General features: G+C 32.0%; 3 protein-coding genes across 3 annotated transcripts; 1 reads left to right on the forward strand and 2 right to left on the reverse strand.

The window, feature by feature from the left end:
• Nucleotides 1-4,899: 4,899 nt before the first annotated feature.
• LOC126748786 (serine/threonine-protein kinase nekl-2-like) lies at nt 4,900-16,363 on the reverse strand. The gene is made up of 5 exons (XM_050458248.1): nt 16,210-16,363; nt 11,382-11,646; nt 10,820-10,980; nt 9,138-9,300; nt 4,900-5,191 (listed from the first exon to the last, which is right to left on the reverse strand). Exons 1-5 carry the CDS (start codon nt 16,254-16,256, stop codon nt 4,988-4,990), a joined length of 840 nt encoding a protein of 279 aa, XP_050314205.1. The 5' UTR covers nt 16,257-16,363; the 3' UTR covers nt 4,900-4,987.
• Nucleotides 16,364-24,920: 8,557 nt separating this feature from the next.
• LOC126748781 (rab11 family-interacting protein 2) lies at nt 24,921-33,838 on the forward strand. The gene is made up of 9 exons (XM_050458231.1): nt 24,921-25,082; nt 25,158-25,295; nt 25,351-25,495; nt 28,914-29,077; nt 29,229-29,599; nt 31,252-31,501; nt 31,652-31,852; nt 32,776-32,927; nt 33,218-33,838. The coding sequence occupies exons 2-9, from the start codon at nt 25,265-25,267 to the stop codon at nt 33,386-33,388; spliced, it is 1,485 nt and encodes a 494-aa protein (XP_050314188.1). The 5' UTR covers nt 24,921-25,082; nt 25,158-25,264; the 3' UTR covers nt 33,389-33,838.
• Nucleotides 33,839-34,402: 564 nt separating this feature from the next.
• LOC126748783 (lipoamide acyltransferase component of branched-chain alpha-keto acid dehydrogenase complex, mitochondrial) lies at nt 34,403-45,874 on the reverse strand. The gene is made up of 7 exons (XM_050458233.1): nt 45,708-45,874; nt 45,340-45,643; nt 41,603-41,734; nt 40,608-40,873; nt 40,108-40,500; nt 39,114-39,185; nt 34,403-34,605 (listed from the first exon to the last, which is right to left on the reverse strand). Exons 1-7 carry the CDS (start codon nt 45,756-45,758, stop codon nt 34,441-34,443), a joined length of 1,383 nt encoding a protein of 460 aa, XP_050314190.1. The 5' UTR covers nt 45,759-45,874; the 3' UTR covers nt 34,403-34,440.
• Nucleotides 45,875-54,793: the final 8,919 nt, after the last annotated feature.

A 54,793-nucleotide genomic window follows, 5' to 3' on the forward strand; every position in this document is an offset into this window, starting at 1 on the left:
TTAGCCCGCGTACTAAACTTAAAATACTATGGTATATTTTAAATATTTATGTCTATAAGTAAATAGGAATATAGGAAAATTGTCATACAACTTAAATTTCGCTTTTTTTTGTGAAAAAATGGCTCATTCAAACATTTTTTTAAATATAATAAACTTAAGTTAATAATAGATTTAATTTATTTTAATATAATTTTGTAAGCTTTCTAAACATACCAAAAAAAAAATAAAAATCGTTGGGTCGTAAATTGTTTAATCACCCAAATCCCTACATTGTACTGCCGAATTGTCTCCATAAAACCATTATTTTTATGAACTCTTAGAAAGTAATATAAACAGCCATAATGAATTGAGAATTGAAAATAATAGCGCTTTAAAATTCAACAGTGCAGTCACATAGCAAAATTCCATTTCTTACACTTTCAGGCTGAAGGCCTTTCGAAATAGAATAAAATTAATAGTAAAGTATTAGATGTGTTGGTGACACAAGTGAGATTGTAAATTATTTGGGTTAAATTTAACCAAGATTTATTATCAAGTGTTAACGAGTATGATACTATTATTGTTTAGAAGTTATATACTATTATTAAATTCTCAATGAGTAAAATTTAAATAGAAACAGATCTAACCTTATGACAACTTTATTTTAGCAGATAGGAAAAAAACTCGTAATTTGCTTAAGATTATTGCAATTGCCCATTACTTAGACCTAAGCAAAAATTTTTAAAAATGACATTTTCTTATTCGCTATAGTAAGCGCCCGTTAGCTGCAATTTCACCATAATTTTTTCCGCATATCATGCCACTAATACTTTCCGAGAATCATGCTTAGTGGCGCACCCAGTTCATATTATACATGTTCCTTTTTTCTCTTTTTTAAAATGATTTCTGTAAATAAGTTTTTATTTGTAATGCATGTAATACATAATTCATTTCATATCTATATATATCTAGTAGAGAAAAACTGATGTAATTAAATGCATGGTAAAAATCGTACAAATAGACATTTAGTCATTCGATTCTTTTTTGATACGATTTTTACCATACATTCGGTTTATCTGCAATGGTTATATATTACGTAGAATTGCATATTTTTATGTCTATGTGACATACGCTCCTCAATTTCTGAGACCACCGGAAAACAAACAACTTTCTTGTATTAGCGAATGAGAAATCAGGAGAGAGCGCCGATATTAATTTCAGTGTCTTCGTGTTGACTGCCGTATAAAAAATACCATATTACGTAATTATATTTAGCATTACAAGCCCTTTTAATGCTGTAATAATAAGTGTAAAATAAATTATTTCATCGAACCACCATCATTATTTTGCCACAGTAATATGACGGGCCACGTCCCAGTATTTCAAAATCAAAGTAATAATAGTTGCGCGTTCTCAGGTCATACGACAGAAAGAGAAGCCGCTATCTGTATTCAAAGGGCACCGCGTCAAACATTGGAAAAACATTTCCACAGCTGCTATTTACATTTAATCTGTAGGGCAAGGTCAAATTGTTCAGGCAAAGTCTATTTTATATTCCGGAAATAATAAATTTGAGTAATTTCATCACAACTAGTTTGGCAAGACGGTTAGGCATGAATTTAAAAAAGTCACAAACCTCAGTATCAGGCGTGAGTAACTTTGAACCCCTTGGTTCCACAAGTACCAGAAAATGTATATTCTCCAAAAAAAAAAAATCCAAAAACCATTCGGAATGCAATAGTGCGGTTTTTTACCTGAACCGAATCAGTGTCGGTGCCGCCCTAGTGTCACAATTTTTTTTCCAAGGAATTCGCTTTAAATGTATCTTTCTATTTTGTATTTTTTCCTATAACCTCTCAAAAACTTTAATTTTTTTTGTTTCCTTACAATTGGCACAACTGAATTTTGTCAGAGTGACCAACATCAAAAGGACACAATCACGCAAAATGGCGGCCCCCTAGTAGTGGTTATTTACTTTTCATTAAATTGGCAGTCCAGGTATATTTATTAAATTCGTGGTTGCAACACTAAAAATCTTCAGAGTGACCAACATCAAAAGGACACGTCCACTATAAAAATGGCGACCACCAGGCAATGGTCATTTTTGAGTATCGTGGGCATATGCATCAGCAGTCCAGGTATATTTATTAAGTTCGTGGTCACATTATTATAATTATAGTTCCAGCCTCAGAAATAAGCATAAAGGGAATATCTTATTATTTGCCGCACCACGGGGTATTAAAGCGTCAAGCTCGACGACAAAATTGCGCATGGTTTTTGACGTTAGTCCAAAAACTAGTTCCGGGCTATCTTTAAACGATGTTTTAAAGGTAGGGCTCGCGATACAGGATGATCTATTTTCTATTTTGACACGTTTGAGGAAATATAATTATGTGGTCAAAGAGATTTATAGCGTATTATAATATAAGTAATATAAGCGCACAGGCGTGTGCTCCAATTTTGTGAAGACCAGCTTAGTAAATGTTAAAATACCTCCTCAAGCTATTTAAAAGAATACTGTAGACATAAAGATTCATGGATTTTATGATAGCAGTGAAAGATCGTATGGCGCATGCGTAATGCTTCGCTCAGTTAATTCCTAAACTGTAGGGCTTCGCTCCTATGTGTAAAGGGTCGCGCGGCTACTAAAACACAGACATTACTAAAGCTCGAACTTATGGGAGCTGTCATTTTAAGTCAATAAAAATTGACGTTTGTTAGTCAAATATATTTTATTGGACGGACTCGACTATTGTTTTAAGCTGGCGTCACTCTGAACCCCCTAGTTTAAAGTGTTTTGTAGCAAACTCACAAACGTTCATCAATGGCGGCATATCAGATCGCACGACTATCCTGCTGATGTTATTTTCAAAGGTACAACAGCAAGTGCTCTTTGGTGGGAGGCTCTTTGGCCTAAAGGTTGGGATTCGAAAGTCCTTGATTTAGTGGAAAAGAGAAAGGATGAAAATTCGTCACTTTTAACAACTGGTTTTAGCAAATATCTATCCTTTACCAAAGTACAGAGAATTTGTGCCTATTTAATGCGTTTTTCACAATTTATCTTGTAAGAGACAAAATAAAGAAAACGACATGCACTTTGGATTTAATAATTCTTGAATATTAAATATATTCAAGACCTACGAAATAATAAAAAATTAAGCAAGGATAGTAGAACTTAAAGTTTAAATCCTTATTTGGGTAAATCTGTTGCGAGTAGGGGGAAGATTAAAATACTTAAACCTTGGTCATGATCATAAACACTCTTCTTAGTAATACCAAACACTTATTTTCCTCCTTTTGAATTCTTTTATACCTTAATTACAGAGGTAGAAGCCATTCTTAATTCCCGACCGTTAATTTTTTTATCCTCTGGCGTAAATGATCTCCAAGTCCTAACATCCACCCATTTCCTTATTGGGGACTCATTAAAAACTATTCGCGGTCAAGAGTATATTGAGACTTTTACAGATTGGTTAAACCATTACCAGAAAGTTCAGAAAATGGCGACGTTCAAAAAACGAGTATTTGACTAACCTTTAACAACGACCTAAGTGTAAGACAAGCAATGATCGGGCTTTGACGGAAGGCACAATGGTTATAAAAAAGGACAACACGCTGCCTATGCATTGGCCTATAGGCAGAATCACACAGCTATTCCGAGGCAAAGATAGCATTATAATAAATGTCAATGTCAAAAAGAAGGGTGGAAACGTTCGACGGCCAACGGCAAAAATTTGTATCCTCACCCGATGAAGACAAACAATAATAGAAGACATGGAATCGTCATGGTGTTGAAAGCCTGGATCCTTTCAAGAGGGGCGGGATATATTGAGGCCCAACTTACCAATATGACAAATAATTTTACCCCAAGTCCAACTAATAACTAATCAGAAGATCATGGTCCTTCCACATATCCAAGAACACCGTAAAACAAACAACTTCCTTATATGGGCACATTAGACCGATCTATGCTCTCATTGGCGATAAGAAATGTCACTTTTGCGCTTGATTTTTTTTTCTCATATGTATATGTATAAGAAAAACTATCAGAAAAGACGTGACTATAAATCAAAAACAGTAGGGGTGTGAGAAACGTGCTTTAGCACATATTTCTTTATAATAGCTCTCTTGAAATAATGATAATAGGATTATAACTATACCTACATTCATTTGTGTAGTTTATATTATTATAAAACATTGAAAATGTAAATTTTAGTTACTCTCAAGTTTCATGTTTTAAACGGCCATTAAAATATTCCATCAACATCATGTTGTACTGCATTTCTTCATATAACCGCACTCAAGGAATTAAACTGTACCCCAATCATTTGAATCAAAATTCCTTTTTTTTTCTAAATTAACAAATTATTTTTATTATCGGTAGTAGTGACAGATTCGAAAGAACCTGAATAATTTGCATAAAAAAAATGTGTTTTTCTTACGAAAATTATACTCGACACTCCCCTACATTTGCTTTGGGTCTGCTTTTTTCTAATTGTTCTAATTGATTTGAAGGTTAAAAGAAACAAAGTCCCTGTTCAGGTTCCAGAAAATTACACTACCGAATTGCTGCTACAGAATTATTCTAACATAGTATTTCTGATAGTGTACTATTTTAACTTCTTAAAATGTAATTTTCCTTAAATAATGATGATATTTCTGGAATCATGCACTTATCAGACGTTTGAAGAGCTCCTGTATAAGATGTATCCGAAATTTCTCGGCTGTTCGGATTTGAAACGTTGAAACAAATAGTTCCTTTAGCACTTGACCAATTGACGGACGAAGACTACATCCGATTTAAAATATTATCTGCTAAATTTGCTCAAATTTTGTTCTGTTGATATGGTCTTGCGTTAAACGTGAAATAGTTGTTTCTCTGTGGTAAATAAAGACTTTATGGTAACAAAAAATGTAATATAGGGCTGTATTTTTTAAATTTATTTCAAATAGTTGTAGAAAAATAAAAAGCAAATAACAATAAGTACAAAAAACGTTTTACAATATTTTAACTAATGCATCCCAAATCAAAGTAAAGGCAATAGAGTGAAGGAAAAATGTCATTTAGTGACATTATTGATTTTGTGTCTGGTCGTTGAGAGGGGTCGGTTTTCATTAATAGATCCAGAAGTTTTTGCATTTGATGGCCATACCTTTTTGTGTCCACACATTTCAATTTAGCACTGGCTATTGAAAGGACTACATTGGAAACCTAAAAAATATATTTATCAATATGGTTATTAATTTTATTAAAATAATTCTGTTATTTCAAGCTAAATCCCTAATTTAAAAAAAATTACATTTGTAACAGTAACGAAAAATATAAAGATTTGGAGGTATGCTTATTTCCGATAAGTTTTTTTTTTTAACTTTACTTAAATAAGCCATCATATATATTATAGAGCGGCTACACTAGATGTGGAGACAACTACTAGCACATGGTGAATATGAACTCAGAACTGACTTTTTTTCCAGGAAAATATTTGGAAAAATGTTTATAAAACCATTATTATTGAATTTCTAAATAGACCAGGAATATTTTACTTTTTTTGAACATATATTTTATACAGGTAGGTATTATTTGTAGGTTTAAATCCATCTCGTTATTATAAATAAAGAAATGTCTACAATTTATGTCTATAATAGGATGGAGTCTACAATTATGTCTATAATAGGATGGAGTAAAACGGACATCGAAAATTTGCAAAGAAAGGCTAGAACACTCCTAACGAAAGCCAATACCCATCATCCGCGGAGTGCCGTAGAACGAACTACGTTACCTCGACATATGGGAGGAAGAAGAATGACCGACATAGAGAAGCAGCTAACTCAGCAAATTGGTAACTTGCGTTCCTTTTTCTTAAGAAAGCCTGAAACATCATATATTCATCGTGCCATATGTGAAGTGGACGACTCACCACCACTTAAACTACAGGAGCTTGAGCTGCCCATACACCATTGCACCGAGCAAGAAAAAATGCAAGCTTGGATGGGAAAACATGGAAGGCATGTTCACGAGGCTTAACAAGAGTATGTCGACATAGCGGCGTCGAACTACTGGTTGACTTCGGGACAGCTTTTCCCCGAAACTGAAGGATTTCTTATGGTTATCCAAGATCAAGTAATACCAACAAGAAATTATTAAAAGTTCGTCGTAGGTGACCCGACGGTACAAAGTGACAGATGTAGGTATGGATGTGAGACAACGAAATCTGTTCAGCATGTCAATATAAAGAACGACATGATCTAGTTGCAAAGATCCTGCATCAAGAGCTCGCAGAAAAACTAAACCTCTTATCGGCAACCAAGGTACCATATTATAATTATAAGCCGGAACCAGTTTTTGAAAATGAGCAAGACAAATTGTATCGGGATCACACTATACTTACAGACCAACGAGTAAGTAACAATAGGCCTGACCTAATCCTAATCAATAAAATTTCAACAAAGACAACCCTTATTGATGTAGCTATTCCCAATAATAACAACCTAAGAGCAAAACATAATGAAAAAATTGTTAAGTACAGGGATCTAGAACACCAGATACAAAAACAATGTGAAATGAGAGAAGTGCGGACAGTGCCAATTATTGTGTCAACAACAGGAATAATACCAAAGAGCCTGATTGAAAACATAAAACTGCTCAACCTTAAGAAAAGCATCTATAAGCTGATGCAGACGTCGACACTATTAGCCACATCTCGAATCGTCAGAAAGTTTATTGTAAGCGCAGATAACATCAACTAGTTTAAAAAACATATCATGTACTTTTAGTCTATTATTTGTTCTTAGTTTATTATTATTATAATTATTATTATTATTATTATTAGTTTATTATTTGTAAATAAAGTTAAAAAACAGTCCGATAACATGAAACGGACTCCAGCAGAGCTTCATCCTTCGGATATCTGGGATAAGTGAACGATCCCCCCTTATTCAGGGGGGAGTGCGATTGCCGTTTCGCATGAAATCTGATACTAAACAGTAGCTTAAACAGTACGTTTTCGCCAATCCCAGAATTACCCATCCCTACACCTCCAGTGTCAATGCGCGGTCTTCACTGAGTTGGCCCGTCCTTTTAATAAAGGCTTGCACGCTGTCCCAGTCCAGATCTTTAAGATCTTGCTATTGGAGTTACTCCGAAAGATTTCCTTCTGAGGCGACTCCACCCATCACGGATACCTAGTATGTGGTATGAAGTTTCCTCCTCTGTGCCGAAATTCGGACATAGCGGGCTTTCTCTTATACCAAGAAGGTGTAGATGCCTGTTTAGACAGTTATGCCCAGTCAGGATTCCCACCAAGTCTTTGATACGATACTCTGTCGGGTCTTTGCTAGCAGTCGCCTCGCTTTAGAGAATTCATAGTGTGGTATCATTTCGTTGGTCTGTCTACATCCTTCTGTCCTTCTTCAATTCTTCCTTGTTTTTTCCCAGGTCCAATTAAGTGTCTGGGAGATTTGTTTTTTTACTGAGACCGAGACAAGGTTTGGAGCCTACGAAGGGGCTAACGGAACCTGGTTTTGCCAGTTCGTCAGCTCGCTCAATACCCTCGACACCCTGGTGTCCACCCACCTCAATCTTACTTCCCTTTTGAATGCATCTTTGCATTCATGGACTAGCGCACTGGCTCTGGGTTTACGGATCACCTTGAGGGCAGCTTAACTATCAGAGTAGATGCAATTCCCCCCGTTACCTTCCAATGCTTCTCGTTTGTTTGCTACTTCAAATATAGAAGCAAACACCTCTACTTGGAAAACTGTGGTGTGTTTCCCTAGCGGAAAGGATTTCCCTTCGTGTGCTTTTCGTGAGTGTTTTGTGTTTTAACACTTTCTACCATAAAATTATAATGCACCGTTGTCCACCTTATCTTTACGAGAAAATCACATTCCGAGCGGGCATACACCAAATAGACAAACTAGAAATGAACTGAAATTTAAAGGTCTTTTTCATATAATGTTGCTTCTCAAATTAATTCTCTAGGTCCAAATCTTCTAATGTCATCTAGTGATACTTTTCGTAACAGAATGAGGTTAATTCTAATTACTTAATGAGTCAGCAGTGATTTTTAGATAATTTTTTTGCAAGAATATTATCATAAATTTTTATAGAATATTCAATTAAGGTAAGTTATATTTTATGTATCTTTTTTTTGTTCTTTGTGTGTGGGCCTGTCATGTTATATTTTTAAATTATTTTTAGTTATAGAGTATGTATTTAGTTTGTGTAGGTTTACTACTTATGTCGTTAGTTTCAAATGTTATAATCTCACTTGTCATAAAAGTACGGTACTTCTAAAATATTAGATTCCTATAAATATATGGATTCAATATATGGCAAAACTTTATTTTATTTTCAAGTGTAATCATAGTCAAGTCAATAATCAAGTGTAACTAATGTGAATAAAAAAATTCACAAATTCACAGAAAGCACAATAATAATACGTAATATTAAATCTTCTGTAACTTAAAAAAATAATAGAGAAGATAATTATTATTAAGATCTAAAGGCCTGGTTTTATATTATTCAAAATAGATTAGTGTTATTATTGGAGAATTTGAAATACTTCGTATAGCTCAGTTTTCTTGGGTTTTTATAGATTTTAGTAACCAGGAAGCTGCTGGGAACTCAACAGTTATTTACATATCGAATATGGCAATAAAACAAAATGAAATTGATCTCAGTACTAAGTGCTGAATTAGACAAGAAAGTTATTTTTTATATAGCCATTGATGCGTATAGCTGATGATATGCTTAGCAGAGGTTAGGTGTACTAATGTCTAATTACGTTAAAGTTGAATGGCATCTTTTAATTTAAATCTATATCGTGATTCTGCAATATTTTATGTGGGTCGATGAGATAATCGCCATTGTTTGTATATCTTCTTTTATATTTAGTATGGTATTAAAATCAAGTGATATTACATTTTAACAGTTAACCGATAACATAACTGTTTTCGAATATGCTGGATCATTTTAAAACGTCTCACTTCTATATAAATATTATGATTAAAAAAAATACAGGTTGACGTACGATTCCCTATTAAGGGCTAGTTTTTTTTTTCAATCCACCACAATGGTGCAAAAAACAAAAATGAACTTGAAAAAAACTTGATTGAAAATAACTAGCTTTGTATAGCATATTATTTAGTTTACTTACTGTCCCTTCAAACATTTTTTCTAACTGACATAGCTGGTACAGGATACATCCTAGTGCCCAAATATCAGTTTTGTTATCATACGGTTTCCCATCAAAAATTTCTGGCGCCATGTAATTACAAGTTCCTATAACTGTGTTTGCACAAATATTGTCGCCATTGCCACTAAAAAAAAATCCACCCTATAGGTTTAACTTATTTTACTTATTCAGCAGCTACAGACATATACCGAATAATTTCTTTTCGTCTTTGTAATTTTTTTCTGGAAATTAATCTTTTTTATTTGTTCCATAAGACAATAAAGGTATATTAAGAATAATAAAGGGTGTTTTTTTTAGAGGCGGAGAACTTTCATTTGGCAACACTGTTTTTTATGACAGCCGACCTGACAGTTCTGGGTTATTTTTAGATTAGTTTGGTTTGGCAATTCATCATGAACAGACTCACGCCGGAGCAACGTTTCCAAATTGTTCAAATTTATTTTGAAAGACATGGTTCTATTCGAGAAACATATCAGGCATTACGTGAGTTTTATGGTGTTCATAATCATCCTTCAGAGAGATTAATTCGAGAAACTGTTGATCGTTTTCGCAATACTTTTACTCTAGTCGACAATACGGATCTCGTAAGACGCCGTACAGTGCGCACGCAACAAGCGATAGCTGCTGTGCAGCATAGTGTTGATAATGATCCAAATGTGTCAATTTGTCGTCGTTCTCAACAAGTGAACTTGTGTCCATCCACTTTATGGAAAATTTTGCGCAAAGATCTCGGATTGCGAGCATATAAAATTCAACTTGTCCAGGAGTTGAAACCCCAGGATCATCTTTTTCGCCGTACATTAGCTGAATGGGCGGAAGGAAAGATTGCTATTGATCCAGGATTTCATATGAAAATTTTGTTCAGTGATGAAGCACACTTTTGGTTAAATAGCTATGTAAACAAGCAGAATTGCCGAATTTGGAAGGATGAGAATCCACGAGCTATTGGCGAAAAACCGTTACATCCAGAAAAACTAACCGTTTGGTGCGCTTTATGGGCCGGTGGAATCATTGGTCATTATGTCTTCAGAAATACTGGTGGTCAGAACGTTACAGTAAACGGTGAGCGATACAGAAACATGATAACCAACTTTTTTGTGCCTCAATTGGAAGCCGTTGCAGGCGTTGCAGAAATGTGGTTTCAGCAGGACGATGCCACGTGCCATACAGCGCGCCAAACAATTAATTTACTGCAAGAGACATTCGAGCAACGAATAATTTCAAGGAATGGACCTGTAAACTGGCCAGCTCGTTATATTATTTTCTTTGGGGCTATGTTAAGTCGTATGTCTACGCTGATAAACCCGAAACACTTGAGCACTTGGAAGCCAACATACGACGCGTAAAAAATTGCCAAAAAAAATTCTTTAATATAAAAGCAAATTCGTTCATATCAATAAAATATTTTGTGTTTAATTTCAATTTAAAGTTCTCCTAAAAAAACACCCTTTATAAATCAAATAGGAAATGCTGAAAAATTATAAATATTTTTTATTCAACAAATTTTTTTTAACCAAATCCACTAAAAATATATGAATGATATTTTAATTAAACAAATATATATTGTACGATGTTTCACAAAATAATCAAATAAAGTAGTACTTTTTTTTTGTATAAAGTCATTTTAAAAACTACATACTTACTTTTTCATTTCTTTGGATATACCAAAATCTCCTATTTTTAAGACATTACTGTTTATTCCAGTTATAAAAATATTCTCACTTTTTAAATCTCTATGGACGATTCCTTTGTCATGGATATGATTAAGACCCATAAGTATTTGGCAGAAAAAGTCCATAACAGCCTATAAAAATTAAGAAGGTAGGTGTAAAAATATACACGTTTGATCTTTTATTTTAATTTGCTTTAAAGTCATTTACTTTAAAGTCTGTTATTTTAATATTTTATTTTTTTCCTTATTTCAGAACACTATTCGATGTTAAAAAAAAGAAATCCAAAAAAGCAGCAATAGCCTGAGTTACATTAGATAGACCCATAAACATATAAACTCTTATCAGTTTACAGGTGTATGAATAGACTAATTTGTTCCGACTCGCACTACTCGTACTATTGCGGTTTTTAGCCCCCATATAAATCCTCTGTAAAAGTGACAAGTGACACCTCAAAGCAGATCTGATAGCAAGGATAATGACGAGTTATGCCCATATAGACGAAATATTTATGTTAAAAAAATTGCCTACTTACTTGAGCCTCTAAATAATTGTGGTCAGCTTTTCTTTTCATAATATAGTGTTGTAAGTTTCCATGACAAGCATATTCCATCACAATGTAAAACGAAAAATTCTTAATATAGCTATCTAAATATTTTATCACATTCGGGTGATTCAGAGTTTTGAGAATCGTTGCCTCATTTTTAGCTCGTTTGATGTCATCACTAACTAGATCAATAGGTATTTCTTTCACTACTAATTTTTGTTTATTGTGTTTAACACTGCATATGTAAACTATCCTAAAATAGAGAATAGATTTTAAAATATGTTAAAAAGTTTTACATTCGTATTTTTCCAATAGAATTTTTTGTATTTCTGCAATCCAAAAAATCTACTACTGGTCTGTCGTTCCTGATTTATAGAAATTGTTCGAAGTTATCACCGAGGTGCGTAACTCTTACCTCTGATATTTATTGAGAAATAAATAGAATTGATAGAAGAATTTCTTTTGTTACTTGTGTCAAAAATATCAGCTACAGCTTTGAACTATTGAGTAACTAAACTATAGAATTAAAAAATATTTAAACTAGTTAATACATTACATAAAAAACAAATTAACAAAACGTAGATATAAATTATTAGATATGGAAAAAGCATTCATTAAATAAGTATATAAAGTCACCAATTGACTCGAGCAATTTAGTCCCTCTTAAACATTAAAGCAACTCTCAAGGTATCATCAAGTATGACTCTTTCATTCATTCACGTTCACAATATTGGGGCACTATTAGGATCCAAAACAAAATGACAAATAGATAAACAAAATAAATCTATATTTTATTTTGTAAGTACGTAATATTTTTCCTAATGTAAGACAAAACATAATAAATTATTATTATACAAACTTGGCCGCTAGTACTAAATTTGACTTGCCTTTAGTAACGGAAATGGGTCTATTTCCTATAAAATCATATATTTCAGGCTAGTTCATATAATTCCGCGGTTTCTGATTGTATATATTTTAAGGGGTTATCATTTACTTTTTGAGGGTCGATCGGATTTAAGAATGGGTTTCATCTAATTCTAAAGTTTTTAGATAATTTATTAATAGCATAAGACCAAGAAGATATTTCTGAATTGTCGTAAAGCTTTCTAAACTTTACACTTTTAAAACTCCTTTCAGCCAAACTTAAATTTTGGTTTTCAAAAAAAAAGACACATTGCTCATTATGCCTCTCCGCCTTTCACCTTAATTGGTAAAACTTTAAGTAAGGTCAACAAAGATGATGCAGGGTATTGTGGTTGTTCCAAGATGGAACTCTCAACCGTGTTATCCTCTCTTTTTTCAGCTGTTAGTAGAAGATCCCTTATACTTTGAAATAGATCCTAATTTAATTTTATCTCCGTGCAGAAAGAGCCACCCAATTTGGGACCGGATTACCCTGATTGTCGGGAGTTTATCCAGCAAGCTTATGAACAACGCTATATATAAGTGCTGATTGCGTACCAATTTTATTAAGGTCCATTAGTGATGACAGTCTCAAGCAATATATTTCTTTATTTTCTAAGTGGTGGAATTTTTGTAAGAATAAAACTATTAATATTTTTGAGAAACTATTTAGAAGATAGATCGCAATCTTTATTACTAAACGGAATCAAGTTTCAAGTGCAGCACATCATATTGGTGGTACCTCTGGTGTTTTTCATTTTTACACAACACAATGTCATGCACGCACTCCTTGAATACTGTAGCCCAACCCCAGTACGCAAATGATAGCCAGAGAAGTTTGAATTTTATGCTATTGTGATTTCGTCTATGGCCCTTGTATAAACATTCCAAGCACGCAGTATCAAATGTAATTTGAATTTCTTTGGTTATACATTATTAGTTTATTAATTTATTTTTTCCTGCAATTTTGCTACTTTCCATTTTTGCTATACATATAGAAATAACCGGCTTTTTTATGCTCGGTTGGCCACAGCTTCGCTGAAACTCGGTGAGTTTAAAACAAAAGTATTTATTTATTTTATTTATATGATTAAAGCTTTTAAAAAAATATTTTTGGTTAATAATTTAAAAATTTTGGTACATGACTGAATATTCTTGATGTAGTACCTTATAATAACATCCAGTATTTTCAATATCATCTGTTTTCAAATCACTCGGGTTCCCCATAGCAGTGTCCTGCAATTCTTGTTGATGAAATATGATTTTTTTCCGAGTCTCTTATAGCAAAGTGAGTTTATATTGTGTGTTATAAGCAACTGATGTTAAAAATGATGTATGAAGTGGAGATGGCAAGATAATAATTTTAGTTTGTTAACAAATTACATTACTGAAGTATCTTAGTAGCAGAAACTTTAGTAGACGTTCCTAAAAATGGAGTCATTTTAGTATTCAAAAATGTTTAAATAATTAATGCTACGTAGCTTGTTAAAACCATTAAAAAAAATATTTACTTTCAGGTTTGTGTATTTGATTTAACTAATAACAGTTTAGTTCTATTAAAGCTGGATTGTGGCTTTTCCTATTTTTTGCTTTTTAATATGACTTCTAGGGTTAATTCAGGACTTTTCTGAGTTAATATTACTATATAAGCATAATAAACTTAAATATCAATTTAGTTATTTCTGGTAACGTCAGTTTCAAATAAATATCTTGTAAAAAGAATGTAACTGTTTAGTAGAAGTTGTTGGAGTTTATCAAAATTGCACATGAGGCGTTGTTAATTTTGAAAAGGCCAAAAAATAATTTAACCTATCATAGAGGTTATCATACGAACACGGGGAGATGAGGAAAGTACGGTATAGGATGAGCTGCGGTCTTGCTTTTTGGTAGCTTCTGTTTTCGTTCGAAATAAATAATAATCCCAGTTTACTTACGGATAGCGGGGAACAAAAGGAGGTCTTGTCAAATACCACAATTGTAATAAAAGGAGTTTTATTAAAAAAACAATTCTAAAGAGATAAGTTTTGAAAATATTCACGTTAATAAGGATCCTAGCAATTGGCATTTATTTTTGATGAAAAAAATTAAATTAAATTAAAAAAGTGACGGAAGCTGATATGACTTTTCCTTTCCTAAAAGAGGTTGCTCATCTATTTATTAATAAAAAAAATATCTCTTTTATAGTGCTTTATTTGTGTTGAAGCAATCTAAACAGGTTCATATACCTAAGCTTTCTTACAAGTTAAAACTAAAATATTTTACATACTTTTATCAAATATTTATTTAATAAAAGTATGTACAATGCGGTATTAATGTATAATTTAAATTAAAAATTGTTTATATTTTTTATATCAAACTACAAAAAAGAAAAGGATAACATTATTTACAGCTCGGTAGGAAAAACTCTGTGACGATAAGAAGAACATTGTAATTAAAACTATAATGAAAAGTTCTCATATCTTAAGCTGCAATATGGAAAAGAGCTTGTAACTTTTTTTTCTAAAGATCAAAAATGAGACACTAACATGTTTTTGATGTGGATGTTACGGGCTATGATAATAATTGATATGAATTTTAACACACTAAAATCTTTCAAGTATATTGACTACATTTATTTTTAAGGGTAACTTGATATTCATAATGACTATAGCAACAATTTTTAGTAGAAAAATCTAAAATGGTTGCTTTAACTAAATGATTGTTTAATTGTAACCATATTTCAATAGATTAGTAATATTTTATCCGAAATAACTAGGTACGTTAATACAATTAAATTTGCTTTTATAGTATTTTAAATAACGAATAATTTTGTACATAATTAGTAAAAATAAATAATGTAGCTAGTTAAAAATAATAATAATAATTTTTACTAAATTATATTAGTAACTTTAACTAAACACATTTTTATCAAGATTTTTTTTTGTTAGAATGGCAAGACGTCTAGTATTTAGTAAAAAAAAACTAGGGTAACGTTCTAGTTTAGCAACTGAAAATCGCATGTAAAATTATGAGCAAAGGCCTAAAATGTGTGTCAAAGTAGCGAATTTTTAAGTAGATTTTTTTTCCAAAAAAAAAACAAAACACTTAAAATTATGCGAAAATAGGGTCTAATTTCGATACTAAGATGTAAGGACACGTTCCTATAATCTAATTTTATATATAAATTAAATATAATATATATAAATTAAATATAATTAGTGATATACAGCAACATATTTTGTCGAAAATGTATTTTCCTATGCTTTTATGGTTGGGTTAGATTGGGATAGGTTGAGTTGGGTTGGGCTTATAATCCCGGGTAAGATTAAAATGTATAAATGTCAACATTAATTTTTAGTTTTTTTTGCGAATTTTCTATATTTTCTTTTAAAAAAATGTCCGCTTAAAAATTTGCTCTTCTGTCTTCGGAATATTTTTTCCGGTAAAATAACGCTTTTATATTTTAAGCCTTTTCTTATAATTTTAAGTGCGATTTTCATAAAAGTTGCTAAACTAGACCTTAACCAAAATTAGTAAGAGTTACTACAGTTGAATAATACTAATTTTCTTAGTGCACGGACCAAAAAACCAAAACCAAAAGCAAGATTTATCACTGATAGTAGATAGTTTTAACTTTTTTCTTGTAATTCATTGGGAAAGAATAAGATATCTCTCGATTCATTTTTTATTTAAAGTTTTAGACTTATTTTGTGTTGATATAAAACAATCAGTAATTAATGTAATAAAAGAGGCTTGATTTTAAATGAAATAACTATAAAACTTTAAATTTTATGTTCCGATAATTAAGATAAATTATATGGCTAGGATTATATACAGGTACTAATATAACGTATTTTAAAAATTGTGTTTTCAAATTTGTATAGACATTTTTATTGAAATATGAATAAACCATTTTTAATAAAGAAAAGCTTACCCAAAAGTTCCTCGGCCAAGTTTTTCAATAACATCATAAAAGTCCATGGCTCTTACACTTAAAATACGTTATCTGAATTGCTATATTGATACGATAGGTGCCTTTAATTTTTTTGTGTAGTTCAAATATGTGCCAAAACTTGTTTACATTTCTTAAATATTTTTACCAGAGGTCATGTATTAATAAGTGATTTCTTAAGAAAATTACTTTTATACGATGAAATACAAGGTGTTGTTAATAGAATTTACACTGACTTGGCGATTTTAATTTCATTTAAAAAGTTACTATTTCGCGACTATTTCGCCATTGCGTAATATCTTAAAATTTTTATAAAATATAAGTGAAGGCATAACTCAAACTGTGAAAGACATATCACATTGTACATACATATAACTTAAGTGTAGACATCCCTGACGATAATTTATTTCACACAATATATGATTTACAAATACACTTCAACTTGTTGCCCAAAAACAAACAAAATACCTGCAAAAGTTTCATTGTATGTGGTCTTGGAATAGTTACAGCCCATCAACACTTCATGCAAAATACTTCCTTATCTACTCTATCTAACTTTGAGAACCTGTTACAAATATAAATTCAAGTAAATTAATTATAGGTCCTCATTTTGAATTTCTTTCAATAAACTATTATTCTCTTATGCAGAGTATTATGATTTTTGAGATGTTGGAATTGATTTAGTTTTAAGTACCTATAAGTTTAAATTTACGTTAATTTTACGCCTAAGCGGCACATGTGTACCCATACATTCATCCAAAATTGATCCAATGAAAATATCCACCAATATTAAAATAACCACTTTACTATTTACTGAATTAACTGGTTTTGTTCAAGGTTAAAGATAATTATAATAATAATAATAATGATCATAGTAATAATAGGCGTTTGACTCCATGCCTCACAACTTCTAGGAAAATTTTTCGATATATACAAAATATACACGCCTATAAGAAATCCTCCATAACTTAATGAGCAAATGGAGCACTAATATTCATGTGTCTAACAACAAGATCTGCAGTGTGAAGTGTAAGAGAGTTATTTTCCAGTGGAATTCGCTATCTCCATTGGAGTTCTGTCGATCATTGAAGCCGTTGCCATCCTTTTTAAAAGACACACAAGCGGGTTATAATCAAAGACCAAGACCGTAGAAGTTTCGCGCATATATGGATTACTTAAAGATTTTTGCAAGTGTACTTCATTCAAGTCATGGAAAAAACCGTTCAGCAATGACATCTAAATATCTTTTGGGTTAAAGAAATGTACAATAATAAACCTAGAAAAAGGAAAAATTGAAGAAATCAATAACAGGCTTTTAATATCACCTTTAGAGCAAACCTTCCCATAACTGCGTATATTTTCAAACCAGATCATTGATCAGAACCAAATAAAAATGGAATTTAGTAAAATTAGGCGCTTTTGGAATAGTAAAATAATCAAACACCAACCTAGTTAAAATGGATAGGCTTACACGAAGGCTGCTGATAAAATTTTTAGGGACTTACACACTGACTCGTGAGGATAAAAACTATACTCCTTTAAAATTATGTTGGCCGAATTGCGTAGCTGTCGAAGTGAACTTTACACAAGATCATATCAGTAGTTGAAAAGAGAACTCTGAACAAATTGTTTTGTTGATTTAAAAAAAAACTGATATTATTTTGATTGATAAGGCCAACAAAATAGGAACTAACAGCGACAACATAGTGCCTTTACCTCAAAACTTCAGAAAGACATCAAAGGGAAAAATAACTAAGTATGAAAATCTGGCTTTTCATTTAAAATGAACTTGGAAACTTCGAAAGGTTGAAATTATACTGGATCTGCCATTCTCTATAATAATAATATTTACAATTACCCCCCTGGAGGGCTTGGGGAAAAATATTTCTCTGGTATGTTTTTCCTGTTATAAGAGGCGACTAAAATGGCATTCTGAGCGAGCGGGGATGAATGGTAGCACACCCATGACAATGGAGAGAAGAGCCGCTGTCTGTAAAATGTCAGGGTATATCTAGGCAAGATATTATGCGAACCGTCGTGGGCAGAGTCATGAGGTGGCAGGCTCTTGTCATTCAACAAACCACGGTTCTACCTCAGTGCCAAGAACCGTGTGAAGGCTATACACCAACATTGAAAGCTCCAGCGATTTGCTGAAGCTTCACTTATCATGGTGAATAAATTGCTTGCGGTGATTCCTACACTGATATATCGGAGTCAAAATAGTATATAGAATGAAATGACAATTGAGGAGTCATTACTTAAAACCTTTGACATTTCTGGTAAATTACTCTTTCCAAACTGGAACCTTTCCTTGTTGCTTGAAAACTTCAAAAATGTATCCAATTTTCTAAAAGAGTGGCGATCTATCTGCGCTATAGTGCCTACCTTTTGCTTTTCTAAATTATTTAATTATGCAATGCTTAAAAGGCTCCGAGATTAAAAAAAAATCTGCTTTTTCTCACGCAGCATAGCTTTTTAGCGAAAAAGTCTCCTATAAAATTAAAAACCTAAAGCCAATTTTAACTGCCAGTTTCTGGGAGCTTACCATGCCCTTTTCCCAATCACGGTTAATGTATGGTCAATTCTGAGGAGTCATAAGCATAAGTTGAATCATATTTAACTTTTACCTGAGTACATTCTGACAGCTACACCTAATGATCTATGGTGCGGTTGCTGCTATTATCAAAACATTAGAAAAATCAAAGGTAAGAAACAGAGTAATTCCAGAACTGAAAATCCAACACCACTGTAAAAAAGAAGGCCAATAAAACAGAACCTTACAGAAAAAACGCTAACGGAATACATCGAAGGAGTACCAAGCAGATAAATATAGAAAAAAGTAATAAAATTATAGCCCTATCCAATACATTGATATTCTTAAACAGAAAAAGTCTGCAGGTTATGTAATAAAATACAAATTTAGTAACAAACAGGACAATGCTACATTTAAATACTCAATGAATAAAAAATTTCTATTGAAGGCATAATGATCCTACATCAAACCACGAGAACAGCCTTTACCTATTATATATTTCAAAAGATATTGGGAAATTCCGAAGTGCTCAACTAACACCACCAATTGAGTGTAACCTTAATAAAGGAACATTTTGAACAAAAAAAAAACGAACTTTTTGGCTGCCGATATTGATTACACAAACGTGTCAAAAAAACGTTTTGGTGCGGTGCCACAACAATGGCTTGTCGATGTACTTAGGCTATTCAGGCTAGGTACCAGCATCATTTCCTTTATAGAGTAATTTAGATTCCTTTATGGCCACTTGGCAAACCTCGGTTAAACCCCAACTTCCCACTGATAGCAGCCTTTAAGCTAGCAAAATTATTTCGCATAGCAATATTTCGGCGAGATGTCCTAAGCCCATTCTAGTTTTGCTTCGAATAACTAGAATCGACAGGAGTATGTCGCAGCGTCGAACTATTGGTTGATCAGGGGATAGTTTCTCCCTGAAACTTAAGGATTTTTAGAGGCTATAGGTATAAGATAAAGTCATTCGAACAAGGAACTATCTGAAATTTGTTGCAGGTGAAGAGACAGATGTAGGTACAGATGAGAAACATCGAAGTCTATAAAGCGTATTACAGGAGGTTGTTAGACATTTGCGCGATTATAATATAAAGAAAGATATTATCTATACTTCACCGAGAACTAGAAGCAAAACTAAACCTTTTGCCAAGAGATAAGGTAGCATATTTCAAATGGGCCCGGGAGCCGATACTTGCCAATGACGAGTAGAAATTGTACTGGGACCGGACTGTACTTACAGATCAGTAAGTAAGTAATAATAAACCTGGCTTTATTCTAATAGATAATGCTTCTAGGAAAACAACTCTATAATTAATATTGCTATCCCGAAGAACAACAACCGAGCGAATTATAACGAATGAGATTGAAGAGAATGGGAAATCACAGAAGTGCAGACTCTTTTAATCATTGTATTAACAAGTTCCTGAGTCTGTTATTTGGTATTATTGGTTATTACTGGTATTTGATAAGGATATTATGCCAACAGACTTGTAAATGGCGATTGACAACTTCACCTATTGTCTGTGTTTTTTTGGTTATTTATCTATTTATTCATCGGGCCAATTCCCTAATATTACAAAATAGAATAACTTATCTGTTTTGAGCTAACCTACTACAAACATTGTAAGAACGTGTAAATATAAAATTTCGAAATTATAAAATTCACAGACAAGTTATCACAGGTCTAAAACTTGCATCACATTGACAACGACCAGTGGGACAGGGTCACCGGGAAAGATCCTAAACAAAAACATTCTAAAAGCATACTTAGTTATGTGGGTTGGATTATGAAAACAAATTTGCCGAGCTTGTCTCGACTAGACATAAATGCCGATTATAAAACATGCTGCAAAAGAGAAACAAATCTTGATTTCGTCTTGTCTGCAAAGAAAGCATATGCAGGCTCCTCTCAATCAGATGATAATTCATTCTTGATAATTGATTACAGTATGTCTTTCAATATGTTAGATTTGTACAACGATAACGTCAACTATCGGCAACATCGCATGTTGTTACATTTTTCTTGCTAGTAAAAACTGTTCAAATATATAGTTTTAAACTGCAAATAAATTGTAAAAAGTGCAGCAGTAGTTAAACTGTAAGTCTCTTTTATTTATAATTTAAAGGCAGAGCAACCTTTGCTTATTGCATTAAAAACTGAATGCATGTTGTCAAAATAATATAACATAGTACATACTATATTTGTGTTCTGTGGTACATACGTTCATTTTTTTCCAAAATGCCTTCAAAAAAACAAAAATTGTGAATATCCTTATTCATTACTTATGATACACGATCAGAATTATTTTGTTTTTCAACTTTTTAGAGAATTATACTAAGATATTAGTAGGTAATATATTATTTTGAAAAAGTCCATTCTGTTTGAAAATAATTGAATTTAAATTATTTTAATTATTGCTTAAATATTCTTAAAATACCTAAGATAAATTACCTGAGACATTTTGATAGTAAATGCTATGCTTTTTACAGTCCTATTTTATTTAATGACCCATAATTAAAATCATGTTATTTGCTTAAAGTAGAATTATAGACTACTATAAAACCCTTTAAAGTATTATTTACCTACTACTTAATACTTACTAATAATAAAGACTTATATATTTTTGATCATTAAGAAGAAATAATTATTAAGATAATTAATTTTAACCCGATTAGGATATAATATTGTACAGACAATCTACTGCCTTAATCCGTTTTATTATGTTTCATGTACCATACTTACTGGAGACAACTCCTCTGACTTGTGACATCTTTACCCGATTGTGACTAATCAAAAATCGTATTTTGTTTTTATTTGCTTATACTAAAAAAATAAAAAAGAAAAAAACATGCATATTAACTTGTACATATGTATTTGTGTTATATCTAGCCATTATTAATTAATTTATTTACAATGGGAAGCCAGATTTATTTCAAGAAATAGGTTCAGTTCCTTGTATCCAGTTGTATTGTATAGATGGCTAAAAAAAATAATAGATTGTTAAATATATATGTTTAATTTTTTATTTTCGTATGTTTGTTACATCTTTCTTATAATGTTTTAAACTCTTATGGAAACAGGTAATTTTTTCTGAAAATCCAGAAATTATTAGCATTTTCAGTTAAAATATGCTTTATACCTGCAGCAATTCAATTTATTACGTAAAAGGTCTTATTAATACCATACTTACAGTTTACAGTATTTATTTTGATAATATTGTAACTATTTTTATGCGTTTCAAAACCGTTTGTTAAATTTATTTTATTTCATCTTAAAATAAAATAATTAAAAGACAATTAGTTTTGTCTTTTTTTTTAATTTAAAATTTGCTCCCATACCTATCGTGCCCATTTATAATTCTTGGTAAGTATCTATATCTAAATATCTTAAATGTTCTAAATAAGCAATATCATGAGAAGTAAATTTAAATCTAATAATATTTTATTTAGTAAAGTGATGAAAGATGTAACATAAATTTTTTTCCAACATTTAAAATCAACAATTTTAATAAAATTTGGGTATTTCTAAACTGATAAGCGTATTACTAACTTTAAAATAAAATTCTATTTAAATATATCTCTTATCACTCGTCAGTTAAAGCATTAATTTCTTTAATTCTGCAAATTACTTCAAATTTAAATATCGCGCATTAGATCAGGCTTAAATTTCCCGCCACACGCCACCCAAGATGGTTGTCTCTCCCCGTCTTTGTCAATAGAATTTTTATCTGTTCATTACGCAACACGCATTTCTCTATATTTGTGTTCTGTGGTACATACGTTCATTTTCTTTCTCACTGGGAGCATATCGACGATAGCACAAAACACAAATATATAGAGAAGTGATGGTTGCATACAAACTGATTGAAATTCTTCTGACAATCTAACGTCCTCTCGCTTGGCAACGGAAACTATTGTAACTAACGCGACAGTTTGACGTTCCAATCAGAATGGTGGAAAGGCGTGGCCAAATTAAGGCGGGAAAATTAAAATTTCATTTAATAAGAAATCCCATAATTTTATTATTTAATCGCAATATCCAAAACAAACACCTAATCAAAAAGGTTACTTTTTGATTAGTACTTCTGAGTAATTCAAGAACTGAGTCTTAGTTTTAATCTTCTCCCGAAGATGCTAACATCGTTAGCGAAACACGTGTCGAGAGTAAAAATAAAGAGTTTTGGTTACTGGTAAAACTGTCTCGTAATTTGAGCATCACACTAAAGGTTCTAACCATAGGACTATTTGTCTTTCAATTAAGTTTTTTTTTCAATATTATTGTTCCAAGTTACATTGTTAGTATTATGAGAGGCCAACAAATATATACTATGTATGCGATATATGCCCTACTACAAGTTGTTTTCATTTTCAAAGAGTTTATTTTGTATTGTAGATATTGTTTTTTTTGGATAATACTCTGTTATAGAATTATTATTTAGTTTTTGAAAATGTTTAATTTTTCTTTAGGAAACAGAAAAAAGTATATATTATATAATTCATTCAGAAGTGATTTTTTTTGTTTTTTACAAAGAAAATTATTATACATTTTTATAGAATACTTAATTTAGATGTAGTTATATTTTATGTATGTACTTGTTTACTTTTTATGTCTGGGTTTGTTTTGTTTTTAAATTATTTTTAGTAATATATATTATGTATTCTTCTTACTTGTGTAGGTTTAGTGCTTAAGCTTAGGAATATCTTTATTAGCGTCTGTATGGACCTTTAGGTTTCTCCAAGTTTTCTTAAAGTCTTTGTTTACAAAACTATTCTGGAGACTTAACATTCAGCGTTAACCAGGGTGCTCTTTTTTTATTATTCGTGCATTTTTTAGAGGTGCGTGCAGATTAAATAAATTAATGATAAGCATGTTAAACATATTCACCTTTTCATCAATAGAAGGTAAATAAATAATGTTGTCAAATGGAGTACTAGGAAGATTTTGGTAGAAATCATTATTGTCATAATTTTCAAAATCTCTATAGGATACAGAAAATGGTTTGGGCTTTCCAATAAATAAATTGGGGTCGCACCAAATCAGAGAATGATCGGCAATCACAATCGAAGGGTCGAAACTATTTGTTAAAATATCCAAGTTAGAACCAATAACAACGTGCAAAACATCACGAATTCCATACAAGCATAATTTTTGTAGCCTTGCTTAGATCGAGATATAAACTCATTAGGGTTTCACCTTTAACTAAAGATCTGCGGACATATTCAACAAATTCAAAGGTTGCTGTATAAGTTGACTTGTTCTTTAAATAACCATATTGTGATTTACTTACCACATTATTAGAAAGCATAAAATTAAAAATTCTATCGCACTTATCATTTTCAAACACTTTTGAATATAAAGGTAACAGGTTGTAAATGTTTTTCAGGTTGTAATTGTAATTAATATGCGTTAAACTGATTTTCCGATTCAAAGATTGTCCTGGAGATCTTCGAAAACTTGTATTTAGATTTTTATAAAAATTATTGAGAATTCTTCTTGTATTAACTCTATTTTATCTGTTTTGCTCTTCATCGTTATTTAATCTAAATATTCTACTTTGATTGCGTATTTTCAAAAACATGAACTCAATTTTCATCTAGAAAAACGTCTGCGGTATTCTAAATCATTAAAATTTTTCACAATTCTAAAACTTAATTAACGTAACAGAAGCAATATTTGAACATAGTGGCATGAAATGATATCTGATAGGAAACCATAATTGTTCATTTGATATAGTTGTTGGAGTTATTAAAGGGACAATACATTTGTTGTTGAATTTATAGGGTATTTAATTCAATAAAACGAATTCTAATTATTTCTTAAAAAATACGTTTAGGCAAAAACGAAGCTTTTAGCCTTATTATGGTTTTTTATAACAAATTTAATTTTCCAATAGAAACTCCATTTAACATATTATTGATTTTGTAGTATATTTGTCTATAATATTAAGTCATAGTTGAAAATACATTTAAAAAATTATTTTTTTTTTGAAATATATTAGTCAATTAAAAACGAAACCGGTAAATACACACACACAAAGTACAATAAATGGGATTTAAACCGTCGAGGCGATAATCGCAAATCGCCTTATGTAAAAGCACCTTAAACGACTTTCACCTCAGATCTGCCATCTGTCCGTCACCTTTTGTTATTTTTATTTTCCTCATCCATCGAAAAGTCAAAGTTCGAGAAAGGAAAACAGTAAAAGTTGGTTAAACTGGACTGAATAAGTAGTATTCCAAATAAATAAACATGATTAATACACACATTGGATTAATCTGATTAATCACATTGGGCTTAATATAAATTGCTAAGGTGACGTTTAAATAATATTTTGACGAATATGTAAATAACTGCGAATAAACCTGTTAATAATATTTAAATTTTAAGGGCCAAATAGTGACACATCACATAGATATCCATTTAATATTCATTTCTACACCTGTAACTATTTATCAATCAAATAAATAATTCTATTTAGCCTAGTTGCTTAAAAAATGTGGGTGCCAACTCATGTACAAGTCACAGGTAAGAATTGTTTTTAAATTTAGTTTCTTGACCCAACAATATTGTTCTTTTGCAGTTCAGAGAGCTGTTGGTTTACTTACAAAGGGAAAGAACAACACCAATGATTGCTTTGTAACTATAGGCCTAGGAAAAATTAAGTATCAGACATCTGTTAAAGAAAAAGCAGGCTCCAATGTTGAATGGCATGAGGAATGTGAATTGTAAGTTTAATATCTTTGTTCTATTTTCATTATAAATATGTTTATATTGATGGTAGAGAGCTTGAAGCTCATCAAACTTAAGTATAACTATTATAGTATTAAAATATACTGAACATGCTTGAAGGCAACTTATTAGTCAAAATTTATTAGTCATTTTCCAAATTTGAAAAAAAATTATTTAAGCAAGTTGAGCTCTCTATTTCAGAAATTGTTTATCATTTTTAGAATATAAATATAAAGTGTTTATAATATATTCATTTTTCAACTAATTGTTAATTATAACACAATTAAAGGATAAACTGTTTATTGTCCATATAATTGCAAATAGGAAATTGACAATTGCTATTGGGATTAGTATATAGTCCACCCAAAACTTAATTATAACAAAATTGTATATAAGAAAATACTTGGTTGCAGTTTCATACCACCAACAATAAAATAATGTGCTTGGATAGTTATATTAAAACTAATTTACTGTCTAACTGTCACTGTTCCAATGCTCTTGCCTTAACAAATATTTTAAATATCTTTAATCTTATACAATATATTTCTGATCAAACTAAAATAAGTAAAAGTTTTATTGATTTGATTTCTTTCAATAGCGATTTTGAAATGAATACTGAGGTGAAAGATATTTACATTTTAGACCATTTCCTTACAATACATATCTTTTCATCATGGGTTTCAACATAATCCTCTAGTAATCTATAGAAATTCAAGAGAAATTAATCTTACTCAATTTTATTTCAATTTCGAGTCATTTTCTGGAATGATATTTACAATTTAAATATGGTTAACAAAAAGGTTAATTTTATTACAAATAACTTAATAATACTTAAATACCTTAATAATAAATAAACATGCAGTTCTTAAAACAGAAAGAAATAATGAGAATAAGCCAATTTGACTGTGGTTTACAGAAAACCTTAAATTACTCAAAAAATTAAGAACTGATGCACTTGAAATATACCATCACACTCATTTACCTGGGAGTTAGGTATATAAACAGCTTTGTAACTCGTTTACAATGGCATATTGCATTGAGGATTTTAATAGTGTACAATGTGTTAAATCTGTATACTGTTCCATTGTACTATCAGTGTTGGACTATGGGTCTTCAGTCTGGTCTCCAAGCTGAGGTTTATAAAAGCATTATGAAAGGATTCAAACATATTTTTTACATTTTGTTGCTTTAAAGCTTGATTCTCCATTGAATTTTATAAATGAGCACATGAAGTTATTAACTTTTCGGAAGATGAAATTGTCACCGCCTCTAATAAACTAAAAAGTAAGTTGACCTCCGGTACCGATGGAGTACCAAGTCTTGTCGTTAAAGATTGTATTCGCGCTTTATCAGGGCCTATTGCCTACATATTTAATCTTATCTTGTCTTTAACAGTATTTCCCGATAAATGGAAGACTGCAAGAATATCCCCGATACTCAAAAAGGGACCGAAGAACGACATTCAAAATTGCAGAGCTATATCAATCTTATGTAATTTCTCCAAATTTTTTGAAATAGTTTTTTGGATAATAGGGGTCAGATTTTTAATTTTATTTACGCCATTCAACAGAAATACATCCAATTACTGAATGGGAAAAAATACATTTACAATCAATAACAATAAGGAAATGCTTAAAAAGAAAAACAATGAAAAAAGTTAAAAAAAAAAAACAAATTTTTACTAAGAATAGTGTACTTTTTTGATATCTGCTATGCTACAGTTAAATAAGTCACATTGACCCTGAACAGAATTATATGTGTTACAGGCTCTGCGTAGTGAAGAAAATTTGTTAATGTTAGTCCTTGGTCTAGGTAGGTAAAATGTTTGTGAGTTTCTGGCTGATATGCGAGGTATGTGAAACTTCAGTTCTTGTAATAATTCTGGCAAGTCGATTAAGTTGTTCACTAATTTATATAGAAACTGCAAATCAGCAGATTTTCTTCTATCTTCTAAAGAATGAAAGAAAAATCTTTCCAGTAACCGTGCATGTGGAAAACTGATTTCTGGGTACACTCCATCGCATTTATAGCAAAGAAATTTTAGAAATTTTCTCTGTATACCCTCAATCTCATTTATATGGTTTTGGTAATAGGGGGACCAAACTTGAGAAGCATACTCAAGTATGGATCTGACATATGAGAAAAATAAGATTTTTAGGCTGAGGATATTATTAAAATTATGAGAGTTACATATTACAAAACCTAGCATTCTGTAGCTACATTTGACAATATCTGTAATATGTGGCTGAAAAGATAGAGAGCTATCAAATGTTACACCTAAGTCATTCAAAACTGTTGATCTAGGGACTGTGACATTGTCTATGGTATAGTCATAAATAATTATTTTTTTCTTTAAACTGAAAGAAACAACATTACATTTAGCAGCATTTAGAGGCAGGTTATTATTTTTACGCCATGCATTAAGTTTATTTAAGTCACTTTGAAGTAAAATACAGTCCAAAATGCTGTTAATTCTATAAAAAACTTTATTATCGTCCGCGTACAATAGACTATTTACATAAAGTTCATCAGATATTTTATTAATAAATGAGTTGAAAAAAAGCGGTCCCAAAATTGAGCCCTGTGGGACTCCAGAAGGGGCAACAATCTTTGCAGAGCTTCGACCATAGCACTCTACGTACTGGGGGCGGTCACTCAAGTAGGATCTAAAAAGATTCGTTAGGCCGGAAGAAAATCCATAAATTCGATCGAAGTTGTTAACGAGAATGCCATGGTCGAGTCGGTAAAAGGCCTTAGAAAAGTCGGTATATATGTCGTCGACTTGAGAGTTGTTATTTATTGATTCAGTTATAAATTCAGTAAGAGAAACTAGATTTGTTGTGGTAGACCTGCCCTTCATAAAACCGTGTTGTCTACTGTCAATCAGATGTTTCATTGATGGATATAAAGCAATATGCAGAACACGTTCAAAACATTTAGAAAAGTTATTAATTATTGTTATAGTCGATAGTTTTCTATAAGATTTTTGTCACTCTTTTTGTGTACAGGGATAATTTTAGATATTTTCCAAAGATCAGGAAAGCTTTCTTGTTTTAACGCTAAATTAAAAAGGAAAGTTAATGGTTTAACAAAAGCTATGGCACAATCATAGAGAAGGAAAGCAGGAATTTTGTCGGGTCCAACAGTTGCTTTTGGTTTAATCGTTTTAAGAGCTTGTAATACTTCATCTTCCGTGAATCTGGATATAATGATGGTATCTGCAAATATGTTTTGAGCATGGTTTACAGGTTGAAGGTTCGCTCTAGGAAGGAATCGCTCTATGCTGATTCTATTGCATTATTAAATTATTTTTCGTTTCTTTGTATTCTAAAACCATTCCATTCTCCCAACACTAATGTATTGATTGTGATAATAAAGCTACTTTTTGAATTTGAATATACCTTTACCTTTTAGGCCAATTCCAGATCAAGGGAATACGGCAGAGATAATCTTAACTGTCTTACATCACAATTTTCTTGGGGTAGATGAATTTCTAGGCAGGGTAACCATTCCATTAAATCAATTAGATATTTATGAACGACCCAAAAATAAACTATTTACGTTACAAGCTAAAGCTGGTAAGTCTTGAACCTTATATTGAGCATTTATTAACCTGTCTCTTATAGTAGCAAGCAGGAACTGTAACCTACTATTAAAAAGATTTTGTTTAATAGTAGGTTACAGTTTAGACTGCTTATTCAGAAAATGATTTACTTGAAAACTATTTAGGTGGTAAACAAAAGGATAGGGGACAATTAGAAGTAAAAATCGCGTTCAATGTAAAATCCGGTAGCTTAACAAACTTGAGTAAAAAAGAGAAGCACAGAAACTCATTGTCCCATGTAGCTCAATCTGTGGGAGGTAGCTTACTAAGTCTAGGAAGTGCTGACAAGCGTAAAGGCTTAAAGAAATTTGCGAAATCGATTGGATCAAAGATGCATCTTAAAGGAAAGAAAAAGGATGAAACTGACGATGGATCATCATTTGGCAGCGTCAGCAGCTTAAATATTAGAAGTCAAACTTTGAATAGACAGTTTAGGAGTAAGCAGACCCTTGATGATGCTGATCCTGGCGTTGTGAGTGACGAGGATGAATTTACTGTAAGTAAATGAGTTTAAGTAATACTTAAAATTTAGGCAAAGTACTAATATTTTAAAGTTATATATAATTATCTTCAATTTTGATAATTGCATTTTTATATATTTTAGTATGTTTATTCTTAATAGAGGCACATTGAAATTATATGTTTATTATAAAATTACATTAAAAAAACTAGTTTTGTTTAAGAATTGAGTAAATCAAACTCATTTGGAACACTAAAGAAGTCAATTTTGTTTAAAAAAAATAAGTCATTCATCCGTTGGCGAACTAGATTTTACTGAATTTATTTTATGTTATTATACATAATATCAGTGTTTACACTAAGTATAATACATTCAAGTTTTCACTCGCCTTAACGGCTTCCTATTCAAAAATTGGATCACTATAGAAAAAATTATGTAAGAGGTTATATTTCTTTTCAATATAGTGAATATTCTGTTTGTTTATAAAAAAATACTACAATTTAGAACAGTACCTTTACACCAGTCTTGAACTCCAATGATTGAGTAAAAAGAAATTTATGTTTTCAGAATCTCAAATTTGACGATACTTAAGAAAGAAAAGACCTTATTACAATATCGGACAAAATTAGAGCAACCTTTTAAATCATTAAGCTTAAGTAGCATGTTATGGTTTATAGTTTTAAATTAATTGGTAAATGAAGTTTAATTGAAACACAGGTAAAATATAATAATATTTTCATTTAATTTCTAATACAATATTATTAGAATAACTAAGATAAAGATTTTTCTTGCAGGACGTCTTACAAATTGTCTTTTGTCACTTGAAAATGTAAGAAATTTAGATTCATCAGAAAAGCGTACCTTTTTTTAATCGTGGGTGTGCCAGTTTTGATGAAACCTAGCAAATAACATTCTTGCGTCCCTATTTTTCTTTAATAAGAAGGTTTTTTTGGTTGGATTTCTCGCTGGTAATAAGAAATCCTCTAAACGACGTTGAACAGTCCTAGAAGACACGTTTACGTCACCAAATGCGTCTAAAATCTGAGTCGAAGACATTACTGGATCATTTATACTAAGACGTTTAATGCGCCTGTCCAAGTTTTTCGTAATCGACCACCTTCGTGTCGAAGTAGGGTCGTAACCCTACCTCGGATAAGTAATTTTTAATAATTTTACCGATACGTCTTTCCAAACTGCAAATGTAGTTGATATCCATACTTGCTTTTTCCCAGATAAATAGGCATCAATATTTTTTAAAATTTTAGGTGCAGCGAATAATGCGCACCACGTGGCATATTTTACATAAAAACCTCACAACTGCCGATTTTCTCATACAACACTAAAACCAGTTTGTTTTTAAGTTGTTCTAATTTTACCGCAGTTGTTTTTATGATCCTTTTTTTATCTCGACTTTGAAGCACAAGAAAAACTGCACGGTAAACAAACAACATTCTTGCCTGGCAAACAAACCTTTTTTTTATAAAGCATTTTGTAGGGAATTCAATATAAACAAGTTATGCAAATATTTTAAAAGTTCCTTTAATTTTATCCGACACTGAATATGATAAATAAATTCACATTTTGTCTAAATAGTTGAGAATAGGCCGATGCAAAGATGACTCAATTTTTCTTGAATTTATTGAAGAATATAGAACATCGTCCTATGTAATCACATTTTTAAATTTCAGTTTGACGATTTATCTCACAAAAGCTCTGCAAGTTCATTGAGCATAACAGCCCCAACAAATGTACCTATAGTAACAGTCACATCACCCACTGCTTCCAAACCATTTTTACAAGAAAATACTCTGACCAATATTCCTTCCACACAGACCACTGTAAAGAGTCAAACTCCTCCCATAAAACCACCAAGGTCCGAACCAAAACTGCAACAAGACGAGTGGGAAAGTAAACTATTTGGTAATACCAGGCAAAAACGTGAGTATTTATGTGGTTGGGGTACAAATTAAAATGGATTTATACTGGGAAATTCACTTTGGTTGCCTCTATAATCAGCTTCCTACCTTATAACAACCAATACCTTTCTCCCAAACCTAAACATGATATTAAAATAAGACTTTTTTGTAGCTGTATTGAAGCCAGGTTCAAGTGATTCTTTAAACAGGAGATCTTGGGATTCTTCAAAGTTAGCATCACAAATTGTCGAAGAGTCTGAATCTTTTGATAACTTGTCGAAAAACGATGATAATATCAGCATTAAGAGCACTCCAGAAATCACAAAAGAAAAAGACGGCATGTTTTCAAAGCTGAAAAATAATTTTAGAAAAGGTAAAAACTTAAACAATATCTTGTATTTTTTGGTAAAAATAAGTGTTTTTAAGAAATTGTATGCTTACCATTATCTACATTCGTGGAATATTTCCTTTTCATCAAAAATTAAATTACAATTATATATTTAAATTAAAAATAAAGCTTTTTAAAATTGCTATTTTTGAGATACACAATTTCGTTTATTATTCGTTAACATTATAGCTCTATACATGATCTTCTAACTTAAAACTTGCCTAACAGTTCTTTGTTTTATCAGTCCCTGCAAAACATATTAGAGCATAACACAAGGGAGAAGAGGCATTGTCTATTTTACATAAATGTATTTTAAAGAGAATTGGGTTTTGTCAAATTTTAATTGCTATAATATGTTTATACTGTAACTAAAACCACGCTCCAACTTATTAAAATTACGACAGTTTTTGATCAATTTACAAAATTTTCAATAACGAGAAAGTATCTTTTCATTGAACTTTTAAAATCGACGGTGAACTTTTTACACAATATGAAAAACATAAAAAATTAAACTATTTACTGTACGTAATTTCAGAGAAGAAGCCTGCTTTTCTGTACCCTTGGAATGAACTTTAAATGCAAATTTGCACTTGTATGCATTAACATTTATTTTATATTTTACGCTGCCTACGTCACCACTTTTTTCTTCTTAACTAGCACTTTTTACAGTGATTACTAAAAACATTTGCTCTTACAAATATAATATTTCATTTTGTTATTGTTTCTAAGTTTGTTTCGCAGTAATTTGGACTGCGTTAATGTACCTCTCAGTTTTACTGTTTTTCAATAATCTAAGTTAAAAAAAAATTATTTGCAAAGGTTAATATTGCTAGAACTTTCTTAATCACCTTGATTCACTTATTGCTTTAACACCGAGGTAGTTGTTGCATGTCATCGCTTCATTTTAGATAAAGAGAAAAGTGAGAAATTGTACGAGAAAGGCGCAAGTAATTCACATGAACGCGTTATTATAGGAGGAGAAAGGGAAGTCATGCCTGAGAAGCCTACTTGTAATATCTCCAGCGAGATGTTGCAAAAGTTTGAAGGAAAAACTAGAGAGGTGGGTGATCAAAGATTATTTTTGTTATAAAAGTTATTTGGTATCCCAGCGCTTTTGAATTTAAAATAATATGCACAGTAAGAATTGTTTTGAATATTAAGCTTCCGAGGTAAGATGTAAATATTAAACAATTGATTTTAGAATCAGAAGTCGTTCTCTCAAGCACACACCATCTTTGGTAATAATTCGATAATCGTCGAAATAATTCGATATTCTTACTACTTATTTATAAGGAATATATGGTCAAAATATTAGTGCCTGTTATTAAGAAATTATCCTTTTCTTTTTAGGATTTGATTATGGCTTTGTCCGAAACTCAGAATGATTTGGAAAAACACAAAAAAAAATTAAAAGATCTGGAAGATTATTTAGACGACCTTCTCCTTAGGGTAATGGAAACCACTCCAAGGATATTGCAGAATCCATACGTGACATATAAACTTTCGCAGAAGCAATATTAAAATTGATAAAAACGTATTTATTACTCAAGTGCCTCATCACAAGTGAACATAAATGACTCGGCTAAAAGAATTGCATAATTTAGTTACAAAAAAATAATATTTTCTGTGATTAATCTTCACATTTTTTCAATTTTGTACAACTATCCGGTTAAAAAGTTGAGAGTTGTTTCACGCTATTATGATTAATATGGACAGATCTTTTATTATAAACTGAAACTATTTTTTTTATTAGATTGTCTTTCATGACCAATTTAATCACAATAAGAGATTTTAATAATTTAATTTACTGTGTTTATTAACTATAAGGGTTATTTGCCCGAATATTATTTATTATTTAGTAATAGGACTAACAAATTTTAAACCCGGTTGACGAAACCTGTTAACACTGGTAACGGTTTATTGTTCTTAATGTATGTTATTTAAAATGAAAATATATTTACATTATATTTACTTTTCTCTGTTTTGTTTTATCCAAATATGGCTTTGGGTATTGCGAGATTTCGTGAATTTTGATAAAAGTCTCTAAATTTGCGAATTACAATTTTAGTAGAAACATACATAAAACCCATTGTGGGGGTTCTATGCTAACAGCCTAAACGCATACAAATTGGATTCCAAGATAGGTTTTGTCGAGACAATTACTATTTTAATTTTCCGAATTTTGCTTACCTCACTGCAAAATAAAAATATAATAAATTGAAAGTAGTGGTATTATGGAGTAATTTATAAACAGTTTTATTTATTTAATGAGTTTCTACTCGAGGCTGAACGTTTGATCTTGCTTGCTTCTTATGGACCTACAATTCAACGTGGGCTCCAAACCACGAGTGGACTCGAGTCGTTTCCAACTACCGCACAGATTAGTATTTATATTGATTTTTTTGTATGACAAACACAAACAGCCATGCCCATGCCAGGATTCGAACCTGAGACCACTCGATCGCATCGTGAACGCTTTGCCCACGGTGCTACCGGGGTCGGCTGAAACGTTTGATCAAAAATTTAAAACAGGAAGAAAGATGAGTATTATATTAAACTGAATTTTAGGGTCGTTATAAATTCAAAAACAGTAAATTAGGATTTTCCAGCTGTTTTCTTAGTGTAGTAATAAAGTTTGCCATTGTCACCCCGTCGATAATCCTATGATCCGCTGATCCGCTAATGTTAATTATTTCTTCTCTAATAATATTGCCTGCATCATCGAATCGTGGCACCACCTACAACAGAATGTTTTTAATGTTCATTAATCCGATTATGAACAGAGGGGAGAAGAAACGTTGAAAATTAACTCTGACCGCGATAAGGTCAACTTTTTTTTTAAATATAATTATATATAAAATGACTGAGAAACTTAAAAGTAATTTCTTCTAAGAATAAAAGAAAACAATAGTAGCTAGTGTTGAAAATAAACAGATTATTTAACTTTTTTAAGTTTTACTGCTTAATTTATCCATTAATTTTGAATATCAAAACAGGGTGTTACTTCATTTTTTCTCTTCTGAATTTGAGTAGCAAGAGAACCTATTTTGAATGAAAGCTACATGCTTGTTTTTTCCCCTGCAATAAAATGTCCATTCCTATAAAAAACAAAGTTACTCTTTTATAACCTTGCAATACCAAAACATTTTTTCACCATTTCGTTCCAATTCATTTAATGGTAAAAAAAATTTAAAACTAAGTCAATTAAACATTTCAAATTATCCTATTATAGTACAAAAAATATCAAAGTTACACTTTAACACTTACATATTTTAAAAATGGATCGAACATTACCAATTGAAAATACAATAAAACAGTTTAACATCTAATTTATAAAACGATATTAAAATTACCATTGAAGAATTTCTTGAATAAAATCATGGCAAGTTAACGCGGGTTGGCAGGGCTTTAAAAAAGTTAACTCTGCAGTAGGACACCCTTCGGCATGAACGGAAGGATCCCCGATATGATGCCATCTCTACTAAAATGTTGGTGAATGCCGGAATGTGTCATAAACCTCGAATGGTTTTCGCTCATAAACCACACATGTCAGTCATCAACGGCCCTAGTTTTATAAGTTATATGTTATTAAGGAGTGGAACTATCCAAAATAGGTTGTCCTGAGTGTACACGTAGATACGGAGCTACACAAGTTACGGAGAATACATTTGGATAGTTTTGAATATAGTTCCTTCACATGATATTGCTGTGACAAAGCTTTTTTCGGGAGTAACACCCAAAAAGTTAAATCGAAAACACATCGAAGGACTGTTGATAAATATCAGCATCATGAAGAAAAAACCATGATTTGGGTCTTTGATTCACTTAAACCCAATTCATAAACATAGTTTTTTAGAGAACCAGATTGCTGGTCTATTCTTTTTCAATGAAATGCAGATCCCAATTATGCCTTTAAAACTTCCTCGTATACGTAATACCGACGGTCGTGATGAAAAATTATCCTTCCTAAAATCTGGTTGATTCGCATAAAATAACGAATTAAGTTCAAAATAATTCTACATCTGATTCTTAAGTATAAAGCCCTACATATCTTTCGATAATTGAAACAACGCAAAAAGTTACCTCATTGAAAGCAGAGCCAGGATCGCACTTGCCAGTTAGATAATTTAAGGGTCTCCTGGTGGTAAAAGGAGAGACTGCTTCAGGCTTATAGGCACATTGATATAAACCTTATCCATTTATCTCACCTACCCTTGCTTACCAGACGTTATTATCAAAGGCTTTGATTGCCTTCCACCTAGCCCGGGCAGGAATTCTCGCCTGATTAATAACATTTGTATTGGCCTTTATTCTATTTTCTTTGCCTTAATTTTAAGTCGGTTTTTATAACGATAAGCGCGGACATTATTAGTTGACATTAAGTTCACCATTTCTCTCACAGATGCAAAAAATCACTTGGTTGCTGCAGAGCGCCTAGCGGTATATTCACCGATTTCAATTGAAAACACCTGGAGTAAACATCAACAAGCGACTCAAAAAAAATATCAACATTTTCCGAATGAATAATAAAACAATTATCCACCATGAATCAATGAATGTGTACAGTCGGCAGCCAGAGCGCTGTTGCGTACATAGGTTTCCTGATGGACACGTCACGCTCGACCGAAAGCTACCAGAAGCCAATAAGGCGCTTCGCAATCTAAGCTAGACTTTATGTCGCTGGGCAAACTATAAGTATTGCCCAGATATTTAAAATATATATTATGGTGTGGAGATATTATGGTGTCTTAAGTGCCAATGTCTAGTTAAAAAGCCCACTAGCCGGATTTCGAATCTCTTTTTAGGCCCAGTAGTTGTTTGATGAGACAGGCAGAGGGCCTCTGTATGAACCTTAGCCTGTCTCATGCCAGATGCTTCCGTATGTCTCCGGGAAGCCTCTCTATCAAACAGATTTCATTGAAGCGGCAGCTACACATTTCTCTATGCTTTTTTACCCATTTCTCTAGATTATTATACACTCCAAGTACAGGTTTATTGCCCAGCTTTTCAGTGTTCATGACAGCTCTGCTCTCCGAGTAAGTAGAGTCTGAGTTGCGGTATCAGCATTCTAAAATATTTTAACACACCCTTTATTGGAAACCTACCACTGCTCTCTGCCTGCCATATGGGTCCTGAAACGCTTATAACTTGCTATCACAGGTGCCATATGGTAGCTTTCCATTAACAGGAGAGGAGATTTCTGTATGGCCTGTGACCAAATTCTTGCATGATCAGTCAGAAAAGACATGTAGCCTATTTTCAGCTTGACGATAGATTGATGCTAAGATGTTTGAGAATAGATGAGTAGATCCAATGAACGATCTTAGGGGACAAACCTCAGGTACTTCCGAAAAACCTCTTGTGGGCCCAAAGGGGTGCAGGTAGCCTTCTTAATCCCTATTTCCCGAACTAGATATGTGAATATGTACTACAGGGTGTTACAAAATTCGGTGCAAATATTTTAACAGCGTATTGTTGGAGTTAAAATAAGACTTTTTTTTTATTAACATGTATCCTAAAATGCACCCCTCAGAGCTACAGCCCGCGCAAATTGCTTGAAGATAATCGATTATTTTGAACACTGACTACAGCTATATATCCAATTTTTTGAAAATTTGCATTTCCCCATTTTTCTGGGTCCTGTTGACATTTTCCGTCCCAAAATTGATGTAAGCCTAATTTTAGGAAAGGTGGTTATGATGAAAGTTATGATGGCCCATATCTTATGTTTCCAATAAAAAAATTGAAAATCTAGAACACCATCTAATTAGCCATAAAAAAATCTAAAATTATCGTTTTTTGTATTTCTTTGATAAAATTAATTTGATTTGACAAATATTAAAGCAGTCATGGCCTCACTTCTTTGTCAACTTTTTCATTTTTTTTTGTAATTTGATAGTTTAATCGGGTTTAATAATGCTCCCTTTTCGTTTATTAGCGATTTTCTTGAAAATGCTTAATTATATCAAAAAAATGCAAGAGATGGTGTTGCCACATTTTTTCATTTTTTTATCGGAGATATAAGATAGGGGTTATCAGAAGAGTAAGCTCCTCAGAATCAACCCCTAAAATTGGATTTACACTATTTTTGGGACGAAAAATGAAAAGAGCACCCAAAAACGGACATGCAAATTTTCAGAAAATTTGACGCATAACTGTAGTTACGGTACCAAATAATCGATTTGCTTCAAGCAATTTGCGCGGGCTGGGCTGTAGCTCTGAGGGGGACATTTTACGATACATGTTCATAGGAAAAAAAAGTTTTATTTTGACTCCAAAAATACGCTCTTAAAATATTTGCACCGAATTGTATAATTATAAATAACACCTTGTATGGTTGAGACAATTTAAACTACTTGTAGCACTTGTAATAACACGATAAAGCAGAGATTAACAACCCTCTAGGTTGAGTTTGATTCAAATATACTTAACATTAGAATCATCAATGATGACTAATTTTTAGCCAATTGTTAATCTGGTAAGAAAACTCAAAAAGTGGTAAGATCGCAATGCTGATGATGCAAAAACGCACACACCTCCATGTGATGTCAAAAACAGGAACTTGCAAGTTCTTCCATAATACGAAATATAAGTATTATCAAAAATTTGGCTAAAACGCACTCTTTTCAGATATTTTGCTTCGTGTCAAGTTAATTAGACCATCTTGTATTACAAATACAATTTTTTGCACATTTCATTATTTTTTGTAATACGATATGCTCAAATATATTATTGGTACATTTTATAACGCATTGCACTCCATTGTTTACTTTCTGACATGCAACCTATATAAATGTTTTTTTTACATAAATATAAATTTGAGTCCATGTTTGGCGTTAAAACAAGCGAGTAATCATTAACGTTAATATTATCTTGTGATAAATGCTTTTTCGTTTGGGTGCAAGATGGTATTATTGTTGCTCAAATCATAAATATGTATATACAATAACGTATCGATATAGAGTTTCCCGAGAAGTATCATCCTACATCGCCTATACAGGGTGGTCCATTTAACTTGAGACATCGCAATATCTCGAAAACTAAACATGTATCCAAAAAATGTTTCATGTGAAGTTTGACTGGTTTCCAGGTTTCCGTTAAATGACGTCATTGGTTTGACTTTGAGTAGACGTCTTCAAGGTCAAATGAAGGTCAACTTCACTTTTTTGCATAGAAACCTCTATTTTTTTAATAGTATCTGATTTACCGTTAAAAAATATTTATTAAAATTTCTTATCTTACTTACATGAGTTTTCCCTATCGCAACAATTGCTACTTGTGGAGGTAGAATTACTGGTTTGGTGTAGGTTCCGCCTATCTATAAATAAAGCCTTTTCTTAAAATTAGCCTTAAATATCAGAATAGGAATATCTAACCATAATTAATACAGATATAGACTATCTGGTTCATATATTTATTAATAACTTTGAATTGACTTATGTTTATAGTTACGTTGAATTAAAAAAAATCAATATTTTTCCTTAAACGTTTGTCAACCATTTTTTTTTTCATTTATATATACTGATATATCAATAACACATTTGCAAAATATTTAAAAGAACTTAGAAGACTATTTAATGGTAATAAAATATTTTGAGAAATATATAACTTTATAAGTGAATTTAAGGACTAGATGCACATTACTCAAAAATACAAATATATATTTTATAATGAAATACTATATCAATATGAGAAACATTGTGGTCAATATTATTAAAATGTCATTATTTCATATCGTCACTACATTCATACATATTTGTTTTAATAAATAACTAGCTCTTTTTGGACATTCACCGACTTACAGGAAATAATATTAAGAAAAAAGTTACAAATAAAGTTACATAAAAGGCAGTCAGTGTTAAATGTATTAACCTACATGATCTTCCTTAAAAGGTAAATATGAAACAAGCTATTCACCGAAAATAGATTCTAAAGTATCAATTTATGTCTTATAAATGGTATGCGAAATAACTATATGCAGTTGTTGAACTTGCATCTAACAAACGATGAAATATATTTTTTTTCAATGCTTGAACCTTTCAAATCCTTGTATTCCTTATATTGTATTTATCAAATAAATATTTAAGTTACATAATTCATCAAAGATTATACCAACATCTTTTATTGTATTACACGTAGTCAACACTTATTATTTCATTCAGTAATTATAGTTTAAAAGTATTTTTGTTTCAAATAATTACCATTTATTGACAATTAACGATATAAAAATGATTACTTACAATTCCTATGTTAGATATTGAAAAAGTAGCTCCGCTTAAATCACTTGGCGCAAAATTACCACTTCGTCCAGAAGCTATAAGTCTAGTAATTTCTTGGGCAATATCTATGATGGTGAGCTCTGCCACATTTTTAATAACGGGCACAGCAAGTCCCTGATTAGTATCCATAGCAATTCCTATGTTGTGATGTTTTTTATAAATGATGTTTTCACATTTTCCGTCAAGGGAAGAATTTATTATTGGGTACCTTTTAAGAGCGTTTGACGCTGCTTTGATGAAAAATGGCAAGAATGTTATTTTTACATCTAGATCTGGAAGCTGCTTGAGTTCTTTTCGAAGTTTTGATAACTTGGTTACTCTTATTTCATCGCTGTATCCAAAGTGAGGTATTTTCTGAAAATATAAACACATATGGCCAGACAGTTTGGCGCCAAAGTTTATCGTTATACGGTTTTTACCTATAACTTTTTAAAAATCAAGTTGTTATAAGCTACACCTACCAATGCTTCGGTCATAGTTTTTACCATCGCTTTAGTAAATCCCTTAATAGGTTCCACTTTTATATCATCCTGATTTAAAAATACAGGTTGTAAATGTGTCCTTATTTCTTGATTTTTTTCAGTGGAACTTATTTCTATATATTTAAGGAGATCCTCTTTGAGTATACGTTGCCCTTTACCAGATCCTTTTATTTTTGACAGGTCCAATTTATGCTCTTTAGCAAAACGTCTAACAGATGGAATGCAAAAAACTGAAGATGTATCATCTAAAATTTAGTCATATACAGGAAATTATCTTATACATATATCAGTACACATATTCTTCGGTTCATTTTCGGAAAGTAATAATATAATTTTGACACGTACCATTTCTTAAAATTTCATATTAACGCGTATCCACTTAATAACGGAAAATAATGTTAATTCGTAAAGGAAAATAAATCTGATAGCACTTCTTTTTATACTCTTGATGCTATGATAGTCAAAACATGTTTAATTCAATGATTTTTGAAACATTATATGTGTAGATATGTTATATACATTTTTTAATATCAAAAATGTTTTGAAACTTCGAGGTTATCTTTTTTAGAAAAACTCTTTTTAAACCATCTCATAATCAAAATTTTAGAAAACTGTTTATTTTTAATTTTAGAATGATTTGTCCGGCTTAAAAAAAATAAGGTAATATCTTTGTTTAGCTTAAGTAAAAACCAATAATAAATTTAATTAAAATAGGTGTACATTGTACAGTGTAATACTTGTACGTATTTCAGAAATTTAAAGAAAAACACGATTTTTAATTTGTATTCGTTATCAAACTTAAGCTTTATTTAAACAGCAATACAAAATAGTTTTTTCTTTTCTATTTTGCCAGGAAGATATAGATTATAAAGCTTTGAATATTTTTTTATCGCGATATTTTCAGATTCCTTTTATTTATCCGATTTATCCGAAAGGCCAGTGATTATTAAGAGAATCTGTTAACAAAGGCTTACCTGCTAACGCTGAAGTTTCAGCAGGTTCTTTTTCTTTCTCATGGTTAAATGCCGTTGGAGGTTCTTCTGTTTTATTACTCGATTGTACGCTAAGTGGATTTGATTGGGGGGTAGGTGCATCATTAGTGTCAGCTTAAACATTTTATTTACATTACATATTATTAAGCACATCCTTATTTTTAATAGTCATGTCAATAAAATCATTTTTTTCTTATGTAACTCAAAACGTTATTACAATGGTTAACAAACTTCATCTTTTCTATATTCGGACCTGACGGATTTAGTTTGATATTTAAGATTACTATACTGGGTGTACCGAATGAGGAAAAAATTGCGCAATCAAGTGCCTATAACTAATCTGTCATCTACTTCTTTAAACCCAGAATAGCAACGCATATACAGAGAAAAAAAAAGTGCGTTTTATAAAAACGTTTATATCTTGTTTATTATAAAAGATACAACAACGAAATTTTTAGAGTGGGAATAAGAAATCAGCATGAATTTGAAAATAAAGTTAAAAATAATCTAGGCCTACTATGTTGAATGATGTCGAAGTCGGCTTTTGTTTTCTTATAGGCGCGACACTGAATTTTTGCATTTTCAAATTCCCCTTTAGAAATGCTCTTCAACCATTATTAATATTTAAAATTATTAAAGTTAAATTAAACGAGTTTTGTGAACGTCAAGAAAAACAAACTTCCAAACGAAAATAAGGAAAAATTGATACTACAAAGCGTGGTTAAGACATCTTGTACGTCTTTACGTCAAATTGAAGCCGCATCAGGTATTGCACGTTCAACGGCGATAACTATTTTAAAGGGTCATAGATATCAACCTTATCGAGAACGGCCCTGCTAGGGACTCCAAGAGAGATAACAAAATTTTCATCAATATCGAAAGAAATTTGAACCTCTTACAAATTAACATATCGGAAGGAACTTCCAGTAGCTGCCCTGAAAAACTTGTAGTTCCGACAAGACCGCGCTCCACCATACAATGGAGGTATCACACAATTTTTAAATAATGAATTTGCAAACAAGAGGATAGGCAACCTGGGAGCAGTAAGGTGGCCTGCGAGATCGCCTGACATAACACCGATTGATTTTTTTACAAGGTGTTTCCTCAAAAATGTGATATACTGTTGATCATACGAGACCGAAGAGGAGCTGAGACACATAGAAGCTAATAATAGAACCCCAGAAATGATTAGAAAATCCTGTGAAGCAGTAATGAGACAATGTATGTTGTGCGTGCAAGAAAATGGTGCCTTATTTGAACCTACCGTTATTACCTACGTTAATCCTAAAAGGTAAATTTTTCGTTGGCAGTGTTCATACGTTGTATGATCAGTGATTATTTAAAGTAATAATTATTAGAAATATCAAAGCCTACTATTTATCTTTACCGAACAAGTTAAACATGGTTGAAGAGTATTTCTAAAGAAGTATTGGAAAATGCAAAAATTCGACTGATTTTGGCTTCATTCAACATAGTGGGCCTAGATTATTTTTTACTTTCTCGCTCTTTTTTTACCTCCATTCTAAAAATTTCGTTATTGTAATTTTTATAACAAACAAGATATAAAGGATTTCATAAAACGACTTTTTTCTATTTTTTCCTGTATATCCGTTACTATTCCAAGTTCAAAGATGTAGATGACAGATTACTTAAAGATATGATACACTTAAATGCGCAATTTTTTCCTCATTTATTCCACCAGGTATATTTAACGGTTTCGAAAATCCCGATCTACAGCATTTTAAACTGGATACTCTGTATAGTGTAATAGGTATCGTTTCCTTTGCTAATAAAATGACAGGGCCAACTTTTAAAATGATGGATATTAGCGCCTTGGTCGTGTATGCTTGTGTATTACCATAATAATGACGCCGTCGTTTTTATCACAAAAATTCAAGGAGTGATGCAATATCGTGCAATCTTAAAGAATTTCATAGCACCTTTAAAATAAAGATCATAAAATAATGACCCCAAGATGAGGCCTTTTTATTTGTTTTTCAAAAGTCTCGCATCTTGCCGTATTGAAAGTTTTAACAGTAATTGGTATTAAATGATTTACCCGTCGGTATAATTTTCGTAACAAATTTTTACTTAAGCATGTAGGTTGATGATGATGATCGTGATTGAATCTATGAGAAACTGTAGTAACTTGTCATAACAAATTATTAAACAGCCATGCAGTAAATGTCTAATTTAAATTTAAAAACATTAAAAAGAAATGAAGATTTAAGAAGATATAATGATGGCAGGCTTAAGGTTTTTTTTATAGCGCTAGATAGTAAATAGAATGTTTAGTTATGTTTTGGACATTTGGACTTATTATCTGTACATGTCCATTAATTACTTGATAGTTTTACTACTAGCAAAAACTATTTATTTTTACTCTCGACGCGTGTTTCGATAACGATGTTAGCATCTTTAGGAGAAGATTAGAACTAAAGTTAGAGTTAAGTAAAGTAAAGTTAAAGTTTTTCTATTGTTAAATTAGATGCCTACGAAAGCTTAGCAATAATCAAAAATCAAAAAAATATCCTTAATAGGGATAAAGGTCCAATCCCTTATAGTCAATTGTATAGTTTAGTTAGTGTTTAATGTATGTTCACCCATGCTTCATTGCATTTTCCGCTCGATTAGTTACATCTTTAGTATGTCAGCCAACTTGTAAATAGTTTTAGTTTAGTTTTAATCTTCTCCCGAAGATGCTAACATTGTTAGAGAGACACGTATCGAGAGTGAAATAAAGAGTTTTGGTCAGTGGTAAAAGCGTGTTTGTTTGAGTGTCACACCAAAGGTTCCAACCATAGAACTATGTTCGCTAATATTTATTACCTCGTAGTAGAACGTACAAATTTCAGTTAAAAATCCGTGTGATTTTTGTTAAACATTTATGTATGCACATTTTATATGTGTACCTGCGAATGTAAGTTAAAATATAAGCCTTAACAGGTTTTGTAAGAAAAAATTAAGTACATTTTCACTTCCAATATTTCTAATATATAAGTAGAAATTCAAATTTAATTTATTTTAAAAATTAAGTAACAGAAAACTATCTCTACATAGGAATTTATACAAACATACCATAAAAAAAACAGTTAATTTCTAACAAATCCCACTAGTTAACAGTATAAAAAATAGAGAAGAGGAGTCGGCCTAAGCTAAAATAGCTTGTGTGCAAACTACCTCCTTCAATAGATGGCACATACATACTATTTATAATAATAATAATAATAATAAAGGTGAAGATGAGGCGAACATGGCGACGAGGCGGACGGCAAACTGTCAGAAACTTTCACAAGATTTGAGATATTTATTAAAGAGAGAAATGATTTACCAGATTCTATTAAGGTGATTTTCAAGGGCTATTTCCTCTTGGTATGGGCTTATATTATTTCAGTTTTGTGACTTAAATCTTTCTAACAATGTTTATTATTATTATTATTATTATTAGTTTAAAAAAAAAATACACAGAAAGTTACACGCAGAGTTAAATTAGATAAAAAGGATAGTTTGTGTCGGGAAGCAGGACAAATAAACTTTTAAACAAAGATTTTTGTAACCAGCTCTAGCATCTCCGGTTTTGGAGGAAAAATACATAAGCTATTATTAGTATTTTTTACAGTATTTTAAAATGTAATATACAAATATAGTAATTGATCTAATTTTTAATCATAGTACAACAGAGTACCTATCATTAAAATATTCATATGGCCAGTACTTACAATTTTCATCAGTCTCCAAATCTATAAGCGGTTGCCCAACGAGGGCTACATCATCCACCTGGTAATACAATTTTGTGATAACCCCGTCATATCGACTTGTTATTGTAACTGAAGCCTTATCACTTTGCACTTCACAAATGTTATCAAACTGGGATACCTTATCTCCAGGTTTCACGAACCAATCTTTCACTACTACTTCTCTGATACCTTCCCCGATGTCTGATAGATTAAAAGATACCTTTTTCGCCAATATAGAGGAAGTGACTAGTGTTCGGACGAGGCCATTTTTCGATAGCATATCTTTCTACAAAATACAAAAATTTATTTGTATTTTTTTTCAGAAAATAATTACTAAAAATTATACTTACAACGGCCACATTTAGATGCTTAAAATTACCTAATCCCTTCACAAAAAACATGTTCAAAAATAGCACAATAAAAATGGCATAAGCTTTAAGTAAAGCAACGAATGAACAGATCCGCTCGTTCACGTCTTATCTGTTTACGAAATTTTAGTTATTGATACTACGCGGTGATATCGCAAGTCATTTATATTTTGTAGATTTGAATTTTCATTAGGTTTTGTTTAAAATTGTCATGTTAAAAGGTTTTTAACTTTTGATGTCTAGTGTTAATGTGTTATGCATGTACGCTTATCCTATTGCCATTTGTTATGATTATATTAGAGGGTATACGTTTAAACATAAACGAGTCCGTGGTAACCAGTTGAAATTTTCTTATTTCTTCTTAACACTCAAAAAATGAATGATAAATTACGATTATTCAAGGAGTACCCTCACAACGCGATGTGTTAGATACTTTTTATGTCGTGGCAATGTTCTGACATCGAATCTTAGCCTCGGCATGAACCTACGACAAAATTTTTCTTCTGAGGATATGGCGAAGAAGAGCATTAGGGAACTAAAGTCTAAAAAGTCAGTTGATACTAACTACATCGGAGACGGACTGTAGAAATTAAAAGGCTTTGGCTTCTAAAGTAACTCACTAAATTTCATTCACTCATACCTTTCTAACAGACAATGTTATGAGAGAGTTGGTACATCTTTCTCGGATTGTTACATAGCATCATTGGGGCAATAGCAATATACTTCCACTTTTGTTCTCAAACTTTCTTGTTGTTGACGGCTTCAAGATTTTTAGAGTGATCGCCTGTGAAGGTGACAACATAAAACTTTAGAATGACTTAAAGAATGTGATGACTTGGTTTAAAAATAATAAAATGTAATTAAATATAAAAAAGTGTTTTTCCATTACTTTCACAAGTGTTCTAAGTCCAATTAGTTTCTCTTACCACATGGAAAATAATCAACTTACAATTATGGAGAAATGTTTGGATGTTGGAGTCACACAGATCTAGTCTAAAGTCCAGAATACCAAAAAATTCCCATTCTTATAAAGACCCTTGTGAGATTACATCTAGAATATGTTGCTATAATATGGTCCCTACAAGCAGAATATTTTAGTAATTAAATAGAAAAGGTTCAGAAAAAAATCTTAAGGTTTCTTTATTTTAAACAAAATGACATTTATCCCATATTTCCAATACTGATCTCCTATCATAGTAAGTTCTTCAGATTTAATATTCCAGTCGAAGACTAACTCTATGTATAATATTTATTTGTGATGTAATCAACGGCACCAAACATCATTACTGTAACTTTATAGATCTGATATGCATATAGGTCTTTATAGTGAACTATTAAAATAGCACTCTTTGAGATCAACATTGCAGAGGTGGGTTTTTGACCTGATTGAATGTTTTATATGCCAAGTTTCGCACGGTACTTAAAAGGATTTGAGGCGTAGACGGTTGTATTTAGGATGTGGAGTGAAGGGCACTTTTCACTGAGGCTGTGCCTTCTTTTTTTTAATACAATTTTCTGAAAAAAAAACAAATTCCTCTCGAGATAAATAGCCAATTTTCCAAGGATTATTTTTTTGCTATACCAAAAACAGTACTATGATCGCTTCGTTTTTGCGTTTAAAAGCTTGATCCTGTGCCAATTACCAAAAATATTTCTCCCTTGGGTCCCGGAAGTTATTAGACTATAATCCAACAAATTTTGTTTGTATTTAAACCACAAATTTTTTACAGAAAAAAGCCTTTCTCTAGAAAAAAATCTCGAAAAGCACTCGATTACAATGGAATAGTCATATCCTGCACACAGGGAGACAGTTCACCGAACAAGGAGTTTGTGGTTCAGGTGGTCTCATTTTTCCATGTAAAAAGACAAGAACTTCCAAAGGTCCGATCCGCCTAAAAATCTCTTCAAGTTTTTTTCTAATTAAATAGACAATGGCCAGAAGTGGTTTTCGGCCGATGGCGGCAAGGCTGGGTAGGAGCCGAATTTTTAATTTCGAATATTAGTGGCTTAAAATGGGTCGAAATGACTGGGAAATTGCAACTTTAAGTTTCCCGAATATGAGCATCACTGACGTCAAATCGTCTTTACTAGGCCGTGAACATTTGATGCGTGTTGACTTTAAGAATGATGGTTAAGTTAGGTTTGTTGTGAGTGGGGCACCTTGTGTCCCTCCACTTCGACCCTAGGTCCATTGTGGCTTATGTGTGTCGCAGCTAAAAGAAACGAATTTATTAATGCCGCTAAATTGAAAAGAAATCACGGGTTAAAGGCAACAGACTTAGGATTTGAACATGGCTCAAAAATATTTGTTAACGAACACCTTTCACCCTACTATAAGCAACTTCACAAGAAAGCTAGGAAATTTTGTAAAAATTCTAACTTCAAATTTTGTTGGGTGAAAGAAATAAAAGTTTTCATAAAGAGGGACGAGAATAGCAAAGCCATTAATATTATTAATGAGCACACTCTGTCTTCCTTGCTAGCATCACTATAAACCATATCTTCTAATTAGTACTTTTGTAATTTCTTGTGCCAACTTACAACTTTTCTTTTTTTTAATGACTTCGTCTCAGCAATTTTTTATTTACTACCAAAACACCAGAGGCCTTAGGACAAAGACAGTAGACTTTTATCAGTCTGCCTGCACCTGTCTATACGACTGTATCTCAATAACCGATTCTTGGTTAAATCCCAACGTTCTGGACTCGGAGCTGTTTCCTGACAACTATAATGTTTTTAGACTTGATAGGAACACTAACATTAGTGGCAAAAGTGATGGTGGCGGTGTCTTATTGGCGATTCGTGACGTATACCACACGGAACTTGTCTCTAAGTGGTGTAATTATAACACAATAATCGAAGACATATGGGTGAGCGTTACTATAGAGGGGGGCAGAAAATTATTTTTATGCACTGTTTATATTCCACCTCATGCGGCAGTAAATAACTATCTAAACTTTTTGTCTAAACTAGAAAATATTATAAGCACTAATATTAATAGTTATTTTTTAATAATGGGTGACTTTAATCTACCTAATTTAATATGGTCACAAAAACCGAATGTTAAGGATTTATTGCCTATCAACGCCACTGATCCTTGCAGCAAAGCATTTTCTGATGCTTTTTACTTTAATAATCTAAAGCAATTTAATCACGTCTTCAATGCTCGTGATAAAATTCTGGATCTTATTATTTCTAATTCTACAAAAGTTATTGTAAATAAAAGTATGGATCCATTTGTGCCTGAAGATAGCCATCACATGTCTTTGGATATAAATGTTAATTTAATATCGGAGAAAAACATTATTAGTAATTCATATACCAAGTTAAAATTTAATAATGCCAATTACGACACTATCAATGAAATTATTAATTCTACTCATTGGGACAAATTATTTTTATCTAAAGATGTAAATATTAACATTGCATGTTTTTATACTGTTTTAGATAACATTGTTATTAACCACATCCCTAGAATTAAGATCAATAAGGGACAATACCCTCTATGGTTTTCCAAACACACAATCTATCTAATTAAAAATTAACAAAAGGCACATAAAATGTGGAAACTGTACCGAAGACAATCTGATTACGACAACTTTTCAAATTTACGCAAAACAGTAAAGATTAATATACGCAATGATTACAAAGATTATATTTATAAAACAGAAATAAACATTGTCAAAGACGTTAAATATTTCTGGTCATTTTTTCACAACAAAAAAAACACTATGATCTCTATGATCAGGAAGCTTCGAATTGTGTTGACATTAGTGAACTCTTTTCTAAGTATTTTAGTGGAGTATTTGAACCTTCTGATACACCAACTTTAATTGAGCCTAGTCAATGTCAAGAATGTTTTGTAGTTAACAATATTGATATAAATGACATTAAATCCGCACTTATATCTATGGATCCTAAAAAGGGACCTGGTCCAGACGGTTTTCCTTCATTTTTTTTGAAGTCTTGTCCTAGCTTGTGCGAGCCTTTGCATATTTTGTATAATCAATCTTTATCCAGCGGCATTTTTCCTAATATTTGGAAAACAGCTCAAATTGTGCCAGTATTTAAATCTGGAGAAAAAACTTATGTACGGAATTACAGGCCTATTTCCCTACTTAGTCACTTTGGTAAACTTTTTGAATCTTTGTTGTTAAAACAATTATTCTTTAAGGTCAAAGAAGCTATTGATGTTAACCAACATGGCTTTTTCCAAAAAAGATCGGTAATAACCAACTTAATACCATTTATTCAGAGTATATACGAAAGTATGGATAGTGGTCTGGAAACTTGTGCCGTGTACACTGACTTTTCCAAGGCTTTTGATAAGGTACATCATCCTACACTTTTCGTGAAGTTGGAGAATTTCGGTGTGCACGGGGCCCTGCTCAAACTCATTAAAAGTTATCTAACAAATCGCTCTCAGTACGTTGTCGTAAATGGAGTAAAGTCTTCTTGTACAACCGTAACTTCAGGAGTACCGCAAGGTTCTCATTTGGGACCGATTTTGTTCTCAATTTTTTTAAATGACATTGGTCAATGTTTCTCTACCTGTAGATATCTTGCATATGCAGATGACCTAAAAATCTTTACAACAATCAAGAAGGTATCAGATTTTCGTGCCCTGCAATCTGATCTTGCAAATTTTGAAAGGTACTGTACCTTAAATAAATTATTTATTAATCCAGAAAAATGTCATTCTATACTTTTTAGCAGAAAACTATCTCAGACACAAAACAAATGTGATGTCTATCTCGGGGGCACTATCCTGAAGTATGTGGAGTTTATTAAGGATTTAGGTGTGACGTTGGATTCCAGACTGCTCTTCGACGTTCATATAGAAAACATTGTTCAGAAAGCTCTAAAAAATCTAGGTTTTATAACTCGAATTACAAAGGGTTTTAGTAATCAATCATCATTAATATTATTATATAATGCGTTCGTTAAACCTACTATAGAATATGCGACAGTGGCTTGGAATCCGATGTATCACAAATATATTGACCAAATTGAAAGAGTTCAACGAAAGTTTGTAAATATAGTAAATTTTCGCTTTAATAGACAGAGACATTTTTTTACTTACTATGATAACTTAAAATTTTATGGTATGAAGCCCTTAGAGAGTCGTAGAAACAATTTTGATTTAATATTGATTTATAAAACTATTAATAATTTAATAGACTGCCCTTTCTGTCTGGAAAATTTACATATCAACGTTAATCCTTATATTTTGCGTAATAGATCGACCTTTAGCATCTCAAGATATTCTTCAAACTATTTGTCTAACTCTCCATTGTTCAGATGCGCCCGTAGTTTTAATAATTTTCAAGAAACTAATTTGAATGATGATATATTTTTCTCCAGTATGGCTTCATTTAAGCGATACTTAAAAAATTCTACCTAATTTCGTAAATAACGATAAATATTGTCCTTTTTTTCCCTATTGTCATTATTCATATGTATATATGCTTCTTTATTGTTTATAAGAGTTACTATTAAATAAGTTAGTTTGGTTTATATTGCTTGGTGTATTTGTTAGGTTTGGTGAAAATGTAATGTTTGGCAAAGCGCTTACTTGTATTTAAATTCATAAGATACTTTGTGCTTTCCTGTTATTGGATTGCTTAGTCTATCTGTAGGATAGCCTTGTACTTAAATAAATAAATAAATAAATACTTCCCGAATCAGGAGTTAGGAAGGAGTTTAATAATTTGAGTGGGAGAAGCATTGTTAATGTCGTCCATCTTAGGTAAGGCATTGCCGAAGATGACCTGTCTGGTTCTTTCTCTAGTGCCGGACATCTGCACAGGATGTGCTTTGCAGTCTTGTCTTCTTCCATAGACTGTAGACGCAGTCTACAGTGGCCGGTATACATTCCCATTAGGGCTTTTTCCTGGTAAGTTCCCTTATGGTATCTGTTACGTTATCGTTCCTTGTTGCGTCCGGTATGAAAGCCTTCGCATGGTTGTGGCCTGGTAACCCCTCCCAGAAGCGCTTTGCTTCATTATATTTATATTTACTTTGTTGTATGTTTTGCCGTATTGTTGGCAATGTTTATTGCTGGACCTATTATGTTGAATCTCTCTTTTGGCAAACTTGTCAAACAGGCCTCATTTTCTGTGACTCCACCATGTCCCGGTATCCATATTAGGATAATTTTGTTCCTTTCCCCAGCTCGTTTTTGCAGCTCCAGTTAGAGGATTCTAACGCTTTTAGAGCCGCCTAAATATCGTTGTAAATTTTGATGGTTGTTTTCAAGTTGCATTTGGCTAACCATTTTTGCAGAGATTTTAATGGCTTGTACTTCCGCTTGAAAGATTAATAAATGTTTCCCAAGGCAGATAGATATTTCTGTCATTGAGTTAGTGCAGTAAATTGCAGCTGCTACTCCAAAATTGGTTATGGGGTAGTATGGATATACTGGGATGTCCGCTTTCTCTAGCTTCATCCGTTTCTGATCCCAGTCCGCTCGGTCTGGTATGTTGACTGAGTATGAACTTGTGTTTAATATTTTTCATAGCATTTCATAGGCTGATGGCATTTCAAGTGTGCTATGATTGCACACCTTCTCAATCAATGATTTCATTCAGACTTTGTTTGCCGAGATGCAATTTATGACATGGTACAGCCTGTAAGTATTTCTTATGGCCAGCCCCTGCATGTATATATGCAGAGGGCTCAGTCCAAGTAGTAATTCCATGGCGGCTGTCGGGGTGGTTCTGATCGCCCCTGTATTGAGCAAGCAGGTCTACCTCTAAAGTTTTATTTTGGCCAGTTGTATCGCTTTGCTCCTCCATACCACCAAGCCGTAGGATATCGTAGGTCTGAGGACCCGTGTATATAACGTTAAGGATGATGATCGGAGAAGATTTAGTGGCGTAGTCTTTTTTTTTTGTAATTATAATCGTTCGAGTCGAAAGGCGCTCTTCATCGTTTTTGAGACCCAAAAAAAACAAACGTGATGTAAAAGTGATGAGAGTGTATTTTTATTATTTATAAATGTTATGAGGATAACTTTTGCTTGATTTTAAGGGTTGTTAAAAAATATAAATACTATGATAATAATATAAAATATCAAATCAAATCAGGCACGTGATAATAAATATTATCATGTGCCTGATTTGATTGAACTTCGGTATTTGGGGCTTATTTAAAATAACTTATTATATTTTCTCTAATATTTTGAGACTGGTCTTCAAATCCACTTCGTCGGCTTTTTTCTGTTAAGTTGATTTAATTGAAATTTGATAGTTGCGGGTTATTTAAGAATTGATTCACTAATTTTAACTTATTTTTTTCATATGATAATCTTTGCGATCGCTTGACAATGCCCGACTTTTTGCTATCCCATTTTATTAGGATATTCATTTTTCGTTTTTGTCGAATTTTGACAATGATATCTGTATCTCGCAAATTAATTAATCTCTACAGCCTCCTTTATCAGAAGCTCCCTTATATACCTTAGTAAAAAAAATTACAATCGTGTTTCTCTACGTATTAAGCAAACATTAGGTATTAAAAAGTTCAAAAGCAAGTTAAAGTCACTTTTTTGGAATAAGGCATATAATAGCTTTGATGAATTTTTTAACGACACTTTTTGACCTTTGCTCTAATATCATTTTCATATTGAGTAATATCTTTTGTTTTGTTCTATTAGTGTTTAATTTACTTTATTTAACTTTTGCTTTAGACAGCAGTTTTACTTATTTCTAAACATCTTTTGTTATTTTTTGATGTTTAAAATATGTTCTTATTGCCCTTTCAATTTTATTAACCTTTCGTTGCTTCTCTTAGTGTTGTTTATAATATCATTGTTATTTATTTCTTCACATTGACTATTGTTTTTATTTTAATCGCGAGCGGAAGCGGCGGTCGCTAGGGAAGGGAAGCTAACCAGCATTATCGCTTTGTTAGAAAGACATATTGAAGCCTTACAACAAATAATGCGCGATATAACTTAGACGCTACCGAAAGGAGGATTCGCATTCCTCCCATAGTTTTACGGGATAAAACCCGCTACAATATCAAAAAAAGCAACTATACGAGAATTGTAAATATCTCAGAGGGTATCAAGCTTTACTCTCCTACGGTAAAAGACTACCGTAAGGTTCAGCCCTCGTTAGAGAAGGGGCAAGAAGCTGGATCATTTATTTTCCTTCGCTGATGAGCATATATTACACGTTATCCTCCTGGAGTGCTTGAACACTGGGAGGTATCCTATTTTAAAGAGAAGCTTGAAGCACATCAAAACATCAAATGCAAATCATCTTATCCTTTAACAATTGCGCAATTATTGACAGCAATGCAAAATAAATAAAAAATGTGTATAGCTGTAAATCATTTCAAGCCTTTCCTTCTTAAGTTCCTTCAACATAAGTGGTCTTGAAGGGAAGAAACCTAAATTCCAAAACTTCCTAACCTAAACTCCACAATATTGATGTCCTTATGCTACAAGAACCTTCTTTAAGCTCTAGTCCACGCAAGGTTTCCTTGACCAACTATGCGATTAGACCGAGCGTCTTGATAGACAGAAAGATGGCACCCTTCTCGCTATTAGGCGTTTCACTCTTCACCACCAAAACCTTTACCCAGAAGAGGACCTTCGCCAGCATCCAGATGCTATATTTTTACTTCACGTGAGCTCCTTGAACCTACATTACAAGCGTCAACCTCTTTGATTTCACCAATGAAACCAACCACAGAATGGTTTACCTAAAAAGCATGGTAGAAGCTATTTCCTCTAACCCACTTGCCTATTGCAGCCAGACCAGATATCCTTGAACTTTTAGTTGTCAAAAAATCTCTAGTCATAAAAAAATATCACAGTCTCAGGTCATTCGGAGCCTTCTAAGGATTTTTTGGCTACCTTGAAAACAGAAGTAGCAACCAGCAATAGCCAGTACACTGAACGGCATAGTTAAAAGGACAAGTAATTGTTGGAAAACTCCCAACCAGCTCGTATTATTACCAATCCTCCTTTCCTTGACGTGTGGACGAGGATCTGGTAGTTTTAAAGTTGCGAAGAGGACCAGTTCCAACAAGGCGTTTCTCCCTGATAAGATTAGGGA

This window comes from Anthonomus grandis, chromosome 22, assembly GCF_022605725.1.
Source record: "Anthonomus grandis grandis chromosome 22, icAntGran1.3, whole genome shotgun sequence".
Lineage (NCBI taxonomy): Eukaryota > Metazoa > Arthropoda > Insecta > Coleoptera > Curculionidae > Anthonomus > Anthonomus grandis.

Coding starts and splice junctions, on each gene's coding strand:
- LOC126748781 (XM_050458231.1), top strand. CDS start 25,265: ATGTGGGTGCCAACTCATGTACAAGTCACAG. Junction 29,078..29,228: donor TACGTTACAAGCTAAAGCTG/GTAAGTCTTGAA, acceptor AAAACTATTTAG/GTGGTAAACAAAAGGATAGG. Junction 31,853..32,775: donor GAAAAATAATTTTAGAAAAG/GTAAAAACTTAA, acceptor GCTTCATTTTAG/ATAAAGAGAAAAGTGAGAAA.
- LOC126748786 (XM_050458248.1), bottom strand. CDS start 16,256: ATGGACTTTTATGATGTTATTGAAAAACTTGGCCGAGGAACTTTTGG. Junction 10,981..11,381: donor ACAATTATTTAGAGGCTCAA/GTAAGTAGGCAA, acceptor TAATTTTTATAG/GCTGTTATGGACTTTTTCTG. Junction 5,192..9,137: donor AAAAAATGTTTGAAGGGACA/GTAAGTAAACTA, acceptor TATATTTTTTAG/GTTTCCAATGTAGTCCTTTC.
- LOC126748783 (XM_050458233.1), bottom strand. CDS start 45,758: ATGTTTTTTGTGAAGGGATTAGGTAATTTTAAGCATCTAAATGTGGCC. Junction 40,501..40,607: donor AAACTATGACCGAAGCATTG/GTAGGTGTAGCT, acceptor TTATATTTTCAG/AAAATACCTCACTTTGGATA. Junction 34,606..39,113: donor TTGCGATAGGGAAAACTCAT/GTAAGTAAGATA, acceptor ATTCTGTTGTAG/GTGGTGCCACGATTCGATGA.